The 63,468-nt window shown below is 34.6% G+C and overlaps 1 protein-coding gene across 1 annotated transcript; it reads left to right on the top strand.

Moving 5' to 3' along the window:
* The first annotated feature begins 3,496 nt into the window (after positions 1-3,496).
* LOC150102220 (homeobox protein six1-like) lies at positions 3,497-35,418 on the top strand. The gene is made up of 2 exons (XM_090399689.1): positions 3,497-5,032; positions 33,437-35,418. The coding sequence occupies exons 1-2, from the start codon at positions 4,368-4,370 to the stop codon at positions 33,867-33,869; spliced, it is 1,098 nt and encodes a 365-aa protein (XP_090255815.1). The 5' UTR covers positions 3,497-4,367; the 3' UTR covers positions 33,870-35,418.
* Positions 35,419-63,468: the final 28,050 nt, after the last annotated feature.

Genomic DNA, 63,468 nt, shown 5'->3' with positions numbered 1-63,468 from the left:
TGCTTACCTTTTGGGATAATCCATGTCTTTTCAATCCTTTTTCTATTTTAGTATATCTGTTCTAGATCATTTCCTTCAAGATTTACACAAATACCAATCCGATCATATACGTACATATTTTAATCTCTTGGATATTTCTGTGCATATTGTTCTGGTCAACGCACAGAAATATGCGAGGTTGTGTGCGTTGTTTTGATTATTCTTGCGTAGACATACTGCTGTTCTTATCTATGAAGAAAGCATCTATCGAGATAAGTAGTCTGTAATTATTTTCATGTGTAGTTTTTGTTACATTATTAGAATTGTCTATTTTTACCCACTTGACGTAAAAAAATCTCCAAGTCGTTTAACGAGTGGCTCGAATCTGTTCTCTATTGAAAGCAAAATAACCTACCTGAAGTTCGTCTAAAATACTTCAATTACAACCATCAACGATGTATCCTTCACAATCGACAATAAAAATATAACATCCTTCACCACCATCAATAACGCATCCTTCACAATCAACGATACAAATACATTCTCCTTCACCACCATCAACAATGCATCCTTCACGATCGCCAACAATACAAATACATCTTCACAACAATCAATAATACGGTTAAACATTCATCACAACCATCAACAATGAATCCTTCACAATCAACAATACAAATACATAATCTTTCACCACCATCAACAATACAACCTTCACAATCACGAACAATACAAATACATCCTTCACAATCATTAACTTTCTTCACCAGCAAGAATGACCCAACATCCTTTACAATCATCAACAATACATCTTTCACAATCACCAACAATACAATTATAACATTCATCACAAGAATAAAATTACATCATTCATCACAATCATCAACAATACATCCTTCACAACCATCATCATCCTTCGCCATCAAACAACCTTTACAATCATCAACAATACATCTTTCACAATATCAACAGTACCGAACCTTTCACAATCATCATTCATATAAATGACCTTTCCAGAATCATCTTCGTCGTGACCATAGACATAGCTTATGATGATATAGCGGCGTGAGGCCCATACGGGCAACGACATCATCTTATGAAACCAATTTAAAGTTCAATTGCGTGTGTTCTCCTGGCGGTTTTTTCTGATTGGGAACGAGAAACCGGAGTTTCCTGGATGAAAATCTTTCCGCTTTTGCATGAAACAGGCTAACTGACCTTCGACTGAAAAACCCTCATAAGAGTTTTATGCATCCTACGGGATTCGAACCTGGATCTGTCCAAGCATAAAACACATAGCGATTAAACATTACAATCATTTTTATACAACCAAGTTCTGGAAAATATTGGAAATTCCTTTGAACCCAATTTATAACTCTGAAACCTCTTTGGGGACATTCAGCTAAGTTTGCATAAGCAGGCAAACCTGTTACGACACCTCGTCCTCACCTGCATACAAACAAATATCGTCCAACTTCCACTAAGAGTTATATTATCAAAATAATAATAAAATAATAAAAAAAAAAACAGGACCAGATGTACAGCTTATAGCAGTCTCATGGCTAACTCCATGAAGCTTTATTAATTCCATCCACGATTATCCGTTGCCTCCAATCTGCACAGTTTTTAGATGCCGTATATTCATACGCACGTGCATCTCGTTTACCCTGCTAACAAAGGAAGTATTAATTATTCCTAGCATACTGCCTTCATGACTAGTAAGTACACACACATAGCCATTACAAAAAAGGGGCGTTGGATCCAGATAGACCCGAGAAATTACAAAATATACAACTTCTGACACCCATTAGAATTAAAGACCCGTCAGCTACTTAATCCGAACAAAACTTCGAGTGGAACTTTGATAGAAATCGTCAGAGCAGATGATCCGTTCGAATATCGCTCTAGGAAACAGACAAACCAACCAGAAGATCACGCGCTGACCATACCTCGTATATTGGGCTGTTGGTCCATCATTAGTTAGCACTTTGTTTATCTTTCTTTCCATCTGTCTATGCGTGTTTCTTTCTTTTTTTTTATTATCCATCTCTCAATGTAAATGTCTGTAATTCAAATTTCTCTCTTTCACTCTTTCCACACATCTATCTATTTCTATCTATCCGCGTATACGTCTCTATCACTGACGTACTGGTAAGCTATCTTCAACTGTCCTCTCACATTTCGAATTTTTTTTTTTTTTTTCGTAGACTCTAAAAACCTCTCTCTCTGGAGTTTCTTTCTAGTACAAGGGAAAAGAGGGCACTCCTGTAGAACGAGAAAAGAGGGGCGATGACAGTTTACAGCTGAACACTTGGGTTGCTCATCCTTAATGTAAACATGTGATGATCTGCTGTCGAGGTTACTCGCAGAGAACTAAAAAGATCTTTCATAGCCTGCCTGAGCAAAAACATCTGCTTTCTGTACCCAGAGGTCAAACAAACGGAAGTGATTCGCGATGAACCGGAAGTTATCAACAGTGAACAATAACCGTGAAACAATTAGAACCCTCTCTTATCGTAATTTAATGTATAATATTCATGTCACCTTTTAGTCGTTATTTGGATGTTCTTATAGTCACAAGAACTAAACCGTGTGACGTAGAGCAACTTCAGTCATGGCCTCAGTCGAAAAATGTATAATTTATTACCTTCAATTCATTCATGTAAGCAATAACTGAACATTGATTTGTGTCACGAGTTTTATCAGCCTAAATTTCTCTGTAAGGCAGCGATATACTACTGAATGAATACTTTCCTAAATTACATTTCATACAGTCTTGAAATATACAATTAGTACTCGCCTAAAGTATATTTCACGCTATCCTGTAATCTACGACAATTAATAGTGATCAAAATACATCTTTAGTCTAGCTATATTATTTAATATTTGGGACTATTTAGGCTAAAAGTACTATTTCGGATTGTACCTGCCTAATCACACTTAAGATCAATAATATACTTAGGTAAAACTGGTTTAAATCACACATTTAACCCGTTACATGAAATCACACTTCTGATTGCAACATACTGTGCTAATATTGGCCTAAATTATAATTTTTAAATCAGTAATTTAAGTGATGTATTATCGCCAATCAAATGCCAACAATACACTTCACATAAGACTAACATTATTCAGTATTAAATATATCCAAAAACATCAAAAAAAAAAAATTTCTAAGTATATACACAGTAACTTCCTTTCCCCATCAACTCATAACAACCCCTATTATCTACTCTTGTCCACCCACTTGATTAATTGAAGTGCATACTTACATGTCTTGTTAAACGGACTTGGGTGATTACGTCATAATTTCTATAGTCGGTGGGATTGTTCCCTGGAGGTGGTACTCAGCTTAAAAGGGGGGAGGGGTACTGATACCCTCTCGTGTTTTCCGCAGTTGCTAATTTCCACTGCCTATGGGGTTCCACTGATAGGTTCTAGTCGCCGTTGCTGCCACTGTGGGAAGTAAATGCACGTGTTTTTAAACGGAAGAAGGATGTAGGAATAGGAGGAAGAGGAGGAGGAGGAGGAGGAGGGAAAAGTGGAGGACATCGTTGTGATTCTCTGAGGCGGTACACAGACTTTCGCTTTTGCGCACTCTCATCGAAATCCATCCTCCCCGAGCTAGAAGTTCGCACATTTGTTGACGCACTCGACGAGGTTGCTTGTTGTCAATTTGGTAGCTGTTTGTAAAAGAGAGGGGGGAGGTTGTCCTCTGTCCAGACCCAAGGGGGAGTCGGGGGGGTAGGTATAACGCTACCGAACCCGCTTCATCTTTTTTGAATTAGCCGTCAAGTATGATTCAATTTCTTGTTGGCCACCTTCTCGGCCGGCTTTAGTTCAGGTGAAACCTGGGGCCAAGCAGTCGCGCGTGTTGGGAGAAGGAGGCGTGGCCAACGAACGTGACTGACAGCTTCACTATGGTAACGTTATTCGCTAGGAGCAACGTTGTTGATTTTAGCAGAGTGCCTGACAGCGCGAGCCAATCAGGTACGCCACAAACGCCATTTGTAGCGCCTTGAAAAAGATAACATCAAATGAATTGAAGCACTCACAGTTCTGTAGGTTGAGAGCAGGGTCGGCCCGCCAAGAGCGGAACGCTAACCAACGCGGGAGTTCAGTAAGGAAGTAGAAGACAAGCTAAGCGGCCGACTTAGTTACCAGTCGTCGTTTTCCCCCGCGCGAATCATTCATTTTCCTCCCCGTCCGGGTATTTATTTTTTTTTTTCTATTTGGTTTTGTTTTGTGTGTCGGCAGTAAGTACGGGACTCCTCAAGCTGGCCTCCCCTTTCCTCTTGCGTCCAGTTTGCACACTGGAGCGAGAGTGGTGCATCTCGGACCGCCTCGGTAGTCTGTCTCACCTGTCGCGAGATAGCGACAAGACTGATCTGATGATCATCGGGCATATGAATGACAGTTCCAGCACATCCCAACTACCTCCGGTCAACAGCATCGTCCCACCTGCCAGTTGTCCAAGCGTCAGCCCAACATCTCCGAGTCCAATGTTGCCCTCTTTCGGCTTCACCCAAGAACAAGTGGCGTGTGTTTGCGAGGTACTACAACAGTCCGGAAATATCGAACGATTGGGACGATTTTTGTGGTCGCTCCCGGCCTGTGAACATCTTCAGAAAAACGAGAGCGTACTCAAGGCCAAGGCCTTGGTGGCTTTCCATCGAGGCAACTTCAAGGAACTGTATCGCATTCTCGAGAGTCACAACTTCTCTCCCGCTTCTCACCCGAAATTGCAGGCCCTCTGGTTGAAGGCTCATTACATCGAGGCCGAACGCCTTCGTGGGCGACCGCTCGGAGCCGTCGGCAAGTACCGCATACGGAGAAAGTTCCCGCTGCCGCGTACCATTTGGGATGGCGAGGAAACGAGCTACTGCTTCAAGGAGAAGTCTAGGAACATCTTACGCGAATGGTATGCTCACAACCCGTACCCATCCCCTCGGGAAAAAAGAGAACTGGCCGAAGCTACGGGACTCACCACAACCCAAGTCAGCAACTGGTTTAAAAACAGAAGGCAGAGGGATCGGGCCGCTGAAGCTAAGGACAGGTGAGTCCAGAAATCCAATGTAAGTTGTTTTCTTTAACACGGATCGGTTTTTAGGCTTAAGACTAATGCGTCGTTATTGTTAGGGCTACTCAGTGTGACTGTGGACATCGTTAGGCTTAGCGAAAACTAATCAGATTTATACACACACATAAATACTGTTGTAATATCCATTCGTATAACTTTCAATCAATGACACATAAACATCAGGTTTTAGTGTAATTTTTTGCATGCTAATTTTCTTTATCCATTCTACGTCGTCAGGAATAAGACGCTACACGAAGTGTTGGCAATTGTCTGTTCTCTGTCCAAAGTAGATCGGTGGTGACAATCTCATTGTCATGATTACTCCAACCACTTCTAATATCTTCTCGGTATCATTAAAGACATAAGGGACTCTCCGACCTTTGTCGATGACCTGCCGTCGATCTTTCTTGACTTTTGGGAATGGTACGGGCTCTCCCCCTGTGTCATCAACCCGCCGCTTCGGAAACAGATATCCCAATACTATTTGGAAACAACAATCCACAAACAAAAGATAAACGGCTAGTACTGGTTCTATTGTAGCAAAGTTGAATTTATCGTATATATGTACTTAGAGTAATATATGACATAACCCTGGTATTTTAATAAACATCTGCAATTACATGTGAATTTATATTACACATATACAAGTAAGTTTTTCCGTTAATGTTAGATTTTCTCTCTGTCTCTCTCTCTCTCTCTCTCTCTCATATATATATTATATATAACTCAAAAAAGAAAAGTTTAAATTCAACTGTCATTATAATCCTGATAGATGGCGCTTTAATTGAAGACTGTTTACTTTTCCTATGAATGAATTGTAATTTACAAATTTTGACAAATTAACGCGCATTTCATAATTTGTAAATAGCGTGTAACTCAAGTGGAAATAATTGCTAATTCATTCTGTTTCTCATCCAAAACAAAATAACATGTTGTCAGTAAGAAAATCCACTTTTGTTAGTAATTGCTCTGTACTTTTAGCATTTTGAACTCCAAGTTTGAAGCTATCTTTATGGTCTGCCACTCAATAAACAGATTTTCTACATCATAAGCTTTATCTTTGTCTTAAAGTTCGTTGCTATTTGGCAACTCGTAGAAATTTACAAGTAGGTTTTTCCCTCAAAAAATATTAAGGACGTCTAAAGAAGAAATGTGGTTTTTATTTCTTTATTTTATTTTTTTATTCTAAAGGTTAGAAGCGAAATTTTTTTAAGCTGCAAAACGTAGTCGTCACATTAATCTTAAACCTGGCTCTCTAATTAACTTACTTAATTAATGCTAAATGAGGGAAAGCGTTGTCTGAAATGGGCCCCATTAAAAATCCAATTAAGATTTACTTTTTGTTGTTTTTTTTTGTGTCAGAAGAAATTTATTACGATACTACAGAATGCTGTTTATAATTTTTTTATTTGTTTTATTCTCCTACATTACAAATAAAGCATAAAAAATATTCTACAACTTGTTTAGACATCTTTGCACCAATTTTAGCCAGTAACAATTTTTCTGTAAGTTTTTAACGTACTCCGATTTCATCTTAACGGTACCAAGTGCAGGCAAGACACTTCATCCTTGCTTTCTATAATCATCTACTCATCCTCCCCCACTCAACTTTCTTTTCCAAACAGTATCCTTGAAGATTTCCGGTCTATCTTTATTTAATCCTACAGAAACTACTTCTACCAATGTTTCTTGTAAAGTTTCCAGAGTTGTATGGCAATTAAAAGTATTCTTAGCAACCACCCCAAGTGCATACGTGTGTGTGTGTGTGTGTGTGTGTGTGTGTGTGTGTGTGTGTGTGTGTGTGTGTGTGTGTGTGTGTGTGTGTGTGTGTGTGTGTGTGTGTGTGAGAGAGAGAGAGAGAGAGAGAGAGAGAGAGAGAGAGAGAGAGAGAGAGACTGTCGCCACTTAAGTTTCCGGTAAAACGTCTTTTAAGAACACACACACACACACAAACTGTAACCCGGGCCAACAAAATGCTAACGGATGAGGTAATTATTTCTTCTATAAAACTTGCACTAAACACTTCTGTAACATCGCTAATAGGTTGGAGAAATATGTGCAATGTATTCCGGACCGATTACTGTGTTCTTATTCTTGGATTCTCGTAATCGCCATAAATTTACCACAATATGGTGTGTGAGTGTGTGTGTACAACTCGTATTAGACACATCTGCATCATCAGTAATACAGTAGAGCAATACGTGGAGTGTATTCAGAACCATGTTCTTATTCTGGGATTCGCAATATCATCCCTGAATTTACCACAGTGTGTGTGTGTACATTCACACGCGTGTATGACAAAGAGCAATATCGGTAATCGTAAATGTTTGTCGAAATGCTAGCAGTTTTTAGATTTATAATGCACTTCCTATTGTTTAGATCATTGGCTTTGTAATCGAGTGCTGTTATTTCTAATAGTTAAAATTGTTTTAGTTTTAGGGTCAGATTCTGCGAATTATCAATTGTTAAAATTGTTTTAGTTTTAGGGTCAGATTCTGCGAATTTTCAATTGTTAAAATTGTCTTAATTTTAGGGTCAGGATTCTATGAATTTCCAGTCGTTAGGATTCTTTTAATTTTAGGGTTAGGATTCTGTAAGTCTCCAACCGATAGAAATCTAGTTTTAATGTCAGGATTCTATTAGTTGGCAATTGTTAGAATTCTAATTTTAGTGTGCCGATGAGCTTCCAGTTAGAATTTTAGTTTCAGGACGAGGATTCTGAGTTCTCAAATTTTCAGATGTATTTTTCTAATTTTGAAAATGAAGTTTGTTAGTATTTTCTATTTATTAAATTCTATGAGTTTTACCCAGTAAGTTTCTAAGATTCCATCTTTCCTAAATCGCTTCCCCCCCCTCTCGGGAAAATGTAATCTTAGTTTTCTGTAATTCTTTGGACTGCAATTAATTAAAAGATCAGAGCGATTCCGTAATTTTAAAACGGGTTTGAATTTCTCTAAACTTTTCTAACCATCCTTTTTTTTTATCCTCAGAGAGAGAGAGAGAGAGAGAGAGAAAGAAAGAGTTGTAGAGACTCACTTTGTAAGAATGGATTATCACATGCTCATTTTGTTCTTTGTCAATCATCCCGTATTAAAAACGAATTAATCAAAATTTCTTTCAAATTCGAAAGGTGTTGAAATTTCCTAACAAAAGCTTTTGGTTACCGGAAATGACGTCATCACACAAAAATAAAGATCGCAATCTTCAAGGAATCTCCTTTCTATGATGTTTTATTTATGAACGTGAAAGGAATTATTATCAGTATAACAAAAGAAGGAGGAAAAAAGTCATTAGAGAATCATCTCCTCCCCGTATTCACCCCCTAGGTTCACCCCCCCCCACACCCAAACACACTCTTCTTGTCGCAGTAAACACGCTTAACACTCGACGCATACAAAACTGTCTTCGCCAAACGACAGGATGTAAATTTGCCAGAACAAATGCAAGAACAGATGCGCCACCTACAGCCACGACATTTAAAGTCATCACTTGGTTTTTTTTTTTTAAAAAAAAGAGAATGAAAAATGCTCTTTCCGTCAACAGATAGCATTTTTGTTTTCTGTCGAGAACTTAATGGGAATGGAATGTTGTGCTACTGAGGTACGTTGCGTAACTAGCGAATGCCTTTCTGTATATTTACTCAGTTGTAAGTCGTTTGAATAAAATGTAATAAAACGCTTAATTCGTTTTTATAAGAAATAATAGCTTGGAACTCGAAAAAGTTCGTTTTACATCGTACAAGATGTAACTAGGAAACATTCGAACAATTTTAGTTCTTTTATAAATTTATTTTCAAATTCAAATTTCTAACTTTCTTTTTTAAAATTTTATTTTTTGATTTAATTTATTTCCGTAAAATGTCTAATTTGTAACTTGTATCGGTGGAATATACCCTTCAACTAAACACTCAATTCCACTAAAAACATTGCCATTAATGAACCAAAAATTTGGCCAATGTTTATCAATAACTTTTGTAAATATTAATAGAGATATAAATGCGTGAATCGAATACCTGGATACTATATATTTAAATAACTCTGCAAGATAAACATGTCAATTTCAAAGCAAGACACGTGATGTCAATTTCAAATTGACGTCATGCGTCAATTTGAAATTGACATGTGTTATCTTGTGTCAAATGGAAACTTGTGACAAAATAATTGATTAAAATTACTAAAAGATAAACAGCAATCTACAAAAAAAAAATTATCGAAACTTACAATTTGAAATGTATTGAAATGAAATGTGAATTTGAAATGTGACAAAATAACTAATTAAAATTATTAAAAGATAAACAGCAATCTACAAAAAAAAAAATATCGAAACTTACAATTTGAAATGTATTAATATATATGATATACATTAATAGCTGACATGTTTGGAATGTAATGATTTCAAAGATCAATGGTAAATGATTGTATTGGGATTATTAAATAATATAATAAATAAAAAACAATAAATACTATATGCATCATATAAGTGAGAGTTTAGTAAAGTGAAAAGATCTTTTTTTTCCCCCATTTTTTTTCTGTATATACTTCGATGGGTGTTGTTCTGTATGACAGCTTGGCAAATGCGAACACATTGACCAAGAGATCAATAGATGATGATAAATACAGATGACGTGCGTTTAGTTTCGTAAGGGTCAGTTTTCTTTGAGCAAATCTCCAGTGTTTCTTTTCTGTTGTCCACTGTGAGTGTTCTGAAATACAAGAAGGACCATGAACGAAACTTTAGAAATACAAGATCTATGTTTCAGAATTTTTTTTTATTCCTTCGAGATCTACTTTTAAAGTATTTTAAACAATAAACTGTATCTACAAACAGTTAAGAAAAATTTTAAACGAACGACTAAGATAAAAAAAAAATACTTTTCAGAAAAAACGGAAGTGCGAAATTGGCTTTTAAGAAAATGGAAACCACAAAAAAAAGTTTTAAATGTGTGAGAATTGTTAAAAATAAAATTGTTAAGGCATTTCAAAATTACTGTAAGGAAATCGATAAATACTTCCAAACTAAATTGAAACAAACCAAATTCTTGTCAGACAACGAAGGAAAAGTGACAAAATATTTTAAACAATGAACAGAAAGTGACAAGATATTTTTAAATAATTAACAGGAGTTGACAAAATGTTTTTAAACAATGAATGGAAACTGGCAAATACTTTAAACAATGAACGGAAAGTAACAATAAATAATTAACAGGAATTGACAAAATATTTTTAAACAATGAATTGAAACTGACAAATATTTTCAACAATGATCGGAAAGTGACAAAATATTTCGAATTAACGGGAATTGACAAAATATTTTTAAACAATGAATTGAAACCGACAAACATTTTAAACAATGAACGGAAAGTGACAAAACATTTTGAATTAACGGGAACTGACAATATATTTTTAAACAGTGAAAGGGAATCAGAAAACACAATTTAAACAGTGAACAAAAACTAACAAACGTTCCAAGTTTATTTTCCTTTAATTTTAAACATGCAACTATTTATACAAATTATTTTACAAGAATATTAAAACGCTATACATAGATAGCTACAAATATGACAAAAATTCTTCCTTCGCAATTAGCAAAACAAATAATAACACTCTCAGAAAGCCACCCAGTGAGTATTGCATTTCACACATTCCAGATATTGAATATTTTATTCGCCAACATCGTCCTGTCCATCACTAGCTTTTTCATTTCGAGATGCGTGGGAAGAAGACAGACTCGTGCCCAGGGAGGACTAACTAAACAGGAATATGATCGATGATGTTGACCGACTTGTTTATTAGTCAACTTTGCTCCTCATATTGCCACTTTTCATACATCACATTCACTTTACAAGTTCTCACTTGACGAGTTGTGGGTTTTTAATCTTAGGTTGTTTTTTTTTTCATTGTATTTTATATCCCCTTATTCCCCCTCCCTTAGAGAAACAGTTCATTGTCAGGTTGAAGGACCAGTGATTGTATTTTCATCATCGCTGGTTTTTTAAATATTTTTTTAGGTTTTCATTATTCCTTTCTTTTTAAGGAAAACAACAGAATAATAAAAATAAAACTTTTAATTAAAAAATAATACAATTTAACAGAAGAACAACGCCATCTAAAATGCCATGAATCGTTATAAGAGCTTTTCAACTAATGGTTGATTATTCTGCCTCATAAGGGTTCTTAGGATTTCTCTCGATTGGGTCTCTTTCATTCTATAGGACAGGCAAACCTGCCAGAACAAGCACGATTAAAAAAAATAATAATAACACAATGCCCTTAGCTACCGCAGATATGATTCATAGCAACCAACATAACAACAACTAACCGATAACATGGCTTGGCTTTCCGGATCTTATTACGAACTCGAAAAATCTCCCTTATGGATTAGACTTTTTCCTTCAGACCTTTTCATTACTAACTAGTTTAGATTTTTTTCCTACAATGATTATTATGATTTCATTATCGGCTACACAGTATTTTTCTTTTTCTTTTGTTAATGTCATTTTAAATAAGGATTATGCGCGAAAAAAAAAGAATGGATTTTAATCTGGCTCAATCAGGTTAGCTTAGTAGTTGAAGACGAACCACAAATGTTTGAGATCGATGTCCACTGTTTTTGTCCTCGCATTGAGACAGAACTTAAAAAAAAAACATACTATATACTTCAGTAGATCTGATTAGTCTATTGGCTTAGTTGCATTCTTAACTATGGCGATGAGAACAGCGTATTATGTCTATGAAATGTTCTTCAGAGGTTGAGCAGACCGAGTGGTTCACTTTGTACATTGATGCTAGGTACAATGATTAGAGGATAAAGTATCATTCTCCAGCCAAGAGACTGCTGATTCGAATTCTACCATGAGCGGGAATCGAACTCGAGTTATATATATATATATATAATTTGCATTGAAATCAATTTAAGTTCAACATGGTTTTGTCTTCAACGTACTGCATTTATAATTCTCGGCATTCCCCAGAATATATTTATTTTTTTGCAAATATTTTTGACAAATAAATATTTATTTGCAAAATATTAAAAAAAATTAAATCAATTAAAACCCAATTGATTTGAGAATTTTTAATTATTTAATTAAAATTGACTTCAATTATTTTTTTTTTAATTTTTAATTTCTGACAGTTATTAACAATAATTATTATTCCGACTGTGAATATTATTGGTGGGTGTCATCACAGTTTAGAAATGTGCCAAAATAAATAGCCCGAAAACTAAACAATGGCTGACGTCTTGGCAATTATTATATTGGGTGGAGCCATTTGTAGAAGAAATAAGTAAATAAAACAATTATGTACATTATTAGAGTGATTGTACATAATTGATTTCCATGAGTTTAGCTAAAGTCTATCAGAAACCTGTAAAGAAAAGTAAGATAAATTAACAAAAAAAAAAAACAAAAAAAAAACGATTCCTATTTCAAAAATTTGACTTTAAGGATAGTCATCTGCTATTATTCATATAAATTTAAAAGATATATAGATTTTATTATTTAAAATGTACTATTTAAAACGATAGCATTTTATAAGATCATTTTAGTATTTTTTTATTTTAATTTTTTAAATACATTTTGCTGAACATTTAAAATTAAATCAAAATTATAAAATTTGTCAGAACAAATTGTGAAAATTTTTTCGGATTGTTTTCTCAAATGTTCAGAAATCTGAGAAAAAACATTCAGAAAACAATTTTTGCGAAAAGCAAATTTGAATCGTTGAATTGAAAATTTTCAGATTGTTTTTCTCAAATTTTAAATAATTTGGGACAAAAAAAATCTGAAAAAAAAATTCATAATTTTCATACGGACTAGAATAGTTTAAGGGGGGACATGATTTTCGAAGTTATCATCCTATCATCTTTTTTTTTTTTTTTTTAGACTAGCATATACAAAAACCTTTAAACATCTGACAGCTAAGACGTTATTAATCTTCCAACTTGCACAAGTACCACAATGATCTTCAGAGAGCTAAGATTCTTTAAATGCGTGAAGAAATAAACGTCAAACAACCATTTTATATTCGACTCATTCGGCTGCTTCCTTGTGTCATTCTGAATGCAAACAGTCGGATTGTATTTGTGCAGATTCAGAATTTTACAAATGTCATTATCGGAATTGTATATTTACCAGATAATGCTTGTGAACTTGGGTATCCAATAATTTTTGTAATGTAGTGTATGTAGCTATTTCTCTCTCTTTGTACTTATCTATATGTCTGCATCGCGATCTTATTTTTATTCGCCACAAAGCTGGTTTCATCAATTCATTCCAACGTACATAAGAATGAGTATCTCATCACCATCGATAGCTTTCTCAATGCTATCTTCAGCACATCGCGTTGTACATTAAACTATAACCAAATATTTTATCTCCATATTATAGACCATTAAGTGAGCACCAGAGGTCGTTAAGCGACATCATTTGCATCGACAATGTGTTATACGTATATGGTTCATGTTCAGACAATCTAGAGATGGAGGCCATTGAGTAGTGCCGTCTGTAAACAAATGGCATACCACAGTCGAATGCTGGTGGAGCGCTAAAAAAACAATCCAGATTAAAAATAAATACAGATTCTTCTTTACTGATTATAAATGGAGATTTGAACACGCATTAGCAATTTAAAAATACTGGATTTTTTTTTTGTCGTATTTTTCGCGAGCGCTTTGAATCCAAATATCTCCAGTTAGGCTTATAGAAGACATTGAAATATTAGAAATCAGAATTGTTTGAGTGGTTTAGAAATGTACAAAGCGAACTATTTTCTATCTGAGTAAACTTGGAAATAATTAAAAACGTTAAAAAATAAAAATAATTCAAAACTAACAGAAGATTCCGAACCATTGAAAACTTGTATGGTGATGAAGGGTTGGAGAATCAAGTAGAATTTATGTTTGTGATATTTAAGTACTTCTCAACTTCTTAGACAACCATAAGAATCATTTCAAGACGCGCAACGAATCGGAAGAGAATTTCAACCAAAGGGTCGAAGTCCCGTGCCTATGATATTATGGAAAAAACTGATCCCCTAAATCGGGTTGCCAAAAAGATAATCTACTTAACAAGTAGAAGGAGAGTGTCTGATTGGCTGTCTCGCTTCTTATCATTCAGTGATGTCACACATTACGTCATCATCTGATTTTATGACAATTTAGTGTATCGTATTAGTATGCCGAGGTTTGATGAAAGTAAACTAACATATTTATTTGTTTACTTATCTATCAATCGATTTCTGTGTACCCATCTATATCTTGTACAGTTTCTTTTCACGTATCCTCATCTATCTTCTTCATTCTTTCCTTATCGTTTTCGTCAACGTTGTTTCTCTTCCACTGCCACCATCTTTCCCAACTATTTCTTCTCTTGTGTTTCGAGCAAGGTCACGTGATTCAGTAATTACGTGCTAATAGATGCAGTTGCTTGTACTAATTACGCATACAGCTGATAATTATGTGTAAAAGAGAGAGTAAAACCTCCTCACTCCACTTAATGAAATAACAAAGGCTTTTAAGAATGAATGAAGAGGAATATTATTTCGTTCTATCTTTTTGTCCTTTTTTTTGTCTTTCTTTTTGTGTGCCTATGCGTTTATTAGATTTCTCTTTTCTCACTTCTTTCAGCTGTAACTTCTTATCGTCTGTCTTTCTATGTAGATTCTTATTCGGGTTTTTGCTAATGATTTGTGTTAGGAGGTCGACGAAGTGGTTCAACTAAAATAAAATTTGACGTCAATGGGCAATTTGGCTTCTGCTAATTCTACAAGACAATTAGTGGGGATCTATAGGACCATCCCAGAAATGGAATAGTTCTGCAAATCTCAACTAATTAACTCCCACAATAAGTTTTTTTACTGAAAGTTAGGTTTATCTACAACCTTAGGCTAATAATATTCTTCCAAAACGTAGAAATAATTCTTTAGTTTTTTTATTACATTTATGATAAGTATAATAGTTAATTGAGATGGTACATTATTAGTTAGGTTTCTTATTGCGATATTTAGCCTTGGGTTGGAATTAGATCTGGATTGGAAAGGGCATTTTCAAGTGAAAATGAGTTAGCCTATCTCCTATAAAGGTGATAGGATTTCTCTCGAAAAATGGATGTGAATTGATAGGTCTTTTCCTGCATGGGCGCCATTCTTCCAACTATCATCTCCATCCTCCCGAAATCAGCATCAAGAACTGATCCACTTGCCTTTATAATATTGTAACATTCTATCTATATAAACATTCTATACGATTGGTACGGACTTACAAAAAATTTTCAATCTATGGAACACTCATGTTTGGACGTCAATGATTGACTATTGTGACATCATAACATTGCAACACACGCACACACTTGATGATATTTGACTAACCACGTGTTAATGGTGTATAGTACCTTCGGTACTCATCGGTGTTTTTTTTTTTTTTTATAACTTTTTCCTTCTTCCTGAAGTTTAAGTGTTAATGATTGTCATCAAGAAAACAGATCAAGGCCTGAAAGGATGTCATTCAGGGGTCACCAAAAAAAAAAAAGCCTGTCTGATAGGAAAGGAAACATAATATAAAGTGGTCTGTGTGGACGAGGATAAATACAACTAAGGTATAAAAATCGGTCCCATTTTTTGTTATACTTTACATTTAGAGTCTAGCGATCAAGGAGAGAAACAACAACAACAACAACAACAAAAAAAAACAAGATAAAAATAGAGAAAAAAATTGGATGTCGAAATATAATGTAGGAATAAATATTCGGACATTAATTGACTATATTTGTATGGGATGCAATTTTTTTTTACCGACGTAACTAAAGTTGTAAAGGCTAGTATGTTATGTCTGCAAAGGCGTGTGTTCTTTGGCCGATTTTTTAGTATTACTGTGATTTTCGGACAGCAAAAAACATTCACCTTCGCCGGAGATCAGTGTGATTACGTCTTCATTAACAGACGTCATCTGCTGTGTTCTTCGGCTGGTTTGTCTTGTCTTTTTTTTTTTTCTCCGCATGAGACTGCCTGATTCTATCTTCATTAGAAGACGAATAAAGTGATGGAAAGAAAGAAAGAAGGAATGATTGAATATTAGATTCAAAAATGAAATTAGAAACGAATGATAAAAATTAAAAAAAGAAACAATCTCCCCCCCCCAAGAAAATCAGAGAGAGAGAAAGACAAAAAGAAAGAGACAAAGAAATGAACGAAGCCGCCAGGTAGATAGACAGAAAGAGGAAGGGAGAGAGATAGAAAGAGCGAATGAAATAAAACAGCTACAGTGAGCGGTTTGGCGTAGCGCGTCTATCGCTGTATATTACCGGAACGAGGCAGGGGTGGCCCAAGGCAACGATTATTACGTCCGTGCTACGAAGAGGAAACAATCCCGTGCCAACTGCTTATCAAATGGACATCGAGTGACGAGTGGGCTACAGTCTCGTTCGCAGCTTGTCAGCGAATTGCTCATTACAAATAAAAAAAATAAAAAAAACTCATTTGTTGTCATTTCACGTTTTTCGATTCATTGTTGTAACAAAAGGGCCCCCAGTTTTCGAATGCTGGGGGCACAAAGGGGGACGGCTTTTGAACGCGATGACGTGGATTACCGTTAATTACGTCTGACAGTTTCCTGTTGTGGAAGTATCTGGAATCGCCACGCAAATTCTTGGAACATTACTGGCAAATATTTGTAAATACTAACACACACACACACATGACCGGGATTGGCCTGGAAAAATACTCAGCCAATGTTATTGAAGACCCGGAAATAAATTTTGATGTGATTCACACGTAAGACAAAGTCAAATCGAGTATCCCCACAAGAATTTGTCCTGTTGTAGTAATACCTGTAATTTGTTAGAAATTCAAGGCACACGTTGAATTCACCAGCCTTATTCCCATATCCATTACTCTCATTTTGCATTTCTTAATATAATTACGTTATATAATATTAATTAATAATAATAATCATTTATTATTACTTCCTTCGCAGCTGCAGTTACTTCTCCCATGGTATTGCACAAAACTAATTTGTTGTGAACCAGTTTTGGATGATTCAAAACAAACCCACCAGTGGTTCAGAGGCCCAGAACTTATCTTAAATTATTCATCTCCAAAATAAAAATAAATATAAGATTTATATTTTAATAGAATTTACGGTTGCTTTATGCATGTTATTTTTCGATAACAATTAAGTTTCTGTCATATATATTCTTATTTAAAATGCTTAACCACCCTTTAGACACCTTAGAACAACTCGCATAATCATCATATAAATGACAGACTGATGCGCCGCTTAGTGGATATATGCAAAATGTTTGTAATTACAGGAGTCGATTTTTATAAAGGTATTCGCCAAGACGTGTGTGTGTCTGATTTCTAAAGTCGTTTACTAATTTACTAATATATAAATACAAGACATTCCATTTCGGTGATATTATCATTTGTAATTTCATTTCTGCAAGTTATTATCATAAGCAGAACAAAGAATGAAAGGCAGTTCGGGCATCAACGCCAGTCATTTGTTTCCGAGTGTGGCCATGTTTAACGCGAGTTCATTTTCGAATCGATATTTATTAGAAATCCAGATGCCAGTCATTTCGAGAGCTTCTTTCGTAATTAAATGCCACAAAAACCATTAAGATTAATGGAAAATGTAATCATTGTTGTGATAATTAAATATCTTATATACGTTTACTCACCTCCATCTGCATCTAATGGAAGGCATCGCACCAAAAGCGAGGTTCATTAATAACAATAATAATATGTCCTCTGTAATGATGTGTGCGTTGCAAGACACTTTTCCCATCCCATCCCATTGATTTCATTATTTCATGGTACCTCGAGTCGCCACTTAGATCTCCCCATTGCTCTTCAACCATGATGACGTAAGACAATACGTCACAGCGATCTTCACCAATACGATAGTATAAATAATGAGTATGTTGGTCTAACAATCAAAGTCTTAGCCTAATTATTGATTAGCCTATAGTTTCACGAAACATGGGGGAGTGATGTCAGGATGATATCACTTAAAGGTAACGAAGCCCTTTGGTCGGATTGACCTGGGTTCGATTCCCGTCCACTAATCTCCCTTAAGACTAATACATTTATTCCAACGATTCTCCAGTGCCATCATCCCGTCCCTGCAGTGGTTCTCAGTAAGATCTGCAAAATATTCCTCTACAGCTGCAATCACCTCTTGATTCGAAGAAAAACGCTGACCAGCGACGAAGAGTTTTAGTTTTGGAAAGAGATAGAAGTCAGAGGGAGCCAAATCTGGGGAATAGGGGGGATGTTCCCACAATTCATAGTGCAGATCCCTTAATTTTCCCATTGCCAAAACACCTTTGTGGGCAGGTGCATTGTCCTGATGAAAGATGATGTCCTGATGAAAGATGATTTTTTTCTTCTGCAAACCGGGTCTTTTCTCACGAATTTTTTCGTCTAGTCTGGTTAAAAGATCGGAATAATATTTCCCTGTTATTGTTTTACCCTTTTCAAGATAATTAATAAGCAAAATATCTTTAGTATCTCAAAACACCGATGCCATGACCTTTCCTGTTGATGGAACCGACTTTGTCTTCTTTGGCGCTGAACAACCAGCCTCTGTCCACTGTTTGGAATCTGGTGTGTAATGATGAATCCAAGTCTCGTCCATAGTAATAAGTGAAAGCACAAAATCAGTTTTACTCTTGTTAAAACGCTCCCAGCACTGTTCAGAGATTTTCATGCGAGTGAGTTTTTGATCTGCTGTGAGCAAGCACGGCACCCATCTTACACAAAGCTTTTTCATATGCAATTCTTCATGCAAAATATATATCCTACATGTGCTTTTGAAATGCCTATAGTCTCAGCAATTTCACACACTTTGACTCACCGGTCATCCAATACCATATCGTGCACTTGATCAATGATTTCTGGTGTTGTTACACTTTTTGGACGTCCTTCAGGTGATCATCTTCAAGGCTGGTACGGCCACGTTTAAACTCAGCAGCCCATTTCTTAATTGACGAAAACGAAGGAGAAGAGTGCCCATAAACTTCTATGAACTTCTGATGAATTTCCTTTGGCGTTAAACCTTCTTTTACAAAGAATTTTATAACTGCACGATACTGAATTTTATCCATTTCAAGGGATTTAGAACACTTTTGCTTCAGACAGTTGTATAAAACAAATTACTTGATAGAATGACTTGCAATTTCACACGAGTGCTTATGGCAGATGTACCAACTTAGGAAAAAAAAATCCTGCCGATAGTGTTGCCATCTATGATCGATGCTCATTGAACTCGTTATCAGTTTTTTGCTTTATTTTGTCTTTTGTATAATTCACCACACCAGATAACTCTGTTTGGATAGCTTTACGATCGAAGAACTCGCTATAATGATCTCTTATACTATGAACATCTATATGCAATCTAACCGAGATCAAGTGGGATGTAAAGAAAGGTCAGTTTCTTTTGTTGTTATAGAGCGGATGTCACATCTGCCGCCAGAATAAACAATCACCCCTAATACATCCATTTTAAAAACAATACACGACACCAGAAGCTTTAAGCCTAACACAAGCCAATCCCAACTGTTCACTTATCTTTGACTGAATCTGTATTGTTTGGAGTGTAACCTGGTGTGTTCACACTACGAACGATGGGACGGCAATTATAATATCGTACATGGACAAGAAGAAACTGTCAACCCACCACGAAATAAATAAATAAATGTTTTAGGAATGTATATCCAATTGGAATGCGTGTACGATTCTTTGCGATGAAGACACACTCGAAGTCGACTGAAATAGTTGATTTTGTGTACGTGTGTGTGTGTGTGTGTGTGTGTGTGAGAGATAATCAAAGGGTACATGTTCTAATTTCATTTTCAAGTGTTTGCCGCTCAACCTCTCTTGATCTTTTTAAGGCAAACGTACGTGTTCTATCAGCACATATTTCTCGCCACATCACGCACAAGTAACTGTTGGTGTTAGGTGTGAAGCCAAAGCACGCTCTCACCTGGGAAGTGTATTGCCAAATACCTCGTGTCTATATGTATGTGTGTGTGTGTGTGTGTGTGTGTGTGTGTGTTAATTCACTCAGAGAGAGCGGATCATACCGGCAGATGACAGCCCAAGTTGGTCCTGTCGTCGACGCTTGATAACAAACCTTTGAAATTGCCAAAGTTCAAATGTTGAAACAAGGAAGAAATAAACGTGTTCGCTTAAGTCCTTGGCCGCTTTAGAGTACACACAAAATTGTAAAATTTAACCGAGCTAAAAAAAAAAAAAGAGCAATGGAATGGTTGTTCCATTGCATCAAAAAAAAAAAAAAAAAAGGCTTAAGATGATATATCAAAACGAACCTTTTTTGACTCCAACTCTCATGTAATATTCACAACACATTAAAAGATTCGCACTTTTACTAAAAAGAAAGAAAAAAACTGCAATTTTATAGCTTATCATAAATTACAAAAATACGAAATTAGTGTGGAATTATAGACTGAATATTATTCTACACTAAACCGAGGTCTATTTTGATCATCAACGATCTTTCGATGACATAAAGGATGACTATTTTATCAGTGAATCAGATCAAAACTCTCCCGACAAAGATAACCAACTAATCATCTATAAAAAACGTGTCCAGGATGCTGTGACTGATCAAGTATAAATTGCCAATGGAATAAAAGTGATCCCATGACAGTTTTTTTGGTTCTGGCTTTATATCATTTAACTGATTCTAGATTATACGTTTTTGTACTGTTATTGGAATGTCGCTGTGTGATTACCGGGGTTTTAATGATTGTGTGTCGCTTCTAGGTACCACGTACGCTTTGTATCGCTACCAAGTTCTATATTTCTTCCTGAGCAAGGGTTGCTATATCACAAGGTTATCCATACTATCGTTATGGATTACAAACTATCTATACCACTACATCGCATATTTTCTGCATGATTACTAAGCTCTAAATAATCATTCTATCTTCAAGTTATAGACTCTATCTTGACTACATCCCACCCCGCCCCCAAAGTTACTAGGTGTATGTTCTTTCATCTTTTCTAAGATATACCATCTTCATAGAACGCTCTCCGACCATAGGTTTTTTTTGATCTTTTAGATTGAATTGGCACCGTGTTCTCAGTTTGATAGGCTTTATGTTTTTGTAGTGTTTATTATGGCATCCGATAAGTACTTAATTACTTTGTGGGAGCTATAACGTGCCATTTTATTGTGAATATATTGGACCGTTAATCAATAACAGAAACAAGATACCTGTTTTCTTACAAATAAATAAAGAAATATAATATCCACCATTTTTTTTTTTTTTTAGTAAACATTCGTAGCGTATACAATTTCACTCATTGTTGTACAAGAATTATAGAAGCATAAAAAAACTGGATAGCTTTAGTTATCGTAGCTCGGAAAGATGAAAACAAACCGACCTTGTGTGTGAAGTGTCCGCCCACATTATGAATTTGCGGCCTTGTAAGAAGCATAGAGCAAAAATAAATGAGCTATCAATCGAAGCAAGTCTTCAAACAACACTTGACTTGGTTGCCCTACTTTTGCAGTATTAGCATGTCTATGAGTAGGGTAGAGAAAGACTTATAGACGCTGTCTTTTATTGAATTCTTCGGATGCAGAAGGAGAATTGAATAGAAATAGAAAGAGTGGATCGTTGCTTAACTGGGATGCAGGTCATATTAGGGCATGCAAACTCAGAACATGCTAATTCGTCTAATAAAAGATGGCTCTTAATACCATTTCTGGGCTACCTCCATAGATTTATTTTCAGTGGGTCAAAACTTAGCGTGAAAAGAGAATATAGTGCTAGCGGGATGCCAGAATAAATCGTATTTTCTTGGGTTTTTCAACAGAATCTGAGTTGTCCAGTCTCGGGCGGTGGTGAGAGGTTTTTCTTCCCCGGAACAAACAAGAATTGTTGACACAATTGACGCTGACAGACACAATACACCCACCTCCTGAATTTATTAACAGCTTAGGTAACATACCAGCACACTTCGTCCCTTAATGATCAAAAATTTTAAAATGTTGAGACACCATGTTTGGAATCTCAAAGACAAGGACAATTTCACATCTGAAATCTAAAATAATCTCCAATTGTTTTACGAATTTGAATCTGAAATTTTCGTTAACCTGATCCGAACGAACACGCTTTCAATTGAAACATAGATTTAGAATTAAAGCAATTAGCGTACGGTGTTTAGAATTTTGAATATTTAATGCATTTAGAATGCAGTGTTTAGAAAGAGTTTAGAATATTTAGAATTTATAATAATTAATGCGTTTGGAATAGTTGAAATTTAGAACGATTTAGAACATTTAAAATACTGTCTTCAGAATTTAGAAATTTGGTTTTAGAATGAAGAAAAATTTAGTTTTCGCATTTAGAGAATTTAAAGCCCTCAAATTCGGAACATTTAGAAATATAGAATTAGAAAGTAATATTTTTACGTTTTTAAATTTTAGCATGGAATTTTTGAATCATTCCAAGTCACTTCATTTTTGGGTCCAATTTAGAATATTCTAAACTAATGGGGAGCTATCAACGATAAATTTAGACGCGTTTGTTTACCGCATTGCAGGGCTTTTGTCTACAACAGTGTGAACATTATTAAGCAGTGCTATCTGTTGGGAACGTTATTAATGTGCACTAGAAAGTGATGGATCTTTGCATAAAGGTGAACCCCAAACCAGTATCTGCTGTTTTCGTGCATGCCAATGAATGATAAGGTCAGATGACACCACGGGGGTTTATCCTGTTTCCTCATTTGCATTTTTCATCGTAATGTTTCCTGCACATGTACTGATGTGTTCTGCATGCAGATGAATCCCAGACAAAAACAATGATCTATGGGAGACAATAACTTACGACAAACAATAGCTAGAAACTTCCTGTAAGATTGAACTTTATTTATGTCTGTTAGCTGGGTTAGAAAACTTTTAAAAAAAAACTTCTACAGACCCTGTCTTTTGACATGTATTGTAGCAGCTTGTCGCGGGTATAGCCGTATAGATATACGCGAACAAAACTTATAAGAGAGAGAGAGCTCTACACCCTCTGTCCAAAAAGAAACTGAAATTATCGAAAATAGAAGAAACTAGTGGCGCCACCTGTTGTATCTTTTTGTTATCGAAAGCGACAACCTTCCTTAGTGTTGTGTCAACTGTTTATGACATTTGTTTCATTAGAAGCCGAGTTCTAGTGCCAAGAGTGACAGTGTGTTTTGACGAACGGTCGGTCGTCACGATATTCATGCCATACGCGACGAATTCTCGCTATCAATCGCTTCAAAACTTCGAAATAAAACTCATCATTGACCGTTTGGCCAGGCGGAACGAATTCTTTGTGGATTCCTTGGAATCGTATAAACAAATCAGCATTCTCTTTACTTTTGACTTCTCCAAGCGACTTTTTTTCGGATGCCCCTCTTCTGGTGGTCTCCACTCAGCACTCAGGCGCTTTGTTTCTGGCTCATACTCAAAACACCACGTTTCGTCACCAGTAACGATCGTTTCAAGGAAGTTTGAGTCCTTACGAGGTCCTTGCAGTGTTCAATTCGAGAAATGTTTTGGTCGTCGGTCAACTTGTAGGGAACAAATCGCGAATTCAATTTATGAAGGCCCAAACTCTTGGTCAAAATGTTGTGCACAGTTGATTTTTGAATCCCCAATTCATCTTCAATCAATCTCACGGACGATTTCGGATTTTGTTTGATGAAATCACGCACTTTTTGGATGTTAACTTTGCTCAGTCCAGTTTTTGGACGGTCTGGCTTTTCGTCGTCCTCAAGTGTCTCACGACCACTTCGAAATCGCTTAAACCACTCGTAAACTTGAGTACGGGATAAGCATTCATCACCGTATGCTTTTTGAAGCATTTGATGCGTTTCGGTAACACTTTTACAAAGTTTAACACAAAAGTCAATCGCAGCTCTCTGTTTAAAACTCATTTTCCGACCGTTCGTCAAAACAGACTGTCACTCTTGGCACTATAACTCGGCTTCTAATGAAACAAATGTCATAAACAGTTGACACACACACTAATGAAGGTTGCCACTTTCGAAAACAAAAAAGATACAACAAGTCGCGTCACTAATTTCTTCTATTTTCGAAAAGTTCGGTTTCTTTTTGGACAGAGGGTGTAGTATATACAAGATGTAATATATATATACTAGACCAACTGTGTATGCTATACTAGGCTAACTAGACTGCCGGTTGGATGGAAACAGACCTGTGGTGGTTGTATCCTCTCATACCCACAGAACACACTTTCACCGCTAATTGTTTCCCTGGGACAGATTTGGACTAAACACACGATGACAATATAGCCCTAAGGACCTGGGTCTTTTCAGCAAGACAATATCTAGTGTCACAAGGCTCGCATGGTTCTAAAAGAGTATCCAAGCATCCTGTATGCTTCCCCTGGTTGTGTAATTCTCCTGATATCAATCCCTTCTAATATCTGTGGGATTATGTGGAATGCAACATCCCTAGTTGACTCTCCGCTTGGTCGCTGACTAGAGGGACGCTATTCTGCGTAGTTGGTATAGAATACCCAGAGCATTTTCCGTAGTCGTAGAGTGAATGCCAAGACAGTTATAAGGGTTATTTTGATTTTTACTTTATTTACTTTATTTATTTTTATTTAATTTTTACGGTTGTATTGCATTCTTATCAAGTCTTACTCTGGAACAATTAAGTTAATTAAGAAATGAAGTCTGATATCCTTTGACTAGTTTTAGATAACTTACAAAAAATTATTTACAAATAAAAAAATTTCATTAAATTAATAAATTAAAAAAATTGCTTACAAATATTAAACAGTTATAAAATTACCGACTGTGGATCTGACTATTCTCGTATCTTTGATTGTTTGACTTTATATAGATATATTTTTAAAAATATTTCTCCGTATATCGATTATTTTGACTCTCTCTGTCTCTCTCTAGGGGGGGGGGGCAGGACAAAATCATTAGCGCACTGCGTTCAATTCGCTGCCGTATATACATCAATGTTGTTCGATATACCATCGTAAATTGAACCCCAAACTGCCGTATCACCTGCTTTTAACAAGAGCTGTTCGCCAAGTACCACAATCTAAAACAGATTAACAATTTGGGGTCCATACGCAACATTAGATTTTTTTTAAAAAAATGTGTTTCACCAAACGGCAAACTGGTATACTCCCACTGCAAATGTCCTATGACAAGTTTGATTCTTAAATAGCCCATTGTGATTACAAATAGCATCCTCTGTGCTTCTAGCAATGGAGTACATTTTTTTTGTATGAGATCGCTTGAAATCTTTGAATATTTTGGAAAGATTCAAATGCAGTTGAGAATACCGCTTGAGTATGTAGACCCAGGAATCCAATCCAATCCACTCTTCTCAGTAAGTATTGCTGATTGAAGGAATATAAGCGTCCGTTTCTTGTTTTGATTTACCACTCTGAACATCACAGATGAACAAACCACCTTCTTATGATAGAGAAGCAAAATGATGGGTCTCACATTGATAATAAAAGGACCCTTTGGTTGATAAGACCTGGGTTCGATCTCATCTAGAAAGCTAGGGACTTTTTTCAGATTAAAGTGTGTGTGTGTGTGTGTGTTGGTCCACGGGTTGTTTATTCACATTCAGTATAGCAATTCCCTAAGATGTGTGTTTACATTGGCTGAAAGCAAATTCAGATTATTACCACACTTTTCGATGAATATTACAACAGTAGCGTTTATTGACATGCTTTTGACAGCTAATTCTTCAAATATCGCAATGCGTTAACGTACTCTAACACCCATCCTTCGATATTTGATCTATGTCTGCAGACTATTCCATTTCTTGCATGCTATTCTATTGGGTTTGCTCTTGCGTAGACGATCGCTGGGTTTCCCTACTTATATTTGGGGTTAAAGTTTCCCAAAATACAGCAAAACCAGTAGAGAAAATATTGGGAATATTTTAGAGAGCTTAGAATATTTTAAATTTAAAAAATAATTTTGGTAATTAATTTAATTATATATTCGAAAGTGGTCTCACACCGGACGATAAAATTCATCTTCCGTTGATAGTAGAGAGGGTCGTCGTCGAATATTTTGATCTGTAAAGCTTTAAAATACAATTCAGAATTGAAAATAAAAAATATTCAATTCAAATATTTTCGACTTGCGGATGTCACAAAAGAGCCTCCGTAGTTCCATCGGTTTCGACGATGTCTTTTGGTTAGGAAAGTTCGATCTAGTTTCGAAATAGTCTACTCAACAGGATATCAAAAATTTTAACCTTCATGTGATATTTTTAGAATTAGAAAAATCTAGAATAGAAACACAAATTTAGAAAAACTGTAATGGCAGGTGTATGTAGCTATATGGAAATGACGTTTCGCTTTGTGATTGGCTAAGTGTGGCGTTTGCTGTCCTCCAGTTTTCTAAAAAAGATAGAGGTAAAACGCCCCTACTCTCTTTAGGTCATAAAAGACACATCTAGAAGAATGTAAAGTGGAAATATACGCAAGTTTGGATCTTGGAAAACAATTTCAGATTATTTTTTCGAAACTAAATGGACTTAGCGAAGAATACCTGGGTCACATGACCAAACGTATTGTTGAATGCAGAGAGCTGGATCTCCATTTGTGTGACCATTTCTTATATCTCTGTTGGATGTTACTTTGTCATTTGGTACTACAAAGTTGTAAGTTGGTCGCTGTCGTTTTTTTTTTTTTTTTTTTTTTTTTTGATTTGCGGCCAAAGCAACTCAGGTTATGAGGATAGTGTATTTTGTCTGCGTGTTTTCTTATGACCGTTTGTCTGTTTTGTTAGATGATTCGAAGACCCCAAGCAAATGGGATTATCGATACAGACGGACCAACCGAGGTTCTCACAAAGTTGTAGGAGTGAAAGTAATCTCCTCTGCATTTTCCGACAATCTCATTTCGTCATGAAACCAGATCCCATCCCCTTTTATGTTTGTCATACTCACCAATGAATTTTACACTACAAACAAACAACAACAACACAAACCCTTCTAGCATCAACGTACTATCTTAAGTATGGATACAAATGCTAGCAAAACTCGGTTGTATTCATTTTCCCAAGTAGTTTATTCAGCTGTGAATTGTTTTGTGCTGTCCCGAATGTCTCTGTACATTGGGTTACAGTTTACTCTCTGGGTATTATCACTTTTGCATTTTTACCGCAATCCAATGAATCCTATTTGAAACTGCTTACCTAAAAGCAGAACTTTAATAAATGCAAAAATACTTTTAGGTACGATACATCTAACCAATTTCTTTTGTCTTCTTTTTTCCCCATCTAATATCCTTGAGTTTATTGCGTATTTTTGTTACATAGTTGGCGAAAGTCGATGTGTTATTGTGAACCAGAAGCATCTTTATTAAGTGTAGCAACTGCAGTCCATTTGTGTCTTTTCTTTCATCTTTTCTTTTGATGCCGGTGTTGTTTAACAAGATCCTCCGCATCCGTATATAAACATGATAAAGAAAATAGAGATATTCGAACTTAGTCAATTGTTAAATCCATCCTTCTACGTTTGGAAGAACATCGTAGAGATATCTCCTACAACAGGAGACTAGAGCCAGCGCTCTCTCTAGCCACGTTCTTTTCTCCGTTAACTCAGATGAAGGCCGCCAACACATTGTGGACAGGACACACACACACACTTCTAATATCCATGTGTGCTATGATGAACTTGAAAGAAAGATTGTCGAATCCAGAGAAATTGCGTTAGATTCTTCCCATATCAATAACTCCCTAAGTTTCAATCTTTCTGACGACCCACATTGCCTCTGTTCAATACTGGCGCACTCGTGACAGCACGTAGTCAACTTTCATTTGGAACTCAAGCTCGCATTACTGTTTTCAAAATGTACTACTGTCTTTTGTACTAGTACTGTTAATGTTATTTTTTGTATATTTCTTTGATTGTGCTCCTGAAGAAGTTGATCCATTCAACGAAACTAGTAAACTAGTAGTATCTTTTTAAATAAACCATGTCACCTCTTTATCTCTCGGTATCAGTCATTTAAAATAATTTATAATATTTTCTACAGAGTCCGTGTAAAAATGAATAATCACACACACACACACACACACACACACACACACACACACACACACACACACACACACACACACACACACACACACACACACACACACACACACACACACACACACACACACACACACACACATTTAATTTTCGAGGATTTACTACAAGTTGTGTATGCCATTTAAAATCTGAATGAATCTTACATTAAAGGTCCGACAGAGTATAAAACATCGAAAAGAGAATTGAAAAAAAGATTGCCCTTTTCCGATTAGTTAATTTCAGTGGATGTTATGTGTTTTGTCGGCGAGGGAGTAAATTTATAACTCCACGAGTTCGTAACTACAAGATCCGTTTTGGGTCCTGTATGGATGGTTGCTCCTAGACGCGTTTTTTGACAGCTTCAAAACACTTTTATAATTGGAGGAAGTGCAGATTATTAAACAAAGTCAAATCGAGCTTGTTATGATATGTGGCACATTTATTTCCCACATATAATTAACGTTATTATACGTTCTGTAATTTCGCATGGAAGGAAACTGAAATATATTCTTTTCAGATTCGTAATTTGCTTGCATTCCACAGTTTACTGTCATCCAGTATCCTGGATGTCAGCAAACTTGACACCTTTTTTTGTTTGGCACGTCAACTTGATATTCTAAATGAGTAATAAAAGTTGTTTTTCTATTAACATTAAGAATAAAAAAAAAAGAGAATATAATGATGATGAAAATGATGACAGACAAGAAGGAGAAATGATGATGAAAATGATGATAGAGAAGAAGGAGAAATGTTGATGAAAATGATGGCAGAGAAGAAGGAGAAATGATGATGAAAATGATGAGAGACAAGAAGGAGAAATGATGATGATGAAAATAATGACAGAGAAGAAGGATAAATTATGAAAATGATGACAGACAAGAAGGAGAAATGATGATGAAAATGATGATAGAGAAGAAGGAGAAATGATGATGAAAATAATGACAGAGAAGAAGGAGAAATGATGAAAATGATGACAGACAAGAAGGAGAAATGATGATGAAAATGATGACAGAGAAAGAGAAATAATGATGAAAATGATGACAGACAACAAGAAGAAATGATGATGAAAATGATGACAGAGAAGAAGGAGAAATGATGATGAAAATGATGACAGAGAAGGAGTAATGATGATGATAAAAATTAAATGCAACGATGAGAATCGGAGAGATGTCATAAAGATGATAACGGAAAATATGTGAGTGATAAAAATGAAAATAATGAAAAGAAGAGAAAGGACGAGAGAAAAAGATGAAAATATTACGAAGAAAAGAGAGATAAGGATGATGGTGAAAATGAAGGCGGTGATAAAGGAGATAATGTGATGATAAAGATGAAAAAGGCGAATATGATGTCACAGTAAGAGGAGAAAAAGATGCGGATGAAGATGAGAATGAAGACTGGGAAAGAGCGATAGAGATGAAAATGATGATGGCGAAGAGGGATAAATAAGGATAGTCAAGGTATAAAAGGACGATGGGAAACAAATAAAGATGATGAAGATAAAATTCATGGAGAAGGAATGATAACGATGAAAATAAATTATAAGTAAAGAGAGGATGATGAAGATGAAAATGTGAAGTACAAAGAGAAGTGAAGAAAAAAGATGATGAAAGAAGAGGATAAAGATGCAGTGGGGTGTTTAATGGTAAATTCATTCAACATTGAAGTCTTTATTTGAATGATAAAAAAATAAGAGATATTCGAACTTAGTCAATTGAATGTTGAATTCATTCAACATTCATTTATGGTAATGAAAACTATTTCGGATGCAATGTTCTGTTCCTCAACTCAATGACTTCTGCACGTCTTCTGTATAAATAGCCGATTTTCCTGTATAATTAGAGAATCCCTCAGGCGAGAAACCGAGATTGCAATTTTCGCACCTCTTCCTACTGTTAATCACATCTTTCACAGCGTTAGTTATTATCTTGCGTAAGTAGGAAATGATGATGATGACTAATTCTGCAACGTCGATGAGGGTAGTCTAATACTGTATATAGAAGAACACTAAACACAGTCGAAATGAGCAAAACTCAATAAACGAAACACGTTTGTGGTCTTGTGAAGAAAGAGGTCGAACCACAATACTCGTTTCAAGTGGAAAGCAATCAAAGTCTCTTCAATTAGATTGATAAGATTTATCAAATGACCACACTCATGCGTGATACGATCACTGGACGATTAGCACGATTGTGGGGAAATATGAAGAATGAGCGCATGGGACTAGAGGACAACAATCGTATGCGAATATAATTACTGGAGGACAAAATTTCAAATGATTATTGGTAGAGAAAAATCTGAAATGATTATTGGAGAGACAAAAAAACTCAAATGATTACTGGAGGACAAAATAACTCAAATGATTACTGGAGGACAAAATTTCAAATGATTATTGGAGGAGAAAATCTGAAATGATTATTGGAGGACAAAAAACTCAAATGATTACTGGAGGACAAAAACTCAAATGATTACTGGAGGACAATAGTCATATACGAATCGAATTATTAGAAGACAACAATTATATACGTATTTGATTATTGGGGGCCAAGAGTTGGCCTCCAATAAAAATGTTACTAGCCGAGGACAATAATCGTGTGTGAATGTAATCGATGGAGGACAATCCTGGTAAGCGTAATTCCTGAAGGACAATATTTTTGTGAGAATAATTCCTGATGTACAATAATAGCATACTTACCATAGGACAATAGTCGCATATGAATACTTACCATAGGACAACAACGAATATGATCGACATTACTTTTGAAAAATTATTTCAGACATTTACATTTTATTGAAAAACAATGAGTGATGCGCTTACTTTTGCCTTTTTACTAAGAACGAAATGTTTACTTTTTTACCTAAGAATATCGTTTGCTATTATTCATAAAAAAGTGAGTGTTAGAGTTCAATTCTTGTGCACCTGCTTCCTTATCTACGTAGCTTTAAAATGCTTTGGATGAGAGAAAATTTGGGATTTTTTAAATCGATTTTGACAAGAAGTTATGGTCTTGTTTATTTATCCGAGTGTAAGGAACAAAGTTTCCCCGTAAATTATTAGAAATTATGAATTCAGAATTCATAAGCTTTATCTACAGAACCGTTACTCTTTGATAAGTTCGTTATTGCCAGCTGTGTTGAAGTAAGCAAACACAATTCTCTTTCTGCTGTTCAAGATTTGGGCATGATTGTAGCTGACCAATTCAGAGGGAGAAATTCCCAAGACAAAAAGACTACGCCACCTTGTTTGAAATATTTCGGTTAATAGTGATGTACTATCAAAGTCACCAACAGAAAACGAACAACATTAGCAACCTTGGTCTTTCTTGAGTCGCCTTAATAAGTAAATAAATAAATTCTAGTGGAGGCTAAGGAGAAAATGAGTGGAAGAGAGCTTTGTTCTTTGATAAAGGAAGAGTACATTGAGCTGTTTGAAAATTACAGCTTTTTTCAAACCAATTTTTTAAAGTTAAAGATTCGGTGACATATAATAGACACGATTACTCTGCGCGTTGATCAAGGTTTTTTCCACATAAAGACTATTTCATTTCGTCCACAATTGAGAATAATAATAACAAAATGGAATAGGAAAGAATATTTGGGATGAATTAGCGCCTACATAGGCAATTGATAAAACAATGGGATATGAATCTTGGAGTCATGATACTGCAGATCCTTATATGGAATTTTTCGATTCGAAAATGAGTTAGCCAGCCTGATAAAGAGATAGCAGCATTTTTTCTCCATACAACTCTGTTTTTAATTCCGCTGAGCAGGCAAATCCGATGTAGTTGACGTAGTGAAGATAGAGGATTTTGTAGCATACTGATTTCATAGTATTAACAGATGATCTGTAATGTTGTGGTGTAGACTGATCTGTAGCTTTGGGTCTTGGGACTCCATGAGTTGTATTTCTCACCGAAAAATAGAATTATAGGCCTTCATTATGTAGCAATTTATTGTATTATTTTTTCTTTATACATCTCCTGCGTAGCCTGTAACACATCACTTAAAAGATCCACTATGTCCACTATGTTGTAACCAAGCGACACCCTTTTGTTTACTGAAACTAACATTAGTAACACAAACATAGTAATTGACATTTTTTATGTTTGTTTTCTTATATTAGTTATTTGTCAATCTTTGAATTAACAAAGCGTATTACAAACTTCAAAAGCTAAACTAAATGCAACGCTAACACTAATACCTGATCATTTAGTTAAATAATTTTGAATAATACCCAACTGTATTAGTTAACAGAGGAATAATTAAACGGCAGCTAATGATGAACATGAACTTTTCCATTTGTAACTAAATGATCCAGAATTGAACAGCTCACGTAGATCATGCGATAGATCATTAACACATGGAATAGTTCGTAGTAGATATTTTAAATCAATAGAAGCAATATTTAAGGATATTTAATTACAAAAATGTTTACCTTTATTCAACATAATGTGCAGTTTACTTGAGTCAGTTTTGTTGCCGATTACAAGCCAACACCAATGTTATAAAAACTGCGGAACTTTAATTACCAAAGCGGAATTAACGTTCAGTTATTTATATTAGCCTGAAGAATAACAAGAATATTATTATTCTTATTGGTATCATCATCTTTTTCGCATATGAATTCTACCCAAGTTTCTATAGATGATGCATTTCTAGAAAACGATGTTGTTATTCTTCAGGCTAATATCGAAGGCTAACGCACATATATATTAAACGTTTTTCATGACAAAAAAGCGTTCTCGAAATCTGAAATTCGATTGACTTTGTTTTACCGGAAAATCAGTTTGTGTGAAAGAGTTTAAAAAGTTCATCGATGTCAATATAGGTTGCAGTTGTTACGATCAAGGCTGCTTTTCTAGGAACAGTAACGACGGGAAAGAGGTTGCATGTGTGTGTGTGTGTGTGTGTCTTTGGCTTCCGACTGACTTCGAAGTGGAAGAGAGGCAAATTGCACGAAGTATCGTTCCCTTAATTTTTTAATCTTTCCAATTCAGATCGAAATACTCCCTAATCGCGTGGTTGATAACAAATTAGATTTTGACACACTTGTATGCGCCGCGAGTATTTACAGTGCATGACAGACCACGCAAAGGACGTCTTTGATAGCACGGGGAATAAATATTTAACCCCATATATTTCAGACTGAAGAGGGAGACTGAAATGTTATTACGTGGGGGAGAGTTCTAATTTGGGGTTGGAGCGGGGATTTTAAGTAAATGTATTGAGCTGCTCTCTGAGTACCAATGTGTTGACGTTTATTTATTTCTTTGTTTCTAGGGACACCATCGACAAACCGAAATCCTCCAGCAATTCCAGCCTCTCCAAAAGCGATTCTAGCACCGAACGATCGGAGCGGAAGACGTCGGTCGACCAGTCGATCCCACCCACTTCCCTGTCGGGGTCACACCACGATTCCGACCACCCAGGACACGGCGCCACCAGTAGTGACAGTTCAAACGGCATCTTCGGCAGCACGGACTTGAAGCCACCGATCGTGAACGGTCCCGCCATGAGCAGCAGCACCTCGGCGGGGGTCGCGGCCAGCAACTCGTCCGCCGCGGCTGCGGCAGCCGTGGCGGCCGCCGCTGCCGTGTCGGCCGGATTTCGGCTGAACCACGTTCCGGATGTCGGCAGCGTTCCCGGTTCCCTGGTCCCGCACCATCTCGGCGATCTTGGCTTGGGCTTGACCTCCGACTATCAGACCTTATGACAGTCACGGAGAGGGACAGTCGCCGCTGTGGACGGAATGTGCGTGGCCAGCGTCCGCCGTCACCTCCTACAGCAGACTGACCCTTGGACTGGTCATCCTCTCGGGTGCAGCGAGGCGTCTTTTGTACCCACTTGTTATTTATGAACTATTCTACGGTGCGTCCTGGCGATGGAGTCGACCTGCCGCCGGGTGTTACTGAAGAACGTCGATTCTTAAAAAGAGTCCTCCCCTGTCTCCACTCTTTCCCCCTTCCCGTTATAAGGGGTTACGATGTCATAGACATCAATCGCATTCTGAACTTTGACTGTTATGCTAATGCTCATGACAAGCCAATGGGGGGATTTCTATGAAAAAGAAATCCGTAAAATAAACTCTCTAATCCCATTGCAGATAAATACTATCGACGGAGACTTAGTTCTGACCTTTCCATGACCTTAATAGTACGTTTCTCTGGCGAGAATATGAAAGTCGACTTGATCTCTTTGTAAGATGCGAATCGCTGTGAACTCAACTCTATCCAATCTCGATGTCAGACTCCAATGGAGGTATTTATTTATTTATGTAGCTGTCCTAGAAACGAGAGTATTTTGAAATCCTAAAGGAGGTAGCCAACAATTGTGGAATTTTGAACAATTTTTGAGGACCTACAAACCCTTCAAGTACTTTTTATGTCGTCAAAATATCAACTTTTGGTCGACTGTGGCCACAGTATTCTATTAGGTTACCGTAGCAACAAGGTTTGTGCATTTTTTTTTTTTTTTTTTTGGTTTGAAAGGTACAACAAAATCGACGTATTCAAACACGTCATTCTATTCGGTTACCATAGCAACATTTTTTTTTTTCTTTTTTTGGTTTTCGAAATGTATAACAAAATCGACGTTCTTTTGTGACTTTCTCTCCTTGCCTTACTTGAGCACGCGCGCGAGCTGTGAAACGTGCATAAATGCACGCGCTAATGTATATGTATGTATGTATTGTAATTGTATGACATGTAATTCATCTAGTGGTTTTCAAACTTGCAAATTTCAAACTGAAAAAAAAAAAAAATTCATGTATATATAAATAGAAAAAATTTCTATAATGTCATTGGTACATTCTCTTACATGTGTAAAGTAGAACTATCTGGGCGGGATGAATTTTTGCTGATAGAAGGGCAATAGATTACCTTCCATGTTAACATGGTATTTCCTAAATAGCCTAGATTTGTAAAAAATCAAAAATGCTAGGTAACAAATAAGAAATATATCTATATTACATATATATGTGTATATATATATTATAGTATATATATATATACATATATATATCTGCTAAAGAAATTTGTGATTAGTCATGTTACGATTGTATAAAATATCTTTCTTCTAGTCTCTAGTAATACTTAAAAGTCTTCATGAGAATATTTTGTTGTGACTTGTAAACAAATTCATGAGAAAAAACACAAATGTAAAATATCCGAATAAATTAAATATGGCTCGTTTTTTTCCATTCTTCCAAGTTTTTTGCTCACGCCACAAATTGTAGAAACATCGATTCTATTAAAATTTTTCCACTAAAATTTGGCTTCTTGTGTTTATCCATTTGTTGTAAACATAACATAAATTTCAATTTTCAACTAAATGTGTTTACCGTAGGTTGTAAACATACCATCATTTTTATGTTTATGAGCATGCTCTAAACATAATCGTACCCAATTATAATTTTCCGCTAAACTTTCATGGGATTACTTTCTCAGATTATAATATTTTACCTTCATTTTTTTTTTAACTTTCTTGACAATAAACTGAAAAATCTAGCTTTTAACTGGTGTTCAATTATGGACACGTTCCCATTAATTTTTTATTCTTTTAAACATTAGAAATTTCAAAGAATAGAATTATGAGGGATGAATGAAGCAGAAATATAAACCTGATGAATTTGAAATTCGATTTTCTATGGTATAGTCGATTTAAAATAAGTGACTAATGATTCATATTTAAGATTGAAACATTAAATAATTTTCGAGATGAATTTGAAATTATATTATGTGAACAAAATTATGAGACATCTTTTTAAGATGTCTTGGGAATTTTTACCGTTTTAGTTTAACGCAAAAAATTATCCATCTCCGATGCCAGGCAAGGTCCTTGGAGGAACAGCAACAACAAACAAACAAAAAAAACCCTCTCAACATTCACACAGGAATTCCTCAAGATCTGGCGAAGCTCTAGAAGCACAATAAACGGGTCATCGATTGAAATGAATATTAATACTGATGGCACCAAATCATCCATTTATATTGAGTACAGAAGAGTTACATCTTCAGCATACGTTGATTTTTGCTTGAGTCTAATATGAAATCTGGAGTTATATTGTTTGAATATCAACCGCTTTTAATGTTGAGTATTGCACTATTTTTGCACAAGACAAGATACCTTCTTTCTAGTTATACACGATAGAAGACTGCACTTATGGTGCGCCCCTTTCTATAACTTGAACAAAATGGCTTACACGCCATTTTGTTCGTTTCTTTTTTTTTTTTTTTGATAAAAGTTTCCTCCAGGATTAGCAAAGAGTTGACTACAGACACCGGCTGTTTTGTTTTTTTCGAATTAATTAATTAATTTTTACTCCAAAGAATCCAAGGCTATGAGACCAGCGCTGATTAATTTGAAGACAAAAGATAACTGCAACTAGCTACGTATACAGACATCGGAACGATGATATGTTTGTTCTGGTGGTTCATATGGAATATTTGGATAGATTTTGCTGACTTTGATAAGTAGTGAAGATGACGTAGAGGACCTTCTCATGGAACAGTACTGAGTGGCCGATCTAAGAAGGTTGTGACCGAATCGACTTCATGCAGTTTCAGGATCGATTGAGATAGTGACATTCAGGAATCAGACTTGTATTCGAGAAGGACGTAGCCAATCTTGAGCTTCTTCAACCAGTTAAATAGATTCTGTTCATAGAAATCTGACTGTTTTTCTTTGCAGATGTTTGAATTGATTCCGATGTCGTAGGTCTAAGTTTGAACCCATAAATTAAAAATTTTCAAATTTGTAGAACGATTTGGGTCACTGATTCACAAACAATAAAAAAATTCAGTCAGGAATTAAACATAACTGATTCATACAGCATTTTTTTCAAGAACAAGTTCCTTAATTTAAAATATGACTATCTATTATAACATAAACAGTAACACGAAAATATATAATAGAATGACAAATTTTGAAACCTCTTTGGGCATTCTTGTATCCTAATTTTATTCAAAACTCTCAACAATTGAGCTTCAGAGTTAATAATTCCGAATTTAAACCAGTTTTGAATGAAATTATCGAAATATTCTAGAATTGTATCAGTTATAGATTGACAAATTTGTATATGGTATGCTGCCAACTTGGTTGGTGAGTGGCTACAGCCAAGGGACTGCGAGTCTGTCAGGGGCATAGATGTTTGTGATTGTCCTACAAATGCGTGGAAAGGGCATCTGTAACCATTCCCAAAACTTAACTATGTAATTCTGAAGTTCAATGACAAAATTATCAGCTTCTGGTCATTGTGTTAATTGACTTTCTTTAGATGAACTAAAACGCCTTTGATAATTGGAAGAGCTAAAAGATAAACGAATGTAATTGTAAATTGGCATCACCACTTCTCTCAATTTTGTAATATTTGATGAACAGTGGCGTGTGTGTGTGCGTGTGAGTCAGAGAGAGAGAGAGAGAGAGAGAGAGAGTACGGTTTTCAAACTAAGCCTTTTAAATAGAATATGGAATTAAAGAAATGTGTAAACATCAGTCTATAAAAAAAATGGAGAAAGACGTGCGTTTAGCATTTGTATCAAGTAAACAGTTCCTTAAAAGGGGAAAAATAACTGGGAAAAAAAAGATAGTTTGCATTAAATATCAATGATTTCTTGGTATGATATGTTTATATCAGAAAAGTTATGGGTTAGGAAGAAAGAGCATCATTTCACTTGAACAAAATGTGATCTTCTTCGAAGACCTACTGGCATCCAAGATATAAATACGTTGACACGATTGCTTTATTTTTTGCCAGAAGATAGCAGAAAAGTTTACTTAGCTAACTAATTCAAATTAATGTATTGAAAGAAAAATTCAAAAGGATTTTATCAAAAAGAAAATATTCGACCTGAAGAGAAACACTTTGGTGTAACTTGAAGAAAAAAATTTCATGTCTTAAAGATTATTCTTTAACCCAGATATAATTCTAAATAAATTTAGTGTTGTGTTTGATTTCAAACAGATTCTTTATTCTCAAATTGTATAAATTATTCAAAGAAAAAAAACCAAGTTTCAATTGAGCACTTTTATTAAGATACATAAAATGAAAATTTTAATCAACAGTCATAATTTTAGAAAAAGCGATTTACAATTTAAATTGCAATTATAATTTCAGAAAAAAGAGATTTACAATTTTAATTGTAATTATAATTTCAATTTTAATTAGATTACAATTATAAAAAATACAATTACAATTGTGATTAGAAAATTACTATTATAAAAATTACAATTACAATCGCGATTATAAAAATTACAATTTACCATTTTAATCATAATTGCGATTATAAAAATTGCAACTGCCATTAAAAAATTCAATTACAATTATGATTATCAAAATTACAATTGCCATTAAAAAATTCAATTACAATTACAATTATCAAAATTACAATTTACATTTTTAATCACAATTATGATAATTATCCAATTTACAATTTTAATTACAATTTCAGTTGTTGAATTTCAATTTTAAAAATTACAGTTATCGATAAATTATAAACAACTTCTACAGATGATCCTTAATGTCCGTTTAGGAAGAAATTTTAAACTCTGTGGAATAAGAAATACAAAGAATTTTATCATTTTACTAAAATAGAAATATCACATTAAAATTTCGTATTCCAAATCTTTTTCATAATAATTTTTATTTCCAATCATTACTTTACTGACGATCATTTTCTTTATATAAAACTAACCCAAGTTTAAATCTTTTTTTTTTAATTTTTAGATTAAATCTTGTTTGTTTACAGCAGAGTAAGGAGTCAATAGTAGTCATACTTCTTTCTTTTTTTTTTAATTATACGAAGTTATTGATATCACAGGAAAAAACTCTCATAAGCCAATGCGGACAGCAGATCCATCCTCTGATAGAGCAACATCCCATACAGCAAAACGACTTGAAAAATTCTCCAAGCGATGAACCCAAAAAATAAATAAAATAAACCCAACATTATGATTCACAATAAAGAGCATCGAGTAAATGTATTTATATTATATCTCCACAAGCGTGTTGGGGGTCGCCCGGCTTTAAACCAAGCAATACTGTTATCACAAGAATCGAATTTGTGATGATTAGTTTCCTTGGTCATAGCTATCTCCTATAAGAGTGCACATTAACATACAAACTAACAAATAGCCTCTCGCGTCTCCCATAGCGTTGTACTCACGTCATTGCACGAGCGTGTATCTGATCAAATAAATCACTCAGTAAGGCTGTTTCATTAACCCTTGTCAGCCACATAATAAACAGAGCACAAAACGAAAGCTAAGGTTCGGGACGATGAGGATAAAGAAATTCTTTAAGGCGTTAGAAATTGCCAAGTCTTGTTTAGTTTCTTTTTTACCTGTAGTTATCCGCTAAAAAAAAAAAAACACGTTTTTTTTCCCTCTAAGATATTGCATTTGTGTGAAAATAATCATGGTTAAAGCATTCGCCTTGACGTATTTCATTACCCACAAGCATTTGTGAAGGCGTTGTTAGTTGCCATAGAAACCGTCAAGAATTGTTAGATTTCAAATGTTTACACATGAATTATATTTGCATTCATAAAATTGTAATTAGATTATTTTTTCGTTTAATATTGATAGTAAAGTATTATTATACTGATAATTAGTATTGTGCTGTCATAAAAAAAACTGTACTAATTATTTAATATTTTTAGGGTAAATGCTCTCATAATTAACCTGAAAATGTAAAAATTACAATTTGTCATTTAAATTTATTTCATTTAGATTTATATTTACTAAAATTATCGTAATATAGAAATATAGACATGCAATGTGAAGGCGTGGTTAGTTGCCATAGAAACCGTCAAGAATTGTTAGATTTCAAATGTTTACAAATGAATTATGAAAATTACATTTGCATTAATAAAATTGTAATTAGATTCTTTTTTCGTTTATTATTGATAGTAAAGTATTATTATACTAATAATTAGTATTGTGCTGTCATAAAAAAACTGTACTAATTATTTAATACTTTTAGGGTAAATGCTCTCGTAATTAACCTGAAAATGTAAAAATATAATTTGTCATTTAAATTTGTTTCATTTAGATTTATATTTACTAAAATTATCGTAATATAGAAATATAGACATGCATGTCTTTATTAATACTTAAATTCTGATTTTAAATTAGAAAATAGAATATATATTTAATATTTAAAAATGATTTTAGAAAAATATCCGGAATTCTTTATACACAATTAAATATGAAAATATAGGGATTTTAACAGAATAGCGTTGCTAGGCTGAGAAATTAGTATTAATGATCACCTGAAATGATTTTGAACACAGTGAAGAACAAAATTACTTGAGAAAATAGTAGTGCATATATAAAAATCATCTTCCGTCGATTATAATGTCAAATTTATAATATAACTTATGTCAGCAAACATGAAGATAATTTCCATGGTAGATGGCGCGCATTCACTCTACTTGAATTCATGCTTCTTTGGTTAATATTTCCCAATATTCCATCTTTACATAAATCGATCATTTCCCCCATTTTTCTCTGAATAATATAAGCATTTATTGCTTTAGATGTTTCAGTAGTTGTATACATACCTATAGAAGAAATAATATTTAGTTCTGTATAAAGATTTCTGGATTTTTTTGTCCATAATAAAGAATATTTTAGAACACATTCGTGTAATATTGAGGACGAAGAAAGATGTTTTTTTTTAATTTTATTTTTGAAGCCTATCAAAGATATAACATCTTGAAGTAATTTCGGTCAAGAGTCTCAAACCCTACTAACCCCCCCCCACCAACCCCCTTCTAATTACGAAGTTTTAAACCCGTATGCTTGGAGTTTCATTAAATTTGCCATTTAGGGTGTCCAAGAAGGGAATCTGACTCTTCGGAAGGGCCCCCTACATGCAGATAAGGGGTTAATTAAGAGGGCACCAAGCCTATAAATTACAACTAATTGACTTGGACAACCCCTTAACGAATATCACTCACGCGGTTTACGACTGCGTCGCAGCACTTTCGGGGACAGAGACGGTAGCGATTAAAACGCCGGTGTCACTCAAGTTTCCTGTAGTCGCAAGCCGTGCGACACGTCACAACTCGTGCAATTACCGTAATGAAATCTAATTCTTGGGCATAAACAGACTGCAGCTTCCGCCATGAAATCAGACACCCACGGAAAGGTTGATAGGTATCTATTCTGGCGTCATCGTACCCCCATCCCCTTCCCCCTTTAGGTCCTCTTCCTTATCCACTCTACCCCTCCCTCACTGCTTTGTTATTGATGGTGAGAGTTCGACACAGGAGAAGTGAGTTTGAACGTTATGTTGGTGATTGGGAATTTTGTATGAATTCGATTTTTAGTTGTCTTCTTTATTATGAGAAATAACAATACAATATCTCACTCACATTTGTTAATTTTTAGCAATATTTAATTTTTGAACTGGATCGAATTGAATTCAATTCGATTGATAACTAGCGATTTCAACAATTCAAATCGCTATCAATTGAATTGTCTCAATTCTGACAATTTTGTAAATTTCAAGTCAATTCAATAAATTTTTGACAATGGTGAAAAATTTTAACAATGGTGAAAAATTTTAATGGTGAAAAATTTTAACAATAGTGAAAAATTTTGACAATACTGACACATTAATAACTGTCAAATTTAACAGTTACGATTGTGAAAAATTTTAACACCTAATTGTTCTGAATGTATATGTTTAACACATACATTTGTGTCAAATTTTAACACCTAATTGTTCTGAATGTATATGTTTAACACATACATTTGTGTCAAATTTTAACACTTTTGAAGACAATTAACAATTCTTATAACTGATACAATATTAGCAACGGATACATAGTAAAATTTCTGAAAAATATCAACAATTCTCGGTAAAATTAGCAATCCTGCTTAATATTAACAATTCTTATCAACAGTGCCATGACGATCTTTTCATGGGTCATGTAAAAGATTTTATTTTTGTCCTCCTTCTCTTTTTTGGAAAAATAAAAAATAAAAAAACAAATACGATAGAAATAGAAATTTTGTTTATAAATATTATGTGTTTATCAATCGGCCATCACGGCGTCAAAATTTAAAATCTGAAAATGAAAATATAATACTGATTATTTTTTGATTCCTCATTTCAGGGCCCCATTCCTCCTGGGCCCTTGGCCTGTGCACTCGTTGAACCTGTCTAGTTACGGCACTGCTTATCAATATTAACAATTCTGTTAATATTAACAGTTGTGACAAATTTTAACGATTTCGTAACAGTTTTAAGGTATGTCCACATTCTACGAGTGTGCAGTGGAATTTTCAATATTTTCCCAGAATTGTAAAATTACTAATATTTTTTATTTACGTTTTTAAACTAGCGTTTCATGAACTACTTCCCGAATCCTAGAATTTCGCAAAAAAAGTTACGATTTTTATTATCGTTCATTTATTTCGGATATCACTATATTATTGCTTTCATTTTAAAAAGGGTGCCTTTTTTGTGTTTTATAATGTTTACGTAAGTCACAAAGGCAAAGTTCGTCGCTTCAACAAGGTATACTGAAGTGGCCCAATCTGACTCTAAATCAGAACTTCCCAAACTAAAATGTTCTTCACATCAATGGGAAAGCCTACTCTATGCAACTAGCGCATCCTATTAATGGGAGTTTTCGAAAACAGATTAAAAACTGTCGAATAGCAATACAGAAGAAGTATTTTAATATTGTTTCATAAGTGAAGCATTCCTTTTTTTTTATTTTTTGATCAACTGTTACCAGTAATACTGAAAATTGAAAAACATATAGCTTCGTTCAACGTTACTTAGTAATTCACAAGCAGGGGCGGCTCGTGCATAGGCACTACGGAATGCAGCCCCCCCCTAATTTTTCTCGGTATATAAATATATTAATTAATTAATTTATATTTGCTTGTAATATTTAATTTTATCATCAGCAATCCTATACAATTCTCTTATTTTGTATAAAAAATAATAAAAATTCATTTTGTAGTCCTTAGGAGGGCGAAGGACGCTAGCAGCACTGAGTTTACCACAGTGTCATATTGCTATGCGCGCAAGCATATGCACGTCATAGTGAGATGCGAGCGATTAGCGTAATTCGGCACTGTCCATCGCGCAGTTCCACTGTTGTTTATATGCAATTTGCGTCAGTAGTAGAGTGTTCGTAGTGCTTATCGTGTTTACTCCGTCTCTTTAAATATTTAGACACATTACAATTAAAGACAATATTTGTTATAGTTTTTATTTTCGAAGATTATTTGGGTTATTGATAATTATGACCTCAGAATTTTTATGTAATTTTAAATTATACCAAACTGTACAATTTTGTCGATAATAAACAATATTTTTTCATGTTTAATTTTTTTTTTTAATTTTTACCATAATTTTGATATTTTATCCAAAGTGTGTATGGATATTTTTGTACATATTACAAACACATAGCATCAGCATTCTTCTAGATATATAACGCTGAATGCGGCTTGAAGATTTAAAACACAATTGATCACGCAAAATCATTTCACAGGTCAATCATCTGGTACAAGTTTGTGCATCAAAATCAGATTTCAGGCACTGAGATTCATACATAAATGAATCCATCCCTTAATATAAAATCTACACAACCAAACTTCAAAATGATTAAAAACCCAAATGGGCTCTAACAGGTTAGAATTACTGCCTGCGCAAAGCCAAATAAATCTACTGTATTACGATATCTCTTATTAACTGCGTATATTCTTCTTTTAATTTCTACAATCAGTTACTTAGTCAACCAATTTGACTAAGTAACTGATTATAAGAAATACGTACGTAAGCCAAGGTATTCCACACTATTAAAATAGCATTGATTTTTCAAAATCAGTCTTGGGAAACTATGGCCAGCATATGATCTACATATTTTTGTTGTGACATTCTAATATGCACTCCCTCTCAGATCTTGTAAGGATCTATAAAATCTGAAAATGGATTTGCTACTTGCCTTTATCCTTTTAAATAATGATGATAATCATCATCATCATTCCTTAATCAGAAGTGCATAAACTGCTTCTTAATACATCCTTATAAACTGCAGTAGTGGTTCTATTTTTATTAAATGAAAATATGGTTTCTAATTTTGAATAGAATACATGATCATGTCCATAACAAACCAGCCTATGAACAGGACATATAATTAGCGTATTATATCAAGTAAACATTTTATACAAATATATATTTGTCCCATAATGGCAAATAATATATACCAAAAAGTAGGATATCTTTGAATTAAATATTTTTCGGTTAAATGAATTCATTTTTATTTAAACCTTAAAAATACAGAAATTCGTATTAAAATTGGGATTTGTTTATGTTAACATTAAATGCGTAAATCCCTAACTCCTCTTATACCCAAACGGGACTCATTCAAAAGCGTTCTTAGCTAGCAATCAGTAATAGTTAAAAACCCTCTTCTATTATTCGTAACACACACGTTTCTTCCTTCTTCGAGGTGCTTCTAGTTCAAGGCTCCTGTCATTTCTGAATACAATTTTGATACACAAAAGAAAACACTTTTATCCCTAACGAGTAGTAACGAACCATTTTTGCCCAAGTAAAGGTTATAATTGAGTTATGTTGCAATAATATTTATTCATTATTCTTTGAGTTACGTTGCAACAATATTCATTTATTTATTCTCGAAGTAGAGAGGATTCAGAACACGTCAAATCTGAACACAGGTTCGTGTATCATTTCTTGTGTGTGTGTGTGTGTGCACATGTGTGTTCATAAGTTTCTACATTACTTCACATTTTTTTTTTTTTTTTTTTGGTTCTTACACCCAAACCTGAACTTCGATGTAATCAGAGAGCTGTCTTACCCACCAGCGTTCTATTGATGTTACCCTCCTCTGTGTAAACACCCCTCCCAAACCACCACTGTTGTCATTCATCTACGGGTTGACTCCTTTCCTCGTTCCTCCGAACTGACATGGAGATTGCCAGTAAGCTATAATCAGCCGTGTCATACGAGGCAATCAGGTTGTCACGCTAGAAAAAAAAAAAAAAGAAAGCGTCAAACAGGGGTCAAACCGACAAGGCGAGATCCTATAGTGGCAAGTGGGGACACTGATAAAAGCGTGTACACGGTCCCGCTAGTACTCACCTTAGAGAAGGTTGTAAGTTTTGACACCTGCGACATCGGAACTATTGACAAGAAAAAAGCTACAACTGGGTGCGAGTTTATAACCTTCTAATTTGCTAAATTTACTTTTGTGTCTGTAATAACAACTTTTCACCGAATTTGGGGGACTGGAGCCATCAGAATACTCTGCAGGAGACCGGATATCCAGAAACAACTACTTGAAGGAGCACCGCAAACGTATTCCACACATGGGGAAGAATTCAAAGCTAGCTTAGGAATTCTACACAGATTGCTTAACAAGTCCAAACTTCTAGATATAATTTTTATTGAAACAGGCCCTACATTAATTGGCTGGCTCCCCCCCCCTCTTACAACCAATGGGAAGAGTTGACACCAGTGGCTTACGCTGGACTTTACCACCTGCTGAGTTATGTGAAGAAAACGCAGTAAATCAGTTCCCCCTATACCTCCCCATGCTGTGTTACAGTATAAAATGTCACCTCTGTCTGGCTGTGTGCACTAGGATCCTATGACCGTTGGTAACTTCTCAATTACTGCCCGGTTCTCGTAATGATATAAATCCTGTGCTAAACAATACTCCATCTTGTCTTTAACCCTCTCTACTTCTTCCCAAGTCTATTATAAGGACCTGATAAAAACTATCCAATTATTGGAGAAGCAAGAAACTATATCCTTCCTAAGATATCCCGCACAGATGGTTGATATGTTGGGGGTGAGAAGCGTGCGGTGAGTGTGTGACATTACTGCAAACCCTATTAAGAGACCTACTCGGGGAAGATTAATGGCGGAGATGTGTCTTGTACATAAATGTAGTGCTACATTACTTCACAGAATAAACGATCTAGTAACATACATTTGTACTTTAGAATACTGATGCAGAAAATCCATATTTCTTTTTTAGCGGATTTGTAATTTATAATTATTTTTTTTTCCCAGTAATTCTTCAAAGGACTCCAAAACCAACACTCCTAATTAACATTCTAATATTACATAAAAAATTCATAAATTTTTAATTTAAATAATTTTTTAAGTTCTGTATTAAACAAAGAACATCTATATTTGAATCCCGAACATATTATCAACTTTCTTTTTGATTAAAAAAAACATGATACTGATTTAAACAAAATGTTATTAGATTTGTTAAATACTCATTTATTAAATATTAATAATTTATTTATTATTGAACAAAACGAAACCTTAAAACTGCAATATTATGGTAAAATTTTGAAAACTACAATTTTATTGAAGAATCTTGAAAACTACAATCTTGAAGCAGAACCTTGAAATTAAGCAAATGCAAAATAATTATATTTCGTTCATTTCTTATTTATTTATTTATTTAAAATTAACCTTCTCAAGAGGGTTAATCGTGGTGAATACAATCGATAATCCCATTAGGTGTCCTAAAAGCTGAGTTCACTTTCTCCAGTTATGTTTTATCTTTTTTTTTTTTTAATTTATTCTGTGTTAATTTGAACACCCAGGAAGCATATATTTTTTAAAACCATGTTCCAGAATGTGTTATGAAAGGGATAATCCAGTGACAGATAAGTATTGCTCATAAAGGTGTGTCTGAAATATAACTGGACTGAGCGCTATATTTTTTCACATACCACAGGAAGGTGTATGTGTGTGAGAGAGAGAGAGAGAGAGAGAGAGAGAGAGAGAGAGAATGAAGTACTAAGTCAGGAAACAGCGTTGGCTCCACCTATCACTCAATTAGCATATGTGAAAATCTACATTATGGTAATTTTTGAGATTATATCAAACAAAACTATAAAATGGAGATTATATTAATTAATACTTAAAATTAACTAACTTTCATGTTAGATATAAACATCGAATGAAAATTCGACTTAGTTTGGTTGAGTTTAACTTGGTTTAGTTCGTATATTTTGTCTGTTAATTGCGTGTGTGTTGTTCGGCTGCTTTGTCTATTTTGCTGTATGGAAATCTCGACCACCGACGTAGTTCAGGTTCTTCATTTACAGTTGAAAAGGTTATTTACATCTTAGACGAGATTCGAACCTAGGTTTTTCTTTCGCTCAAAGGACAAATATTGTAACCCTCTTGTTCGCTGCACTTCGGAGTTTACCGAACACAGCAAAATGGATATTACATGGAAAAATTCAGTAAACAACAAAACTTTTTAATTTCTATTAATATGTATTAAAAATCTATTAATATTTATTAAATTTAGCTTTTTCTTATGGAAAAGCAATCCTATGAAATAAATCAATTTTGCGTTACCTTTTATAAATGTAAAATTTACCAATTTTTTCAGCTAATAAAAAGCTTGTAATTTCTAGAGAAAAATTCTAAAAATTTATCTTCGGAAATCATAGAAAATGACAGAATATATATTTTTGTACAAGAGAGAGAGAATATTCACATTAAGAAAATATGTAATTTTTATAATTTTTAATAAAGTGCAAGAATTTTTAAAATTTTACTCCCTTTAGAATAAATTAGAATTCTAATTTATCTAAGAAAAATTATTCTAAATTATTCTAAGAAAATTATTCTGAATTATTCAAAGAAAACTTATTCTAAACTATTCTAAGAAAAATTATTCTAAATTATTCTAAATTATTATAAGAAAAATTATTCTAAAAAATTATTCTAAATTATTATACGAAAAATTATTCTAAAAAATTATTCTAAATTATTATACGAAAAATTATTCTAAATTATCATAAGAAAATGATTCTAAATCATTCTAAGTAAATTATTCTAAATTATTCAAAGAAAACTTATTCTAAGAAAGAAATCTAAGAAAAAATATTCTAAATTATTCAAAGAAAACTTATTCTAAGAAAGGAATCTAAGAACAATTATTCTAAATTATTATAATAAAATTATTCAAAATTATTATAAGAAAAATTATTCTAAATTATCATAAGAAAATGATTCTAAATCATTCTAAGAAAATTATTCTAAATTATTCAAAGAAAACTTATTCTAAGAAAGAAATCTAAGAAAAAATATTCTAAATTATTCAAAGAAAACTTATTCTAAGAAAGGAATCTAAGAACAATTATTCTAAATTATAATAATAAAATTATTCAAAATTATTATACGAAAAATTATTCTAAATTATCATAAGAAAATGATTCTAAATTATTCTAAGAAAATTATTCCAAATTATTCTAAGAAAAATTCTAATTAGAATAAATTAGAATAATATCACTCGGCAAATAAAAAAGAATCCAACCTTTTCATGTATTTTTCGTTCTCTCCTAATTAGCACAACCACAAAGACCAACCTTTACTCCTCCTCCTCCGGAATTCTTCTTTTTCTGAGTAAAGGTTTTTATTTTCTAAAGGAGCAAGTAAACAGCTCGTAACTTTGCATTGGCGACAGTTTGCTGTCCCCCAAGCCCTGTCTAAATGGATGTCTCTCTTCAAAAATAAACACATGACAATCCCGATTGATTATGATAAGTCGGTAGCGTCTTAGGACAATCCGATTACAATTCTTATGTCACAGACAACGCCTCCGTTCGCTTTTTGACATTCAAGCAGACATCCTCACGTTTAGCTGACCTTTATCTCCAGATGAGACGGCGTAATACCCCATCATTCAAGGCAGAGCGTTCCGCCACTCGAGGACAGAACGAAAACCGAAAGCTAATTTGATTCTTGCGACTGTCTTGGGTCTCCCTCTTTAACTACGTTACTTGACTGGAAGTAATTTTTTTTCCACCTTTTCTTGAAGTAGAATGATTTTTTTTTTGCCGCTGAATTCCCCGCACTCGAATGTGAAAAACCTTCCATGCAATTAACTTAACTTCTGAAGCAGATGGCGAAGCAAAAATTACAGGTAAACCACCAGGCCGGTCGTATTTAACTTGTAATAACTTTTAGCAATGCAAACGAAGCAAGAGAAGTTGACAGTCCTGGAATTAAGCATTACGCTAGTGAGTGAGATCTCAGAAATAAACCTACAATTTTCTTCGCACCCAAAGTAATGAAGTTATTTTAATGTGGCTTCATTTATTCGGTTTTAAATTGTGTTCCCATGCTTTAACGCATGCGCAAATAGATTGGGTAAGTGTACTCACAGAGACATCAATTAAATGCTTGGTTTAGATTTACGCGAGTATCGTAAAAGATTGTATCGCTTAAAGAAAATCGCTGATTAAAGCAATCTATCTCTTAAAAAGATTGCGTCGATTAAAAAAATTGCATTGCTCGAAAAGATTGTGCGATTGTATGTCCCTAAAAAGATTGTACCGATTAAAATATTATGTTGTTTAAAAGACTGCACCAATTAAAATATTGTATCTCTTAATAATCTTTTACCGATTAACAAATTGCACTGCTTGTAAAGATTGTGTGATTAAGAGATTGTGTCCATTAAAAATTGTACTGCTTGGAAAGATTGTATTTTCATAAAAAGATTGTGTAGATTAAAATATTGCGTTGTTTAGAAAGATAGTGGCGATTGAAATATGTGTCTTAAAAATCTTTTACCGATTAACAGATTGCACTGCTTGAAAAGATTGTGCGATTAAAAGATTGTATTTTTAAGAAAATTGTGCCAAGTTAAATATTGCATTTAGTTAGAGTGTGCAATTAAAATATTGTGTCCCTTAAAAAGTTTGTACAAGTAAGAGATTGTATTTTTTAAAATGATTGTACCCATTAAACTTTTGCATCAAAGATATTGTGCGATTAAGAGATTGTATTGAGAAAGATTGTGCTGATTGAAATATTGGATTGGTTAGAAAAGAGAGTACCAATTAAGATATTGTGGCGCTTAAAAAGAGATTGTATTTGTTTAAAAAGAGTGCGCCAATTAAACTGTTATATCGCTTAAAGATATTTTGCAATTAAGAAATTGTATTGTTTAGAATGATTGTGTCAATTAAGATATTGTATCGCTTAAAAAGAGATTGTATTTGTTTAAAAAGAGTGCGCCAATTAAACTTATATCGCTTAAAGATATTGTGCAATTAAGAAATTGTATTGTTTAGAATGATTGTGCTGAATATTTTGTGAATAAGGGATAGTATATTTTAAAAAGTTGTTCCGATTAAAATATTGCATCATTTAAAGATACTGTTAACTTTAAATAATGAATGTAATAATGAAGCTAATGTTTCTAAGCTACAATATGTGACGGGAGGATCCATAATGTTTTTTCTCTCTCTCTCTCTCTCTTTCTAGATAACTATCCGAGTTTATAATACCGAGATAACATACGTTTTCAAATCGTACCTCTCGCTGTTAATCCCTCTAGAGAAGCGAACCGAATGAGGGATCTTGCATGTCCTTTTTTTTTTTACTTCTGTGCAGCTAGCAGAGGTAGAAACTGCAGCTCTGTTGTCTTCAGACATGTCGCAAACCACTGAACCGTAGTTCAAACCCACTCTACGATGGCCAAAACTGATAACATCCAACGTTTCAGCTCTCTCTCTTTCTCTCTCTCTCTCTCTCTGTATTCTCCCCACCCTTCAGGCAGATCCGTTCGGATATACCCACGCCAACACTACCGCACAACACGGTTCACAGCACCCTTACAAAGAAGCTATGTCACATACAATCCTATAACCCCCCCCCCCAAACACACACACACATACACACTTTCCCTTTAGCTTTTACAGGACTGTCTTCTTGCCTTGTTATTTTGGCTGGATGGCGAGATAAACTAGAGCACAAACACACTAAATAGAAAAACAACCTTCACATATGAAAGGATTAGCAACGCCATTTTTATTCTCTTTGACGTTACAAGTTTTGTCAGAATGCTAATACTTAAACCAAGTGTTGTACCATCTCTTTAGATATTTGATTAATTAACTTTTTGACAAATTAAGTTTCCCAGTACGTCAAGTATCTTTTTAAATCCTTGTTTTCCAATTTGTGTTCTTTCTAAAAGTCAAATATTTTTTGCGTTATCTTTTTCCGAAAAAAATTCTAATACATTTGACATATCTGCACACATCCGAATCTTACCAAGGAATGCTAAATGATAAAATCGATGTAAATAATATTTAAGTGTTTGTCTCAAAGATTTTTTTTTTTTTTTTTTTTTTGTATGTATGGTGTCTTCAGACTTTTTTTTCTTATCCGGATAAAACTCAGAGCGACAGAGAGCTTGCCATTCATACCTCATTGAGTTAACCAATGATATGTGACACTAGAGAAAATCTAAACACATCACTTTGCCTAGATCATTTAGTATTTCCACTGCAGCTGTCATAGGAAGGTGATGGATGTGCCTACACAAAATCATTAGAAATGTACTTCAAGAAACAAAACCAGATTGGATGAGTAATGTCGTGCCTTCTAAAGGAATCAGAGAAAATGGATTATGGCCGTGGCAAGATTTGTGCAAAGGAGAATGGAAAGATAGATAGATAGATAGAGAGAGAGAGAGAGAGAGAGAGAGAGAGAGAGAGTTCGAAAGACAGACCGTATTATACACACACGTGTGTTAACTGCTAGCCGACATAAGTGCCTTCCTATTGGTAGCACGGACCCCTAGCTAAAGAGACCAGGGCAGCTGGCACGGATTCTACTGCAATGTATTCATAGATGGGGGTAATTTACATTCGATAAGCGTGCACAATATTTTCCCCCTATTCCTCCCATCCCCCACTCAAATCATGTAATGCACTTATAAGAGTGCAAACGATGCATTTCACGCCGAAGTTTTTATTGGGCCATAATGCTAGCGACGATTTGTGGATACATCCCCAAGACTGGTTGCCATTAATCACGAGTTAATTATATTTCGGAGAAAATTGCCTCAATTTTAATACGAGTGAATAGTGAATGAATTCAAGGTGTTGCCATCTCTTCTCTTCGTTCTCTCTCTCTCTCTCTCTCTCTGTGTGCGTGTATGGTGTGTGTGTGTGTGGTGTGGTCGTGTATTTTTTTTTTTTTTCCTTTTATGTTACTCTATGAGCTTTACGGTATGTATTATGCAATTCAGAATTGTAGCCTCTTCTGTATTCTCCAATCAACAGACGCCATTGTAATAAATCATGTTCTCCAAGCAACACACTCTCTTTCGCACATGCTTAGCAGGTTTTTTTTTTTTTTTTTTTTTTAGAAAAAACCGTTATGGCTTTGCTTTTCAAGAACAACACATTATCTCTGTCTCAAGTAGATTAGCTTAATGCCAAAGAAAATGTAATAAATAAAAAAAGGAGCAGGGTAAAAACACCCCCAAAACCTCGTGGCTAAAGCGTATAGAATTTATTATACTCTTTCCTTTACATAACCTATAGACTTGGGATATATGAGTGGTAAGATATATAGAAGTTGGGTTTTTTTATGGATGGAGCAAGAAGAGAGGTAATTGAATTGAGGCTTCGGAGATGTGGTAAAACTACGCACCTGCTACAGGGATTTGGAACGTATTCCCAACTTATATTTATCTGTTTCAATGACAGAGGCTACTTCATGGTGATCTGGTTTAATATACTTTTAAAAAAGGGACGAGATCGAAAACAAAAGGGAAACAATGTTTTTCAGATAATGTTCTATGGTCAATCGTAAAATGATTATACATATTTCAAAATGACATTTTTTTTTTCCTGTGGAAAAATGACTGGGATTTTTTCCAAGGAATTTCGAATTAATTCCAAACAACACAATCGCTTAATCACACAAATCTATTTACATAATATAATATTTTAATCACACCATTAATATTTAATTTTTACAACATACAATATTTAAACCGTACAATCTATTTACACCATACAATCTTTTAATCGACACAATCTTTCTAAGCAATACAATCTTTTAATGGACACAATCTCTAAACAATAAAATCTCTTAATCGCAGATATCTTTATGCGATATAAGTTTAACGGTCACAATCTTTTTAAAAATACAATATCTTACTCGCACAATCTTTCTAAAAGAGACAATATTTTTTTTATTTTACATCATTTTATTCGCAAAATATTTTTATGCGATACAATATTTTAATCGGCACAATCTTTCTAAATAATACAATCTCTCATAATCACACAATATATTTAGCCGATACGCTAGTTTAATTGATAGAATGTTTTAAATTAATTTATTTTTGTAAACTGGGAACTTTTATACAGTTGAATAATTTATTTATTTTTATTTTATTTATTTATTTTTTACTGCACGGGCTACTCCAATGACATCATAGCATGCGCCATACTGAGGCCAAATATATTTGCAGAACTTCCGAAGTAAAACTGGAATCTCGCAAATTGGGAGAGTCTGTCGTTTACTATACGGCAAAGTCATTTGTCATTGTCAGTATCGATGCTACAGTCGAACTTGCCTTGTTACGACGCCGAAATTTAGCCAACTGTAAACCAGTCCGGAGTATTTTTTTGTTTCTTTTGTTGTTCTCTTTTATTTAGGTTGGTCAGTTGTTTTCCTGGAAAACCAAAACAAATGAAAGCTACATAGAAACGTAATGGAAGAGAATAAATTCATATTCCATTTTGTTACCATAGAAACTTACTCGAAACTCACCGTCCAATAGGATTACTTGTAGATTACAAATATATTTTCGTTTCCATGGAGATGTACTTAAAGGTTACTTATGAAAAAATTACAAATATAAATAAATAAATAAATAGAAAATTTAAAAAAAAATCAAATAAAGTGATATTTTTTTAAAGAAAACTTTTAAATAATTAATGAATACTAAACAGATATCTAAGAAACAAAACTTGTATTAAAATATTATTGCTATTTATTATAATCAATGTAGTTAAAGCTCACAAATTATTTGTTAAAATAGCATTTTATTTTTTATTATCGCGCTTTTTTCAGATAAGGGGATGTTTTAAATATTAAATTGTCTGAATATCATCACAACACCATTGGCCGGGATATCAACTAAAAAAACAGTGTATGATCATTAAGAAAATAAACAATAGAAAAATACTGGGAAACAAAAACAAAAGTGGTTTACCAGGAAAACAAACCGCATTTGGTACAGACATAGTATTGATATTAAATATGTGAATAATAGAAATAACGGTTGGTTGGTTGGATGGATGAATAGGAGGAAACTTAGGTTGTGAGACCACTGTATAATGACAAAAAAGTTCTTGTCTTTTTTACTTGAAAAAACTTTCAAAAGTTTGTATCCTAGACTGGATTCGAATCCAGATCAAGAGAACTAAACATCACCTTCGGCAGGAATAGCAATAAATAAGCCCTAGATCAAACAACAACAAATTAACAGATACTATCAGGTACTTGGAAGAGACAAATGCTTTCCCACAAATTATACACTGATACTTAAATACATCTTAATTAGTGACAACTAAGTTATTTTATGTTTTGTACCGCAACCAACGTTCTATTGAAAATTCAATCGACCAGTTATGGCAAATTGAATTGTTAACTGCTGTGGTGTTATTTGTAATGCTGAAAGTTTTTTTTTATTTTTTATTATTAGTAGATTTATTTATTTATGTATTTATATTAGTAGATTTAGTAGATTTTATGAGAAGATTACAAATGTTAGAAATTAGAAGATTGAAAAGAATACAAATGTTAGAAATTAGAAGATTACAAATGTTAGAAATGAGAAGATTGAAAAGATTACAAATGTTAGAAATGAGAAGATTACAAATGTTAGAAATGAGAAGATTGAAAAGATTACAAATGTTAGAAATGAGAAGATTACAAATGTTAGAAATGAGAAGATTACAAATGTTAGAAATTAGAAGATTGAAAAGATTACAAATGTTAGAAATGAGAAGATTGAAAAGATTACAAATGTTAGAAATGAGAAGATTGAAAAGATTACAAATGTTAGAAATGAGAAGATTACAAATGTTAGAAATGAGAAGATTGAAAAGATTACAAATGTTAGAAATGAGAAGATTACAAATGTTAGAAATTAGAAGATTGAAAAGATTACAAATGTTAGAAATTAGAAGATTACAAATGTTAGAAATTAGAGATTGAAAATATTACAAATGTTAGAAATTAGAAGATTACAAAAGTACTCCGGTCTTTAACCCTAAGGAGAGAAAATTAAAAGTGGTTTTGTTATAAGCTTAACTTGTCTCTGTTTCTTTGCAACGTTGAAGCATTTCTACGGTTTTTCAGGTTGTATCAACATCTTCATAAATAGGTCATCACAACAAATCGCCCACGCATATCCCAAACTCATGTAAAAAGTGTCAGTAGATTTTTCTACTTTCCCAACACAATATTCTCTGTTATCTTGAAGATAATTTGCTAGTATTTAATGAGGATCAACAATTGGGAGTCAAATCAACACACGCGAACAAAAATGTAGTTAGTTGACTACTAAGTAAGGGGATATTAATGTTTGCAGTCTGAGGGGTTTCTTTCTTTGAGTACGGACTATCTATTTGTGCATCGGTGTATCGTGAGGAAAGAAAGATAAAAAAAAAGTGTCGCTTTGAGGTAGCGAAACTTGGCCAGACTGACTTCCAGATTTTTCCCGGTGAGCTTCGTACACTTCACGGCTTGCTACTAAAATTACATTAACTTCCTTTTTGTCCGTAGATCGTGGATGTCGTCTGCATCGCTTTAAACCTGATTCAGCGACCTGCTTCTTTGCGTCACAGCCGCAGACAAACCATGAGCGACAGCGTAGCGTCGCCACTGGTCCTTGTGCATTACGTCTCCCGCGGAAGAACGCCTGAGACGCACGGTTTCAAGTTTCTTAGTCCGGCCGATCTGCTCCGCCTGTGGTTTCTCGTCAATGGGAGGAAGTTAAAGTTTAAAAAAAAAAAAAAGAAAGAAAGAAAGAAAGAAAGCGTGGGTGGGGAAGACAGGACACGGTGTGACGATGTAGTTCGTGTTTATCACCCACCTATGCTGATGGGTCAGTCGAGTTCGACAATTTGTAGGCGGAAGACAAACGCACATGTAATAATTTGACCTTTTTATAGATTCGTAATATTCGGGTTGATTTCTGTTTATGATTTTTATAAAGAAAATTCAACTTCTTTAGTGCAGATTGCAATATAAAATTATCCACCAAAAATTCTGATTTGTTTCGTACTAATCAGACCTCGTCAGTATATGTGCAATTGATCAAGGATTACATCGCTCGTGAATGCTATTAGACTTCTATTTTGTCAGCGAGAAACTGACATAAAATTTATTAACAGGTTTTCGTTTATATCAACGATGAAATTGACATCTGATTTTTTATTTTTATTTTTGTGGTCTGTCTAATATTTTAATATTTACATTTTTGTAGTATCTTTCAATTATTCTAATATGTAGTCATTGCAATTTCTTCCGTCTATTTTTGTAATCTTCTAATTTCACCTTTGTAATCTTTGTAATCTTCTGATTTCTAACCTTTTTAATCTTTGTAATCCCATTTCTAATCTTTTTTAATTTTTTATTTTTGTGGCCTGTCTAATATTTTAATGTTTACATCCTTGTCGTACGCTTCAATTATTCTAATATGTAGTTATTATTAGCTATTTTTGTAATATTTGTAATCTTCCGATTTCTAACCTTTGTAATCTTTGTAATCATCAATTTCTAACCTTTGTAGTCTTTTAATTTCTAACATTTCTATTCTTTTTAATCATCTAATTTCTAACCTTTGTAGTCTTTTAATTTCTAACATTTCTAATCTTTTTAATCTTCTAATCATTACAGTTTTCAAATTTTCTATTGGGTGTAGTTACTAAATTAAAGATCAGAGACTGTTCTTTATGTTACACAAAAGAAGCTCGTTCTTAATTAGCCCGGAAGGGTCACAACGTGCTGTTCATTTCTCAAAGAAACACACGGCAACCTACCCTAATGTGCAATAACTACTCTGTCTGTACATTAGAAACTCGAAAACTGTTAGGATATCTCATGGTGATGAATTAAACTGCCGGATGAAATCCAATCTATCCCACACAACCATCGTTTCAGGTGTGCAAAAAGAAAGAAAAGAAAAAGGCAACTCTCTCTCTCTCTCAACTAAAAAGATGAACGAGGTCGTCTAGTCAAGGGCGGCGGGTGTCAAAGGTGAAATGGAGGTCCGTCTATTGACCCGAACAAACATAGGTTCGTAGGCAAGCAACAGATTCCCCGCCTTGCAACCAACTAATGGGAGTTTCACAAATGAGAAGATAAACCCAGATGTGAGAGGTCACACGGACCACGGCTCCGCCAATAACACAAATCTACTTAGTTTTGCGCTAAACTACCTGAGATTAATATCTTATCTGTCTGTTTTTATAACTAATTACACATTAATTATTGCTCTTCTTATTTTGAAAAGCTTACCAATCAGGTTAATAACCATTAATTATTTTATAATTAATATATTTTGTTTAACAGTCATTCGATGTATTAATCACTGTTAACTATTAGGTGTTAGACGACTTCTTAATCGTTGACAATTAACTATTAGCTATTATTAACTATTATTATATCTTACCGATAACTATCGTTGACATTTTAAACCTCTATTAGATAGAAGTGCATGAGAATATTCATCCGTGAGGTTTCGATTACACTAAAATTTAAATTTCATTATATTAGCATTGATTTAACTTAATAGCTACACTATCAGCATCATCAGCATCATGAATGATTTGTACTTGATTTTGTCCCATCGTTTAATATTTAAATTTAAATAGAAGTTGTTGATCATTCACGGAAGTTATTTATTCATCCTTTTTATTCTTATTTTTGGAATACATTTTGAATACTATTCGTCAAAAACATATCGAAAAGTATTTGTTTAATTTCATATTTTTATTACCGCTTTAATATTACAACTCTTTGTTTCCTGATTTATTGCTAAAGAGGTAACGCTTTTGCTGCCATTATTTTGATCCGTTTTCTAAAAACTCGTCACCTCATCCATCTTCAGAATCTTAATATCGGCTAGCTGTCGTCAATTCAGAGATACTAGAGCATTAAAGTTTGTCAACAGCGCTTTAGATTACAATATCTTTCCCTTTACAACAAAGGTCGAGTTAACTAATCGTATATACGGTGGTAGAAATTTTTCTGTAACTTCTAACTACTCCGCAAAGAGACCAACCACTGTGATGTATTTGCCAATAGTCAATCAATCTCAGGTCCGATTACATGTTTTAGGGAATGAAAAACTAAAGATTTCACTACACTACAAAATAATGTCCTGCCTCCATTTGAAACTATCCAAGCTTACAAAAAAAAAAAAAAAAAAAAAAAGCGCTTAATTCCATGCACCTTTGATGAGGTCTACACCCTGACATCCCTTTACACCATTGTCCAAAAACTGGAGGGTGCATGTGTATGTCAGAATACTTTAACGCTCGTATTCACTTTGGAGGTTACTATGATTAGTCTGTGTAGTCTTTGGATCTGAAGTCAGTATACTTATGAAAATACGGAACCTATAATAAGAACCTTTGTATAGTTTCTTTCTTAAGATATCAACATGGTCCTTAATATTATGTTCCGTGCATTTATTAATAAATAAAACAATCAGGACATAGTAGATAAAGATGTAAATCTCGTGAGACGTGGATCTGGTTTGCTTTGTAGATGTTTTTCTCAGAAACCTCAGGACCTTATTAGGATCCTGTTTGAAGATATTAGAATGCAGTCCTTAGTATAACTCAGTACTTCGCGTTCTTATCAGAGACTATTAGAATGTGACCTTTAGTAAAACTCAGTACTTGTGTCCTTATCATCAGAACACTATTAAGTGACATTAGGTATGAAAATAACACTCAGTACTGTTGTCCTTATCATTTGTATACTACTTTATCATCAGGATGCCGTCCTTATTAGGACTCAGTACTGTTGTCCTTATCTTTTGTATACTTTATCATCAGGATGTCGTCCTTATTAGGACTCGATACTGTTGTCCTTATCATCTGTATACTACTTTATCATTAGGATGCTGTCCTTATCAGGACTCAGCACTTAGTGTCCTTAAGTCATGGCAAAATATAGGAGAATGCAGTCTTTACTGAGATAATAGTCTCCGTTACTTTAGTAGGATTTAGAATTGTCCTTAATATCGGCCATTTGGTGTCCAGATTTCGAAGGACCACAGATACGTCGTAATTATTGTTGTGATAAGGTCGACCGGTGTTAACTTATGAGAGTCCGCCTGTATGAGATCTCACGAGCGATTCTTCCACGCGTTAACCGATTGCTGGCAGAGGTAGTGGCGATGATAAATGACCTGGAGCCAGCAGTAAGACTTTTGCAAAGGGGAAAAAAGAAACTGGTAAAGGCTTCAAGGGCGGACACTGTTTCTGCAGTAACAACCCTTCGTTACCGACCAGTCGTGATCTGTCACGCTGTGGGTGGTCGTGACCTGCCGCCTCGCCCCTCACGACGTGTCTAACACACTCCCAGACACAATACGCTCAGGTGTAAGCCGAGCAAGGGGTGTGGGGGGGAAGTGTTAAGTTAATGGTTCAAATCATGGCTGCAGATCTGCTAATGTGGGGTGTCTGAAACGTTTTCTGCTAATTGTGTTGCGGTACTCGTGCGAATGCTTGACACACTTGATAAGGATTAATCTAACTCGGTGTTCCGCACTTCTATTTGACCCAAATGGGATACTCAAATATTGAGTCTGCTGATGTGCTCAGCGCTCAGATGTTGGCACAACATTCACAGCTACTGGAAAGGTGGATGAACAACGTCTTTCAATTCGATGGGGTTTTATAAGGGGGGATTGTTTCTGACTTTGTGCTTGTCTTTTAGACGAACTTCGGAAAATGTTTAGCTTCAGGCAAAACAACTTCGAAAATAACTTTTTCGATACTTCAAAAATAATTCTAATTTTGATTTAACTCCCACATTCCCACTGAATATTCTGTAAAAGGATTCCTTGAATTGCTACAGTTAAAGCAAAACTTCGATTTTCATACAAGAATTCATTTTTTCTACTCCATCATTTTTCCCTTACCTTTTGTGGCTTCACCTTACTGCATGACCTGTATTTCCATACTTGTTTGCTTAATACATTCATTTCCATTGAAAAAAAAAAAAAGTGTTTGGCTTATAAGTGGTAAAGCAAACAGTTTGTACAAAATGCAAATGAATTTTGTGGGTTGGTTCCGAAATCATAAAGTGTCAGTCTCTGATTACTTAAAATAAGATCTGTCGGACCCGCTGTTGTTGTTTGTCTTGACATGTTTTTATAAATTGGAGGAATACGATGCTCCGAATTGGGCTACCGCGCGTCATAATCAGTGATATTATACTCAGGGCCATACTTATGTACAGGCACGCGAGGGCCCAGAAAAATTAGGGCCAGTTAAAGAGCCCAAACAATGAGATGGGGTCCCGGAGCACTCTAGCAACTCGGGAAAAGTGTAAGTACGGCTCTGACCATACTGGGATGGAAGCGTAGGGAGTCAAATGCAAGTGCATCCCTAGTGGACGACCCACCGAAAGTGACCGTGGGATGCTACGAAGGATAACATGTAAAAACCATTCCCTGTAGGATTGCTGCAATCATCGCGGCGGAAGAAGGTCCTACATCTTAAGGTGGACACCGTGGCTGTTTATTCCTCGCACTATAGTGTCCTTTGACTTTTTTCCAAGCAGTGTATATGACAATAATATCAGGATCATTGCTTTGGTGACATCACATAATCCTGAGTATTACTTCTGTATACGATAATTCCAATTGTAATTATGAGAGTGGAAATATCCAAAATGGGCGTAGTATATTTTGAATTTTAGAGAAATTATATATATTGAAATCTGATTTATAAGCTGTAATTAAAATATAAGTTAAATTATTATTTCTGAATATATTATGATCAAAGAATGCAGAAGTTGTTAGACATTTCTATAACAACTTCACACACACACACACACAAACAAACATTATTGATGTAAAAAACAGCGAGTATTAAAACGTATTTAATGTTGTGCATTTGCTGACACAACAACAAATACTATGTATCGTGCTGTGCCTTATCAGATTTGCTGTCCGTTTAGATCAAAATCATCTCGCTTCCAGTGTACTGTGAAGAATGACAGATTGCTGTTTCGGAATTGGTGTTTTAATTTTGCTCGAATTTGGCTACTGTTGGTATATAACAAAATAAATCAAACGGTGTTCTATTTATCAAAATATCTTTGAGTTTAAAATGTCTGAGTGCAAACCACATACCACCCCTTTTGACCTAAATAGTTGATTGAAATAAATTTCCTAACCAAGACGTAAAAGAGAGATTTTATTTGAACGACTTCATTTTGATTCTGTCTCCAAAGTCGGTATTAATCATGCCTTTGAGAATGTTAATCCGTTTTACATAAAACATTCTGCGTACATAAAAATCCAGCGCACGGACCTTGATGATCGTCGCTAATCCCGTACACCCTCCACAGCAAGCAATGACAGCCTCGATTTCAAACAATAACTCGGAGAGATCTGGCGACCATCGATTTTTCTAACCCCCCTCCCCTTTCGATCCCCGTTCGTAGCACGCGTTGATTACGACCGTTGGCTTAGGGGCAGAAGCTGCTACGTTCGATTACCTCGGAGAAGCCAATGATGAATGTTTAGTGATTGTATCGGAAGCCACGTGATATTTAACTCCGCCTTAATATGACGTGACGTTTGTGGGCGAGGTTAAAATGGGTGATCGTAGAGAACTCGTGGTGCCAAACACAAGGTATTCATATGTTCAAGAAAATCCAACTCAAGAAATTATTTTACGCACTTTGGATATGCTTGTTATACGCAATCTATGCATAGCATACCTCAATAAACGAAGAAACAGAAATAACAATGAAAATGGTACTTCCACGTATGCCTGATTAAACTATAAAAGCGATCATCACTATATTGGACGCTAAGGAAATAATAAAAAAAGTTTTATATAAAAATCATACAGAACTAAACCAAGAGAAATATATGAAGGAAATTTTACTATCTTTTTTTCAGAAACTAATAGTTCTACTGTCGCTTTTCATACCACTACATAAGAAAGGTGATATGAAGGCATGCAAGAATTATAGAACTATTAGTTTGATATCTCATGCAAGCAAAACTTTATTAAAGATCATGCTCAATAGGATTGAGGCCAAAGTTGAGGCAAAGATGCCCGAGGAACAAGCAGGTTTTAGGAAAAGTAGGGGGCACCAGAGATCAGATCCTCTGCCTCACACAGATCATAGAAAAATATAAAGAATTCAGACTCCCTCTGGTAATGTGTTTCTTAGACTACTCTAAAGCTTTTGACTGTGTTGAGCATGTGAAACTGTGGGAAGTAATGAAAAGAATGGGTTTTCCTCAACACACTATCAGGTTGATAGCCAACTTGTATAAGGAGCAACAAGCCACGATAAGAACAGGTGTTGGATTGACTGACTGGCTTCAAGTTGGAAAAGGAGTTAGGCAAGGATGTTTACTTTCTCCTCACTTGTTTAGTATACATGCAGAGGACATCATGCGTGAAGCATTGGATGAGCTCAGAACAGTAATTAGGATAGGAAGTAGATTGATCAGTAATCTGAGGTATGGTGATGATGCAGTACTCCTTTGTAATGACATGGAAGAACTAGGACTAATTCTTGACAAAGTTAACAAGATCAGTAATAACAGAGGACTTCAACTCAATTCTAGCGAGACAAAGATCATGGTTTTCTCAAAGGAAAAACAAACAGAGAAGCTCTTGAGAAACAAGTGTATCTTAATGGAGAAAGAATTGAGGAAGTCAGCAAGTTTGAGTACCTGGGATCCATTATTAATGTGAAGAATTGCTGTTCAGAAGACGTCAGAAAAAGGTTAGGAATGGCTAAAACAACAGTCAGAGACCTGTCTAAAATCTGAAAGGATGGATCTATCTCCATGGGAAAAAAGGTGAGGATTTTGGATGCAGTTGTTTTTCCAAAAGCGATTTATGGATGTGAGACTTGAAACCTAAAGAAGTCAGATAAGAAAAGGATATCTGCTTTTGAGATGTGGTGTTACAGAAGGCTGTTGAGGATATCACATACTGAAGGCGTACAAATGAATGGGTGTTAGAAAAGATTAGTAGAACTTTAAGGCTCCTTAAGGATATTGACAGAAGAAAGTTAAAATATCTTGGACACATAGAAAGGATGGAAGGAGGACTTCTCAGAACAGTATTAGAAAGTAAAGTTCCTTGAAAAAGAGGAAGGGGTAGAGCATCAATGAGATGGATGGATGGCGTGTGTGGAGTGACTGATCTTCAGAGAGTTGGGGCTGCCAGAAAAGCAAACAACGGCACTA

This window comes from Typopeltis vanoorti, chromosome 10 (genome assembly GCF_054136105.1).
Source record: "Typopeltis vanoorti isolate ZY-2024b chromosome 10, IOZ_Tvanoo_1.0, whole genome shotgun sequence".
Lineage (NCBI taxonomy): Eukaryota > Metazoa > Arthropoda > Arachnida > Uropygi > Thelyphonidae > Typopeltis > Typopeltis vanoorti.
Note: the sequence above shows the minus strand (reverse complement) of the source record. Positions and strands in the feature narration are given on the sequence as shown.

Excerpts from the sequence above, each read along its gene's own strand:
- LOC150102220 (XM_090399689.1), top strand. The coding sequence starts at position 4,368 with ATGATCATCGGGCATATGAATGACAGTTCCAGCACATCCCAACTACCT. Across the intron at positions 5,033-33,436 it reads GCCGCTGAAGCTAAGGACAG|GGACACCATCGACAAACCGA; the intron begins GTGAGTCCAGAA and ends CTTTGTTTCTAG.